A 60,808-nucleotide genomic window follows, 5' to 3' on the forward strand; every position below is an offset into this window, starting at 1 on the left:
TTCCTAATTTTACTTATTTATTTTTTGGCTGCATTGGGTTTTCATCATTGTGCACGGGCTTTCTCTAGTTGCAGCCAGCGGGGGCTACTCTTAGTTGTGGTGCGCGGGCTTCTCATTGCGGTGGCTTCTGTTGTTGCAGAGCACGGGCTCTAGGCATACAGGCTTCAGTAGTTGAAGCACTTGGGCTCAGTAGTCGTGGCTCACGGGCTCTAGAGAGCAGGCTCAGTCGTTGTGGTGCACGGGCTTAGTTGCTCCGCAGCATGTGGGATCTTCCTAGACCAGGGATCGAACCCATGCCCCCTGCACTGGCAGGTGGATTCTTAACCACTGCACCACTGGGGAAGTCCCAGATGTGTTTGTATGAGATTTGAAAGGCAGAAGTGAAGTGGAAGCCATTTTCCTATAGCAGATGGTCAGGTGGACAATCTCCAATAAACATGAGAGGTGCATGGGAGTAGGACACTTGGGGCAGTGGCTGCTATGCTATCAGTAGCTGCAGCATTTCTCGCCTATGGTGATTGACCTTGAAGCCAAGAGTCCAGTTAGGACCTAATGACTTTTAATTCTCCAGGCCTTTCAATGATTTTCTTGTCAATTACTTCCCTGTGTTAAATCTCTTGCTACTTAAAGTACCTAGAGTGATTTCTGCTTCCTGTACTGAGGCCTTCCTTGTACAGTTCTCATCACCCTGTACCTTCCTTCGTATCACTGTTTGTATACATTGTGTGATTATTCAGTATCTCTCACCCTCAGACTCTAAGCTGCCTGAGGGCAGTTGTTGTTATGCCCACCATCACACCCCAGTGTGGCTGTGAATGGACCTTGTCATTTGCTCTTCCTATTCCTTGTCAAGCTGGGCCCCAACTCTGGGCATATACTGAGTAGTCAGTTAATACCTTTTTAATTGAAATGAGTGTCTAAGAAACAGGAAGCAGTTTGCTCTTGCGCTCTTGAAGGATGAGGTCCACAAAGGCTTCCCCACTTACCAGTTATCTTGGACAAGTTAGGACACCCCCTCTAGGCCTCAATTTTCTTATCTGCATTATAAGGGTTAAAGCCCCTTTCAACTCTAATATTCTACAAATCTCTGATTCTTTGAACTCTTTAATATAGGCAGGAATCAGAGTCAAATTAGCTACACTTGGTGCACTGTACAGGTTAATACACTGTTTGTTTGGAAGACTCATTCTCCCTGATGGGGGGAAATGGGCAGGAAATGAGATGCTCATCTTGAATACGTGAAACAGGATGAGAGTTAGAAAAGGAAATGGAAAGAAAAGATGACTAGGACAAAATGAATGTCTTAAATACATAAATTGGACCATGTAAATTCCCCTCTTAAAGCCCTTCAGTGGCATTGCACTTTGTAGAACAAAACTCAACTTCTTATCCTGGTCCCTAAGGTCCTGCACAGCCTGGCTCTTAGTACCTCTCCAATCTCATTTTAAACCATTCTCATCACACCTCATAGCATGTGATCTTCATCCAGATCTTTCCTACTTCAGGGCCTTTGCACCTGCTGTTCCCATTGCCTGGAAAGCTCTCCCCCAACTCTTTTTACTGCTGGCTCCCTCTTATCAGTCAGGGCTCAGCTCAAATGTCACCTCCTCAGAGAAGCTTTTTCGAACACCCTTTTAAAAGAAGTGTGCATGTCCTACAGTTAATTCCTTGTATATTACCCACTTTATATTCTCCAAAGCACTTATCACATCTATAATTATCTTGTTAATTTATTTGTTTACTTGCTTATTAGTTAGTCTTTCTCAATAGGATCTAAATTGCCAGAGGGGGACTTCCCTGGTGGCAGTGGTTAAGAATCCACCTGCCAATGCAGGGCACATCGGTTCGATCCCTGGTCCAGGAAGATGCCACATGCCACAGAGCAGCTGAGTCCATGCACCACAACTACTGAGCCTGCACTCTAGAGCCCAGGAGCTATAACTACTGAGCCCAGGTGCCGCAACTACTGAAGCCCGCGCACCTACAGCCCGTGCTCCACAACAAGAGAAGCCACCGCAATGAGAAGCCTGCACACCACAAGGAAGAGTTGCCCCCGCTCGCTGTAACTAGTGAAAGCCTGCACGCAGCAGTGAAGACCCAACGAAGCCTAAATAAATAAATAAAATTGCCAGAGGAAAGGGACCATGGCTGGCTTGTTCACCACTGTATCCTAACTCCTAGAACAGTGTTTGACATACAGTAGGTGCTTAGTAAATAGCTCTTGAATGATTAAATGAATGGATGAATAAATGCATGGCTCTTAAAGGCACACTGCTAAAGGATGGGGGAATAAGAAGGCTTAGGGAGCACTGAGAAGAGAAGAATGATTAGCAAATGTTTAAGGGGGAATTTAAAGTATAGATAAAGTAATGTCAGTGACATTGATGGGGGGTTGTCAGAAGGAAGGAGAATAAATGAGTATCCAGAATGAACTTGAGGAGGGGCAACATCCTGGAGAAACTGTTAGCCTTAAGCAGGGATTTAAAGGGAGAGGGACAAAGGAGGCTTACAGGAGGGAAAATAAAGTCTCAGAAGAGACGAAGTAATTTTTAAGGGAAAGAGCACAGAATTTGGAGGCAGTAGATCTGCATTTCAGTCCTGGCTCTGCCTCTAACCAGCTGTTTGAGCCCAGGCAAATCCCTTACCGTGCTGGAATCCGACTCCTTACTGTAAAATGGCTGGACTCTCAACCCCGCAGCTGTTAAAAGGTTAACCAAGAGACCAGGCAATAAAGATGACAGTCCTATATAACCTTGGTCACATTTTTGAGCATCAGGATTGTTTGGTTAATCTGGTCAAATCCTCGTCGTCTATCTCTATCTTAAGTTCACCCTTCCTGAATCAGGGGGTGTTTTACCCAGAGTTCCTGGAGCCCTTGAATAGGAAATATTCCTATTCCTAATAGAGCCGTGCTCTATTAGGACTTTCAGTTCTGTTAAAGCACATTGTAAACAGCAGTCTTTTAAAAAAAAGAGTCTTAAAAAAAAAAAAAGAGTCTTTCTGGAAGCAATCGAATTCGAAGAAAATCTTTGGGAAGGGGAAGAGTAAGTGGGAATTGAGAAAGAGTAATGGTCTCCTTCATTTGTGCTTCTTACCCCTGGGCCTCTTTTCCCACTTCCAGTTTTTTCCCCAAAGATGCTTCACATTCTTTGTTCAGGCTTTTTCATTTGTCTCCTGCTCAACCCAACCCATCCTTCATTTATAAGCCACCTCCTCCAGGAAGTCTTCCTGAAATCATTTTCACTCATTCTCTGATCTGTAAACATAATCCTCCACTCACTCTTCTCCCCTCAGCACACCTTTACAATTTGGTAATGACATATCTTGGTTGATGATAGATATACCTTGTTTGCCTCATCACACTCCCTGACTCAGTAATGGCAGATTTTGGATGATGATGGATATACTTTACCTGCCTTATCATACTTCCTAAGGGCAGGGACCTTGGCTGGCTTGTCATCAGTCTCCCAAACACCTTTTCATATCTACCTCTCCCTCTCCAAGGCTCCCAAAGACTTGTAGGCTCTTTATTATTACTTTTTAAAATATTTATTTATTTGGCTGCGCCGGGTCTTAGTTGCGGCACGCAGGATCTAGTTTCCTGGCCAGGGATAGAACCCAGGCCCCCTGCATTGGGAGCACGGAGGCTTACCCACTGGACCACCAGGAAGTCCCAAGACTTGTAGGCTGTTTAAAAAGATGGGGATGTGACTGATATGGGGGAGAGATAAACTGAAGAATAAACAAAAAGAGAGAAAAAAAGGAAAAGATGGAAAAGAAATGAGGGGATTAGGTAAGGCCTTCGCACCTCTAGCATCTCCAGTGCCGTGCATGGGTGTTTAGTTGCAACATTCCACAACACCACAAGCAGACATCCTGGAGAGAGCTGGAAAGAGGTGCGAACAGTTATGTGGGAGACACCTACATTAAGAAGATGTGGTGCTAACAGAGAGGCAGGATCCAGTCACGGTCAACTAGAGCAAGCCAAGCCAAGCCAACACACACTAACAATCACCTCCACCCTCCCAGTTCTCCGGAGACAGAATAAACCCAAGGGGGAATTAGAGGATCAAGTGCAGAGTTGATGGAGATTCTGGTGAGGGAGGGAGACAGTCATGAGAAGTGAGACATTTCCTGGCAACGTCTGTTTCCAAATGCCTTTTCCCTGCACTACATGTCCTAAAATCATTAAGTGTGAACTCACAGCAACTACTGCTTAAAAGCTGAGCTAAAGCATTTTTAGCAGAAATCCTCATCATCTGGTTGTAGAACGCAAGTTTCAGCTGGATCATGAACTTCTTGAGCCAGATTGAACACCACGTCTCACTTCATATGAGCATCCCCCAGCACTGGGCCTGGCATCTGCCAGTGAAGAATGACTGTTGATTGAGAAGGATAAGAATATCTGTGTCTGTAATGGACACCAAGGGGGGAAAGAGGTGGGGGGGGGGGATGAATTGGGAGATTGGGATTGACATATATACACTAATATGTATAAAATAGATAACTAATAAGAACCTGCTGTATAAAAAACAAAATAAAACTCAAAAATCTAAAAACAATAAAAAGAATATCTGTATCTGGCATTTAGAAGATCTAAGCAGAGTCAGTCAAAAGATTCTTTCACGTTGCCCTATTGGTGATGGGCAGTTCAATGACTGGCTATATATTTATGGAGACCGTCTGTGTGCCAGGCACGGTTCCAGGTTCAGGGAAAACAGCAGTGACCAGGCTAGGTTCCTGTTCCTATAAAGCTACCTTCTGTTGGATAGAAACAGATCAAACCAGATAAATAGATCATTTCAGATAGTGATAAATACCATGAATCAATATATCTGGGTAAAGAGACAGTGAGCACTTTGGAGGAAAACTACTTGAGATACAGTGGTGAAAGAAGTCTCTCTGAATATGTTACCTTTGAGCTGAGACCTGAATGAGAAGGTGGAGACAGCCATGGATATTGCTAGAGGAAGGAACATGAGTGCAAAGGCCTGGCGGTAATGTCAGTCTTGTTATGCTCAAGGAACAGAAAATATAAGGCACTGCAGGTAAAGCATAAGGAGCAAAATGGGGAGGGGAAGGTCCACCTGTAATCTCAACATGTAAGACAGTGGGTCCCCCCTTGGTTAAACATTGGAATCACCTGGAGAGCTTTTAAAACTCCTGATTCCTGGGACCCATCCCCAGAGATTCTGTTTAATTATCTGAGGTGTCTCCTGGGCATCAGGAGTTTAAAAGTTCCCCCAGTGACTTTAATGTGCAACTAAGGATGTGAACCATCGACTAGGACTTGAAGGTCATAGAAAGGCTCTTGGATTGGTGACGATACAAGGTTCCTGATGAGACTCAGAGGCATTTCTCTGATATTCCAGGCCCAGATCCAGAAAGAACCCAATGTCCAAGAGGCCTTGGGGTGGGGATAGAGCCAAGAAAATGAAGCAGTCCAAAAAAAAAAAAAAAGAGAGAGAGAGACAGAGACAGAGACAGAGAGACAGAAGAGGACAGATAAGAAAGCCCAGAGAGGCAGAGAAATCTGAAAAACGTGACAAACTGGAAGGGGCAAAAACAAGTGCATACAGTCCCAAAGGGCCAGAGACTGAGGGAGAAAGGGAAAGCATGTGTATTAGTTTCCTATTTGCTACTGTAACAAATTATCACAAACTTTTGTTTGAAATCTGAGAAACAACACACATTTATTATCTTATAGTTCTGTAGTTCAGAAGTCTAAAATAGGATTTACAGGGCTAAAATTAAGCCCTGCCGGCAGGGCTGGATTCCATCTGTAATCCATCTCCTAGCCTTCTCCAGCTTCTAGTGGCCACCCACTTCCTTTGCTCATGACCCCCCATCCTCAGTCTTCAAACCCAGCAACGTCAGGCTGAGAGATAAGCTTCTATCTCTCTGGTTGTCTTCTTCCGCTTCTGTCCTCCACTTTTTTCTTTTTTTTCTTTGGCTCACCACGCAGCATGTGGGATCTTAGTTCCCCGACCAGGGATCCAACCAGCACCCCCCTGCAGCGAAAGTGTGGAGTCTTAACTGCTGGACCGCCAGGGAAGTCCCTGTCCTCCACTTTTAAGGATGCTTGGATAATCTAGAATAATCTCCCTACTTTAAACTCAACTGATTAGCAACCTTAATTCCATCTGCAAGCTTAATTCCCGTTTGCCATGTAAGGTAACATGTTCACAGTTTCCAGGAATTAGGACATAGACATCTCTGGGGGACCTTTATTCTACCTATCATTACATGGATGTCCATTTTACAAAATAGACTTTGGTCATATCTGAAATCTTTTTCTTGGATAGCTGTGTGTTTTATGAGCATGGAGCTGGGAGGTTTTTCCAAGATGAGTGTGTTGATTTGTGTACCTTGTTTATCAGGGTGTTATGTTTGAGTGTCTCCCTGATAAGTAGGGGAAAGAAGGATGCCTGGAGGAGTTGCCTAATAACATGCTGCTGCTTCATAAAGACTTATTGTTGTTGTATTGCTGTTCTAATTGACAATAAAACTAATGACAGAGTGTCTCTTTGCATGTGTTCTTTGAGTATGTCTATCTGTCCCTAAATAATTCTGGATGTCCGTCCCAGTGATATTCAGTGTGTATGAGACTATTTGGGCATATCTGTGATTTTGCATTATATGAAAGTATCTGCCTATTTGTGCATTTTGGGGCATTTAGACATTGCTGGATGCACACGCATGTTTGTACAACAGTGTGTGTGATCATAGTTGTAGACATCTGAATGTTTACTTATTCACAACCGCACAGGGGTACCAGACAGAAAGGCCTAGCATGAGAGAGGTGGAGGAACTAGGAAGAAGAGGGAGCAAGGAGGAAGGAAGGAAAGGAGGGAAGAGGAGAGGAAAGGAGGAAAGAGACAGAGAGATGGAGGTGAGGGAAGAGGGCATGAGGAAAACTCCGGAAAAAAAAAAAATCAGAAAGTAGAAGGGAGTTCTAGGGATCTGAAATTAAAGAGCGGCAGGGTGGAATCACAGCAAGGCCATGAATCAGAAGATCTGGGTATGGTTCCACTTCAGGTCATTCCCTTACTGTGTGACCTTGACAGTGCCAGGTCTCTGGGCCTCAGTTGACCAAAAGAGTGAAAATAGACAACCTTTGGGTACATGCCAAAGAAGGAGAGAAAGAGAAAAGTGGAAATAAAAACATACACAGGGAAAAGAGAGACAGACAACTAGAAAGAGAGACATAGGAAGAAACAAGGGAGGCCATGGGAGCCAGCCAGAGGTACAGCTGAGAGAGCCCTACGCTGACTCCTTGAGGTGGGGGTGTGCGTGCCTGCTCTCCACCACTTACCCCACAGCTTCAGTGTCCTCAAGCCCTTAATAGGTAAGGCAGAAAGATGGAGAGGAGAGAGGCCTCTGGAATGACAGCCACACACCAACACTCAGAGGCCTGCCAAAGCCGCACAAACCAGGATCCCTGCTTCCTGGCCCCAGGCCCCCAGATGTAGGTGTGCCAGCCACCTAGAATGACATACCCTGGCGATGTGGGCACACATGCCAAAAGCGAGCCGGGGCGCCCTGCCCACCTGTACACAGCAGGCCAAGGGGGAGGCGAGATTCGAGCAATTCGGGGGCGGGGGGTGACGGGGGCTACCCACCCCACACCTTGATACCTTGCCCCCAGAGCGCCCCCTAGCGAACACCTCCTTGGCTCGAGACCTAGATGTCCCTTCCACCCTCCTCCTCCAAACCTCACGGGGAAGCGGGAGAACCAGATGGGGTGTTACGCAAGCCCTGATGTTTACCTCCCGCAGGGGCCTCCTCCCTCCCTATAAAGCCTGACGTAGTGAGGATATTGGCGGAGACAGACTGGTTGAAGAGAGAGGCGATTCCAGGAGAGCGCCAGAAAGCGTCAGAAAGTTAATGTGGGAGGCGGAGAGAGGGGCAGCGACGCAACCAGCAGCAGAGGCGCTCAGCCACCTGAGTAGCCCGAAGGTGGTCGCGACGGTCGCGGAAGGGACGGCGCCCGGACGCTGGCTCCCCATGGAGGCATCCGAGCCGCTGGGCCGGGGACTGGTGCAGCGCCTGGAGCAGCTAGCGACGTGCCCGCTGTGCGGTAGCCTCTTCGAGGACCCGGTGCTCCTGGCGTGTGAGCACAGCTTCTGCCGCGCGTGCCTGGACCGCCGCTGGGGGACCCCGCCGCCCCCCGGCTCCGAGGCGCCCCCCACCGCCTGCCCGTGCTGCGGCCGGCCGTGCCCCCGCCGCAGCCTGAGGTCTAACGTGCGGCTGGCGGTGGAAGTGCGGATCAGCCGCGAGCTGCGGGAGAAGCTGGCCGAGCCCGGGGCCCGAACTGGGAAACGCCGAGGGGGCCGCATCCCCACCATGGGCTGCCTGGCCCCGCACGGAGAGGTGAGGCAGGGGTGCGCTTCGCGCGTCCGCAGCTGTCGGCCGAAGGGGCCATCCGCGGGCTCCCTGGGGAAGCGGGGAATGTCACCTCCCGAGCTGGGGCCCTTCTCGAAGTTTAGGCAAAAGATGGAGCTGGGGAAAGAAAAGCAAAGGACGGGGGGGCGGCAGCTGTCAAGTGAGAGATGCCGGGAGGGAGTTGACGCTTTGCCCAGAGCGAAGCTGGACGGATGCCTGAGTCTTGGGAGAGGGGCTGGAGGGAAGGGGTTGGGGCACCAGACAACAGGAGGAGACCCCTAAGGCCCGGCGAAGAGCGCGGGAACTGGGAGGCTGGGAAAAGACGCCCCGGAGGCGGAGGCCAGGCGGAGGGGAGGGTGCTGGGTGCCTGGGAGGTTGGTGAGGGAGATCAGAACTCGCTCAGCGGAGGAGAAGCAGGAGGGAGGATGGACAAAAAGCTGGAGTGGAGGGGCGGGGAAGGAGGCGGCTGTCACAAGTTGGGAAGAAGGGAGGGAGGCAGATCCAAACTCCCCTGCCGTGTCGTGGGGTGGGTCCCCGGGCTCCGGCCTGGGCCTTGCTGTGTTGTTATTGTTATCCTCCGCTCCTCCCAGGGCCCCAGGCAGAGGCGGCCACGGGTGGAGGCAAGGTCCGGGAAAACAGACGTTGGGACCTCTGGCTCCTCTCCACATCCCACCCTGATCACCCACCCACCTAGCCTCCCGCGTCCCTCCTGGGCCCTGACTCTTTGGCCGTCAACCAACCCCATTCCCTTGCCGACCCCCAGGCGCCCCGCATTCCCGCCTGGCTTCTCGCCAGCAGCCGAGCTGGTCTCGAGTCTTGCTTCCACCCTTTGAAGTCTACATATACCTAGTCTAGGTGTAATTGGCATAATTAGGCAAATTGCCTTTCCTCTCTCCCCTTCACTGGGTCTGCCCCAGTCTTTCCCACTAGACTGCGAAGCCGGAAGAGGGAATCCTAGTATTTGGATGGGGAGCATCCAGCGCCCTCTCCTGGCTCTCATGGTACCCTGCAGATCTGCTGGGCCTTCTGGGACACATCCAAGTCCAGCTGCTTCCTTGGTCAGGGTAGAGAGACACAGAACAAAGGGCCCTATAAACGACACTGGGCTTTTATGGCAAGAGGGGAAGCAGCTTTATTATAAGGATTTTATAAATGAACTCTTAGCCTAAGGACTCTAAGTATGTGTTTGGTCTGTGTGATGGAGGAGGCGGGGGATGTTTATCTGGGATACACCCTCAGTAAGGTGGATAAGGATGGGGGCCACTGAGAAAGAGAAGGGGGGCGGGCTGGGAGGAAACAGGGAACGGTGAGGACTCTGGGGGCAAGAAAAAAGCCTGGATGAGGCTGGGGAAGGGGAACTGAGAGGCTTTGCGGCACGGCAAAGGGAGGAGGACGGTAGGGGTGGAGTTAGGAGGATGAGAAAGTGGTGACTGAGAGGAAGGAAAGGTCATGAAAAGGGAAGGGGGAGAATGAGAGGAAAAGGGAGCACAGGGGATAAAGAGGTGAGATCAGTCGGAGATGCGAGGAGGGACCTCACCAAATCAGACCCAGCTACCTGAGGAGGTGGGGGAAGAGCTCCCCACAGTATGAAGCCCAGAGCTCACATCCATGTTTTTTTCTGCCCACCCCAGGATACGAAGAAGACATGGAGAAGGTGAGTTCCATGTTTACTGTTTTTTCTTTTCCACTATCAGCTGCCACGTCCATCTTTTTACAGGAGCCACACCTTTGTCCCCACTCACAGACAGGTTTTGTGGGTGTGGCCTCACCCTTTTCTGCTCCAGAGGTGTGAGTGGGATAGAGGTGGAGACATCAGAGGGCAGAGGGTGTCTACCAATTTCCTGACCCTTCTCCCTCATCTATCCAGGTTTGATGCCCCAACTCCCAAGTCATCTAACTCAGAAGACGATCTCCCTGAAGATGACCCAGTGGTCAAAAACATGCTTCATAGACTGACGGGTAAGGAAGGCACAGGGGAGGGAACTAAATGAGAGGCTGTTTTCAGTTTATTCCCTTTTCTCTCTCAAATATGATCAAGTCCTTTTTGATGTCTGTATTAGTTTCCTAGGACTGCCATAGGAAAGTATTGCACACTGAGTGGCTTAAACAATAGAAATTTATCGTCTCATGGTTCTAGAGGCAGAAGTTAAATGATTCTAGAGGTAGAAGTCAAGGTGTCAACAGTGTTGGTTCCTTCTGCGGGCTGAGAGGGAGACTCTGTTCCAGGACTCTCTCCTAGCTTCTGATAGCCTCAGGCGTTCCTTGGCCTGTGGATGGCATTCTCCCTGTCTTCACAGCATCTTCTCTCTATACACACTTGTCTTTGGGTCCAAATTTCCCCTTTTTATAAGGACACTGGATATATTGGATTGGGGTCCACCCTAATGACCTCATTTTAACTTGATTACCTCTGTAAAGATTCTATTTCCAAATACAGTCAAATTCTGAGGTATTGGGGGGACTTCACAACTTTCGGGGGGGAACACAATTCAACCTATAACAAGGTCTATCCTTCATTCCTCATAGTCCAGCTATTCTCCCCTCTTACCCGTTCATACACTCACACAACAGACCCCTAGGGGTCAGCTGCTTCTGGGGAATCCCTGCTGCCACCACTTCTCATCACTCCCTTCCAGAAGTGTCCCAGGATTCCCACGTCTCCTTGCCCCTGAGGCTCTGGGCCTTCTCTGCAGCTTCTGGGGAGTTCCTTCCATCACTTCCAAGGCTGCCCTCTGCCCTTCTTTAAACTGCCTAGAGAAGGTGCTCCGCCCTCTTGGTCACCCACCATCCCACCCAACCCAGATTGCTTCTAGCACCCCTAATCCAGAAATCTTTCCTCAAAGCACCCCATACACACAAGGCCAATGATTAGTTCTTTCTGGTCCCTTTGGCTATCACCACCTTCTCTCTCCTCTGCCCTGCGCTCCCTATAGAAATAGGCCTGTCTACTCCCACCTGTTCCTGCGGGTGGTGGGCTGGTTTCTCAGGATACTTGGATTTCTCCCTCTGGCCCTCCCCTCTATCACGTGCGGTGCTGGTATCTGGTATCAGTCTTCCTCTTTAGCTCCATCTTCTCCATCCTGTTGACCCAGCTCCCACCGCCCCCCCCACCCCAGATGCTGCAGATTGAGGTATCAGTCCTCACCCTCCCTAGAAGTCTGGGCCAGCAGGGTCCTTCTCCAAGTTCAATTCTCCAGAAGGAAGTGGCCCATCAGCGCAGGTTGGGTCTTGCCCAAGCCTGCTCTTCGTATGCCTTCACCCTCTTCGGTCCTACAGCAGCCTTTTGAGCTGCTGTGGGCCTCTTGTGTACCCTCCGCGCATCCTCTCCATCCTATCCCTCCTCTGATTCGGAAAGCCAGCTCACACGGTCCTCCCCCTGCTTTCTCCTCTCCAGCCGACCTGACCCTGGATCCTGGCACCGCTCACCGCCGCTTGCTGGTCTCCGCGGACCGCCGCAGCGTCCGACTGGCCCCACCGGGGACACCCGCACCCCGCGACGGCCCGGGGCGCTTCGATCAGCTCCCGGCGGTGCTGGGCGCGCAGGGCTTCAGGGCTGGCCGCCACTGCTGGGAGGTGGAGATCTCCGACACCGCCTCCCGCGGAGACTCTTCCGGGGAGGATGAGGACGACGGGGAGAGCCGCTATGCCCTGGGCGTGGCCGGGGAGTCGGTGCGACGCAAGGGCAGAGTAGGCCTATGTCCCGCGGAGGCTGTGTGGGCCGTGGAGGATCGCGGCGGCCGCCTGTGGGCGCTCACGGCCCCAGAGCCCACCCCGCTGGGCGGCGCCGGGCCCCAGCCGCGGCGCATCCGCGTGGACTTGGACTGGGAGCGGGGCCGCGTGGCCTTCTACGACGGCCGTTCTCTGGACTTGCTCTTCGCCTTCCAGGCGCCCGGTCCCCTGGGTGAGCGCGTCTTCCCGCTGCTGTGCACCCGCGACCCCCGCGTCCCCCTCTGCCTCGTGCCAGCGGAAGGCTGAGAAGCTCACCCACAACCCTTATTCTGGCTTGGTCAGAAATAAGGCTGCTTCCTCTTGGGCACGGAAATCCTTACTCATTCCAGGCATCATGTCCACGCCCATTGCCGGTGTATTGATAAGCACCCCTCCACCTACATTGTCTGTTTTCTTCCAGATAGTTAGGACCTCAACTGGCCTCCAGTTTCCGCATCCATGCCCGAAGCTTAATTCATTCCTGCTCCCCCCACCAAATCTTGGGATGCTTCTCTCCCTTGGTTACCCCAGTACTTCCCAAGGGATCTCTCCCCTTCTATCTTTCCCGGGCCTGAATTGGGGAACAGGTCCTGCCCCATCAGTACTGGTAATTGGCCCATGTTTAATACACAGAGGCCCTGCCGGTCAAACATTTACCTCCCACCCCTGCCTCTCCTCCTGGCAAAGAAGGGCCCAGTGCCCTCTCCACAGGTCTGAGGGTTGGGTTTCCCTGCCTCGTCCATTCTGAGGTTTCTCCTCAAGAGAAACAAAAGCCTCCTCCCCCAAAACAAGAGGCTTGACTCTGGCCTGGGCCTTAGGGCCCTCTTTTTGGGGGAGAAGGGGGCAGGCCAGTTCTACTCCACCATGGCGGCTTTCTATGCTTACAGCCTTTTCCCATTAAGAACCTTCTTAAAACCTCCCCCCTGCACATACAACAAGCAACCAATGGTGCTACCTCTCCTTTCCTCAACCTGGGAATGGCCCAGACACCCCAAATTCACCCTTGTATATAGCCTCACTTCTTTCCCCATATGTATAAATGGGCCCGTATTTAACACATTTTGTGATGTTGGGTTATTTATTTTGTGCATCTGTGGCAATAAATGAGATCTCAGTGGTGGTATGGATTTGACTGATCTCTGCAACTGTGCATGGCAAGAGGCCTGGAAAATGATATCTAGATCCCAGTAAGGGGTGGGGAAGGCCAGGACATCTGGGCTGGCAGAGACATCAAAGCCTAGGAAGGAAGGGGTGAGAGTACATCTCTTTGCTCCCTCCCTGTTCCTTCCTCTCCCAGGGACGCAGGTCCCTGGGACCGTGTTGGATCTGTCTCCTAAGCTGGAAGACCAAAGGCTGAGGAGATAGTTGGCTCTAAGTGACCAGTCTTGAAGCCAGCTTTGTCAGAAACCCTAAGTCACACGAGAATGGTGAGGGGAGAAGACATGACTATTTCTTTTTCCATTTCCCATTCTCCCAAGGTGAGAATGACAAAGACCTCTCTCTCTCCTAACTCCTCTTAAGGGCATGACGGGAGTGGGCAGGAGAGGAGGGAAAGGGCTAGGAGCCCTGAGGTCTCACATAAGACCTCACATCCCACAGGCAAGGACTAAGAGTTAGGATGACATAAATACATTAGTGGAAAAGCTCTAAGCCAGGATTAACAAGCATAGCTGGGGCAAGATTGCCTGGAATCTGACTAGGACCCTGGCAGTGAAAGCTGGGGCTGTTGGAAACCCAATTTAACTGTTTGGAACTCAAGTAGAGAGTGCAAGGGGCCAAGATAATTAGATCACAGGACAGGTAGTTTGGCAGTGAGAACAAAGGGAAAAGACTGGGACCAAGATGCCTGGATCCCTGAAGAGAGGAGGCAGAAATGAGGGCTGGGGGAACCCAGAAGCCTGGGTTCTGGAATAGCAGCAAGTCAGAATTCCAGGATCTCTGTCCACCCTCCTCCCCCTCTTCCCTCTATCAGGCAGAGGAGAGGGGAGGAGGGGGCTGGAGAAGGGACCATACTACCCCGAGTAGCCACATGAATACATTCAGGGCCAGACAGACACAGGAATGGTGGGGCAGAGAGGAATTTAGTGCTGCATTGGCCCTGGAGGGGGCTGGGAGGGGTCAGGAGGCTGGGGAGGGGTGGTGGGGCTTGGTCCCGGGGTTGAATGACGCCGTCCTTTGCGGTGGCCCCGTACACAGTGTGTATGACCACAGCCCTCCTCTTCCTCCTCGTCACTCTCCGTGGAGCTCTCGCCAAAGGCCCGAGGTTTCTCATAAATACAGCAGCCTGGATTTGGAGGGAGGAGCCCAGTTAAAAAGGAGGAAGAGATAAGATGGAGCATCAGTTCCATTCCCATTGGATCTCAGTAAAAATCCCTACTTTCACCATTTTCTCCTCCTACCTTCCAGGAACCAACTTCCCCAGGCCCACACCCTGGGACTCAGACACCCAACTCCCTCGTCCTTTCCAGCCAGGAATCCGAAGCTCCACTTCTCCCACCTCAGATACCTCTTGACTTTAAGCCTTGGCACATCCCAATTCATGCCTCTCCCTACCTCTGTTCCTCTAACCTTAACCTTCTCTCCCTGATACCGGAGAACCACCAGGACAGCCACAGGATTGTGAGCATCTGGGGGCTTCGGGAAGGTCAGTGAATGTAAGAAGGCAGAAGACATGCTGAGGGGAGCCAGGACTCCAGGGTTACTGTGGGCCAACAATTACTCACATTTTGATGAGCGGCGGCCCATGTGTTCGTTGTCCACAGTGTCACTCGTCCATTCCACCTTTTTCTCTGGCTTCCGTTTCCGAAGTTTGATGGTTAGGCTCCGGTTCTCCTGGAACGTTAAGAAGGATGGCCATACCTAGCTAGTCCCCTCCTATTAACCTTTCCCACTTCCTCCCGGGGGCCTCCTCTCTTCCCTTCCCCCACTCAATCAGGATCAGACATAGTGCCAGAGGAGCTGAGGGCTGGGAGAAGATAAAATAGAACAGATTTTTGGCCTCAGGGAGTCCCTTGAGGAATCATGAAGTATTATTTCCTGTTCTTGGTAACCACTAGTATACAGAGAAGATACAATTCCTAACCTAGGAAAGGTCCCAGCAAATCTTCAAAGGAAAATATAATCCTCGCTGTTTCTCCATCTTCCTCCCCAAATCATCCTTGGTGGTATTAATACATGGAAATTATTTTCTCAGTCACCAATGCCTAATCTTTGATCTCCCTTTCTTTTTTTCCAGACCCCCTACTCTTTTTCCCATTAAAGAAAGAACTCTGTTCTCGCCTCTCTCATCCTCAAGCCCAGCCCTCCCCACCTGTTATCCACCTATTCCCCAGCATCCTGGCATCTCTAGTAACTATTACTCTAAACTCCCTTAGTCCAAGGGTTATTAAACCCAACACAACCTTCTCCCTTTGAAGGCAGCTTAAGTTGTTTTTGCAAAAATACTACATTTTTCTCTATTTATATCTCCTCTGATTTTTCAAAATACTATCTTCATCTCCCTTTTCTTGTTCCCTCATTCCCTCTGCTTCCTTTTACAATCATTCCTTCAACAAATATTTACTGATAAGTATGGTTCCAGTCAAATTCCCCTGCAGCTGGCCTCCAACCATGCTTTCTCACACAGCCCTTCATTTACCCCCAGCACATCCCTTGCTCTTTAATCTCCAAATTCCCGTTTTTTCATTACTTATACACACCACCACTCCAAGAAGCATCACCTATATCCTAACTCTATTGCTGGTCTCTTGACCAGTCTTCTGCACCAACTCTGACACACCCCAAATCTCCCAATACCTTGAGATTCTCCCAACCCCACTTCCTCCCATATCCCCAGGCCCAGCCCCTCCAGCAACTCTCCAAAGCGCTATCCCTTCCCTCCCGGTATCTCCCCAACCCCTAAACAGCACCGCCCCCCGCCTTTCTCACGGGCTCGGTTGTCACGGTAACCGTTGTCTCAGTGACGGTCTCACTCAGCCCGGCCCCTGCCTCCGCCATGGCTAAGGCTGAAGAGAGGGAGGAGGGGAGGAAGGGGGATGAGGCACCCTTCTGTCTTTTCTGTGTCTCTGAGGTCTAAGACAATCGGTATCGGATTCAGATTAGTAGCCAGGATCCTCCACCTTCTTTTTTCCCCCTCTTCCTGGGCCTCCGCTGCCCCACCCCTGGGGATAACCTGTCCAACCCCACTTCCGGATCTCCGCTTCCGGGTGTGTGACGCATTCTGTGGTCCCCCTTTTCCCTTCCTGGCACTAAATGTGTCTAAGCTCAAGGTCGCCGGATTAGTTCCGCCGTAATGCGACAGTGCGCAGGCGCCGCAAGAAGGCTGCACAACTTTGGCGGAAGGGGCGTCACTGCGATGTGGAAGCAGGGGCGGAGCGAGCAAGTGCAGCACGCGCATGCGCCACAGAGATTGAGCTGGAACCTGCGGTCAAGGAGGGTAGAGTTGGGCTTGGCGCTGCAGACTGGTTACCGCACGTGGTTCAGATGTCCAGTAGCTGAGTCCATCCCACCCCCATCCCTTTGCTGTGTGGGAGCGCCGAGAAAACTAAGGGGCAATAATAATGATCCTACCACGGCCTAGCTTCGTTTTCTTATTGTTTCGTTTGGGAATTAAAGAATCGAGACCTGGGAGCAGTTAGAAATACACTTGATTAGGAATCTGGGTTGGGCCTCTCTGGTGGCGCAGTGGTTAAAAATCCGCTTGCCAATGCAGGAGACACGGGTTCGTAGCCCTGATCCGCGAAGATCCCACATGCCGCGGAGCAACGAAACCTGTGCACCACAACTACTGAGCCTGCACGCCTACTGAGTCTTTATGCCTAGAGCCCGTGCTCCTCAACAAGAGAAGCCACCGCAATGAGAAGCCCATACACTGCAACGAAGAGTAGCCCCCGCTCGCTGCAACTAAAGAAAGCCCGAGCGCAGCAACGAAGACCAAACGCAGCCAAAAAGAGCAAAACAAATACTGTATGCAGCCAAAAATAAAATTTTAAAAATCAAATTTATTTGAAAAAAAAGAATCTGGGTTTTAATCCTCGCCCTGTGCCTGTAGGTGTTCGAGCAGGGCGCTTAATGCATCTTCAACTTGGATTTTTTCCTTTCACTGTGCTGTAACTTGAAGATGGAGGAGCATAAAACACTCACACCCTGCGTTTTAGCTCCCAGTCTAACGGGAAAGACTGGCATAAATACTAACAGAAATATAAGACACTGGAATATTAACATAGATGTAAGTCTCATCTATGAAACTGAATTTAGTTACATACTGCCTACCCTTGCTCTGGAGTGGAGATGAGTAAGATTAAGCACAGAAATTGTCATAAGTTACAATATAGGCCAGTTTATAAGATAAAAATATGTGTTTGTTTCTCAGGGAGCACAAGAGTGGCAAAAAGAGAACAGGAAGGCAGACAAATGGGTTTTTTAGGTAAAGAAAGCAGCTTACAAAGTCGTAGTTGTGCGCACTGAAGGAAATGCAGTTTAATACTGAAGGGATGTAAGGGGAGTTCCAAATGGTGATTGACAGGTGGGCGTGGTTATATAAGACGCCCTGTATGCTTTGCTAAGAAACTTGCACTTTATCCAGTCGGTGAAAGGCTTAAAGCTGGGTAGAAACATGAACAGATTTGTTTTAGATTTCAGGAGTGAGGCAGGAGAACTGTTCAAACATACAGTGGAGAAAACTGCCCTGCCCATCCCTCCACGTTGCTGTGGGATCAAACAAGACAGTGTATGTTAGAGAGCTCGCAATATATAAAGGGCCGCACAATTACAAGATAATCGTTACCATCACCTCTTGGTCGCCATTTAAACCAAGGAATGCAGGAATCAGCATTCCCAGACTGAAATTTGAATGTTTATTGTGCCTGGACTAAGCATTTGCTTCCCTTTTAAGTTTCTGGTTTGAACTGAAAAAAGCAAGATACAACTCAGCATGTATAGTAAATCCCATTTAAAAAAAACCCAAATATCTCTGTGGAATGGGATTCCTTTTGATTTTTACTTTTTTCTTTCTACCTTTCTATATATGAATCTATTACAATGTAAAATATATATACATATATTACATTTATCTCAAGAGCAATAAAAAAAATTTCCAAAGTGTCCACCTGTATCTCTGAGTGTCAGATTGTTTTATTGTCCAGACTTACATATCAACTGAATCTGGTTAAGTTTTCTGTTGAACCTCCCACTATCCAAACTCCCACTCTTTGTTTCCCTAAACTCAGGAACCAAATAGATTTAGATAATGAGGGAGTACTTATAATTGCCTTTTTATATTAACCTCATTCCTGGCTCCATTTTTATGTCCTTGTTTTTTTGTTTTATTTATTTTTTTCCCTTTTTCTTTTTGTTGTACTAATTTATATTCTCTTTTTGTAGCTGATATATTTGTTGAAAGGAAAAATATATCTCTCTAAGCTAGCAAAAATTTCTTTTGGAAGAAGACAGATTATAAATAACATACATACGTCTGGCTCTTATAGAAAACTATAACTTTAATAAAGGAAACTCAACTAGGGTAGGAGTACTCTGGGGACAACGGTAATCCCCACATGATGATCTGCTTTTCCTCTGGGAGCAAAACACCGCAATCAGGAGATGGACAAAGGATCTAAGAACCCAGTATCTTTCACCTTCCAAGGAAGAGAAGGAGAGATTGTTGAGTCGCTCAGAAAAAAATCAAGAGTCTTCCTTCTCCTGGAACCTATAGAGAAAGAAAGGACTTGTTATATTGACCCAACGAAGAAGTTCTAGCAGTGTAAGATAAGACAATCAATTAAATAATCAAGAAAGACTTTCATTTATGACCGTGGAGGACTAGTTCCCCTAAACAACCCTCCACAAATTCAAGACAACTAAAAATGTTGGGATTAAAAATATATCTTGCAAATTATGAAGTATGTCAAGATTTCTTAGGAAAACAAAAAGCACTAGCCATAAAAGAAAAAAGGAAAAACTAGAACTCATAAAAATTAAAAACTTCTGGTCATTAAAAAAAATGAACAGTTAAGAAAACAAATAGGTCAGACTGGGAAAAAAATATTTGCAAAAGGCACATCTAACTATAAATATTTTTAATCCATTGGTGAGAAGGCAAGAAAGTAAAGGCAACCTTCACACTGGCTGAAATGATATAAAACCAGGAATCTAGACAGGTAAGTTAAAACTGAAGCCCCTGCTACCATGGTGCCCTTGCTGTTTTGATAGCCACATGGGTGAACTAGAGACAAACCTACAATGTCTGATAGGAGATACTCTGAATAAGTTTGAGACCCCCAAAGGGCTACCTCTTTGTATAAAAGGGAACAAGAAAAAAAAAAAAAAATCCAACTCTTCAGAAGAGGAATTTGACTGTCTCACTAGGTAGAGGGAGAAAAAAAAAATCTCCCCTGAGAATTTCTAACCAAAAGCTGGCCTTTACATTGGATTTGCAGTCCAAATTCATACTACCTGTGTGCTCCAAAAAACATGAAGCTGAAAATTTATTTAAAGTGATTCTAGCTTGTTAGCACCTCAAGACACCTGAACAGGAAACACAAACGCTAAGAATACAGCTTTCACCCCAGGCCTCAAAGAATTCCATAGTCCAAATTCTAAAAAATCTGAGCTTATCATCAAAATCACAAAAGAAAAGAAGCACCATGAGAGTCAGTAGAAATAACAGATGGCAGCATCAGACCCACAAAAACTGTGGGTATGAGAATTAGCAGACAGAATATAAATATCATGTTTAGTATATTTAAATGTAATATATATTTTAAGAATAAAAGGAACAATTTAAAATATGATTAAATAAGTGTGAATTATTAAAAATGAGGAGGGGATTTGAAAAATAATGAAGTAGAACTCAAAAAAAATTTTTTAAGTAACAATAATTGAAATAAACTGAAGACAGAATTAGTGAACCGGAAGAAAGACCAGAAGAATTTACCCAGAGGCACAATAAAAAGAGATGGAAAATATAAAAGACAGGGTGAGAGAAATGGAGGATAGAAGATAAGGTCTAATAAACAACTAATTAATTAGAGCTCCAGAATGTGAGAATTGAGAACATAGGGGAAAGGCAATACTCAATAAGATATGGCTGATAATTTTCCAAGGTTGCTGGAAAAAAAAATCAATCCTTACTTTCAGAAAGCCCAACAAATCCCAAACACAATAAATAAAAGGAAGCCACATCTTGATATATTATAGTGAAACTGCAGAACACCAAAGAGAAAGAGGAGTTCTTAAAACTATTCCGTGTTATTTAAATCACTCAAGAGTAATTCTCACCAAAGTAAAACTAAGTTGAGTGCAGTGGAAGATTCCAACATAACACACTGATCACCAAGCAATACTTGCCTTCTGTATTTTTTTCTTTCCTTTTAAATATCTTAAAAGCTTTAATTCACTGGGTATAAAAAGGATAAGAAAAGTGTAATTAAAAAAAAACAAGACCACAAATCTCCCTATTACTTGAACTGTACAGAAATGAGGGATGGGACCAAAGGCAACAACTGTTTATTCAGTACAAAAAGTAAATCGCTGGATTTGTTTAGGTAGCAAACAGACTGAGAAAGGGCGGAGGGGAGGGAAAGGATACGCACTTGCAGTTGGTACAGGTGTAGAAGACGGTCTGCCCTTCATCAGCGGAGCGCATCTGTCTGGTGTGGTATGCCATTCCCTCGTGCCCACATCGAGAGCAGCGCCTGTCAACCTGGGAAGCAACTGGGGGGTTAATAATTCCCCCTACTGATCACAGACATCAGGCTATCACACTCCTCAGACACTGCTGTTTTAAAGACCCCTCTTCCCTCTTAGAATTGGGTACAAAACACTCCAGATCTGTGCAATACCCCCTTCGTTTCTTTCCCACCCTCCTAACGGGGCCAGTCCTCCATGTCACTCACTTACCACGGGTCCCTGGAACTCAGGTCCTTCCTCCATCGACACGGGCATGGCTGTTCCCAGTTTGTGGAACACAAATGAGGTCTTCACAACCTTCGCCTCAAAGTCTGCGCAGGCAGTAAGAGTTGGTTTGGAGAGGGCCGACACCCACAACTCCCTCTCGGTTTGGCCAGGAGGCCTTATATTCTTCCCTTCAGATTTCGACCCAAGACCAAAAGTGCCTGATACCCTGCTTTAGGGTCCCCCTCTTCAATCCAACCGATCTTGAGGTCCTAAAGCCTCTGACCCTTCCATGCTGGGCCCTCTGCCGGGGCCGCTGCGTACGAGCCCCCCTCACCTCGCACGTTGATGGAGAAGCCACAGCGAGTACACGCGACCGTATCCTGAGCTCCGGGAAGAGGCAGGACCGAGCCGCAATCCGGACAGAAATCCAGGTCAGACTGAAAGCTGGAGCAGGTGCTGGCGAGGTCCATGATGGACGGGTGGTCGAGGGCTGGGAAGGGGACGAGAGTATTAATAAAAGAAAGAGAGTAACTCCCTCCCCACTGAAGGGTCCTTCCTATTCTGTCCCTGGACCTAAGCATACAGAACCCGAGCCCTTCTCCCACGCACGCCTTGTGCCTCTGCAACCAAGGAGCCCAAATATCCGGAATTCCAAGCCCGGGTCCGGTACTTCGACTTGGGGGCTTATCTGGGGCTGGCGTGAGTGGCCTGCCAGCTCCGCGGGCTAGAGGACCTGCTCTACGCGGCAGCGGAGCAGTGAGAGCACGGCGGGCTAGAGCGTCGATGCGTCCCGCCTGACGATTGGCTGTGACGTCATAATTAATCGCAAACGTGGTCCCGAGAGCCTGGAGACGGGGAGGAACTTCTCTGAAGGAAAGTTTTAGCGCCTCCTTCAGCCTGGTTCTGTGACGTCGGCTAAGGAAACAGGTGATCGAAGATGTGCCTCCGGTTATTTTTCCCCTCAGGACCCAGTACTGGGGTGTTTATTTTATTGGTCTCGAATTTTAAAGGGACGCAGTCGCGGGGAGCGTTTCTCCTGAAAAATCGTACTAACCTTACTGAATACTAATTTCTTTGGACGAGAAAACTACTACTTCCTCCGTTCCTGAGTTGATATTTTTCTTTAGCTGCCGGGCAGTGGTTAGAAACAAAGCGAAACATTCTGGGAGTTACATTTCTAGCGCTCCTTGGACCTCGCGGTCTAAGCAAGGGCTCTCTGCAGAGCCCCTCCTGGCTGGCGTGCTGTGGGGGCTGTTCTGGGCCGTTGGAAGGGGTGAGTCGACTTCTTACGGTGCAGGAAGTGGAGAGGGTGAAGGCGGAGGAGGAACATCTAGTCCTTAGGCACGATAGGAAACAGGGATGAGGGATGAAGTAGGACACTTGGGAAGGGGCTCAGGACCTTGGAGGTGGCGGAGCAGAAGAGGTTGGGACTCCTTCCTCTTTAGATGCCTGCCAGATGAGGGAGGTTAGCATTAGTCAAGGGAGCAACCTTGGGTAGGATTTCAGTAAGACTTGGTCGAGTTTGGCTTTCAGTTGCGGACCCCCTTCCACCTTGTCCCCCGCCTCCCATGGACCAACTCTACTTCATCATCGTCATCCCTTAGGTGGACAGCTGACATTCCCCTGAACTTTTATAAAGCATGAGGACAAGTATTTTTTAAATCTTGCTATTTTAATTCATCTGTAACCTACCATCTAAAGTATAGAATCTGGGCTTCCCTGATGGCGCAGTGGTTAAGAATCCGCCTGCCAATGCAGGGCACACGGGTTCGAGCCCTTGTCGGGGAAGATCCCACATGCCGTGGAGCAACTAAGCCCGTGTGCCACAACTACTGAAGCCTGCATGCTTAGAGCCCGTGCTCCACAACAAGAGAAGCCACCGCAATGAGAAGCCCACACACCACATTAAAGTGTAGCCCCCCGCTCTCCGCAACTAGAGAAAGCTCGCGTGTAGCAATGAAGACCCAATGCAGCCAAAAATAAATAAATAAAGAATAGAATCTTTTTAAAAAAATAAATTTATTTATTTATTTATGGCTGAGTTGGGTCTTCGTTGCTGTGTGCGGGCTTTCTCTAGTTACAGCAAGCAGGGGCTACTCTTCGTTGTGGTGCCTTCTCTTGTTGCAGAGCACAGGCTCTAGGCGCGCCGGCTTCAGTAGTTGTGGCGCTCGGGCGTAGCTGCTCCGCGGCATGTGGGATCTTCCCAGATCAGGGATCCAATCCGTATCCCCTGCATTGGCAGGTGGATTCTTAACCACTGCACCACCAGGGAAGTCCCTAAAGTATAGAATCTTGTTGTCCTGAAGGGACAGCTTCTAAATGAATTTCCTAGTTCGCTTTCAGTCCATCCAACCCCGCTCAACCTGATAGTTGTGCTAAGCTCCTTACATATAAAGGTTTTGGAGCCATCACTATTTTCTCCTTTGAAAGAGACAAGCTGTGATCTCTCCTAGAGAGAGGCTTTGATCTACTTCTCTGTGCAATAATGGAAACACTCACAGTAGTGAGGGGATTAAAACTGAGCAAGCTACTGGAGAGTGACAAGCCTCATAATAATTTGTCCTACAAGGAGAGGTCTGTTGCTGAGCCCGTGATGGTAGGCAAGTTTTTATTCTCTCTTCTCTGTGTGTCTTTCTCCTTTGAAAATGGAAATTGAAATCAGCCGTCTTTTCTCGCCAACTTTCCCTTTAAAGTTTGACAAAATTCAGTGAAGATCCACCATGAGTTGAATACTGTCCTAATGCAGTAAAGGAACTAAGCATTATAAGGCATGGCCCTTTCCCAACAAAAGCTCACAATCTGTTCAGTTCGTATTTATTAAGCACCTATGTCAGTCTTGGAGCTGAAGTTGGGGCTGCAAAGCTGAAAACTATGGTCTCTGACCTTAAGGAGTACAAATGAATAATTAGAATGCAATGAAAGTACACTTATAGGACAAAATGTGAGAGCCCAGGATAGGCATATAAAACAAATAGGCCTGTATACTACAAAGAGGACTGGTAAATGTTTTAATAAAAAGATATAGTGTCATGGGGAATGTAAGAGAGAAAGATACTCAGATATTATGTGATGAGGATAATCACCAATCAACAAATCATTAATTTTGAGAATTTGGGATTACAGACTCTAATGTTAAGTACTGTGCTAGATACTATGTACAGAGAAATAAAAGTAAGGTGGTCATATTTTTAAAATCTCAAAATAGGTATATGTAGTCAGGCAAATAAGAATATGCCCAAGAGGTCAGTGAGATCCAGTATTTGTTATCAGATCCTTTCTGATATGATAGATAGATCATTGTATTTGTAGATTGAAAAATTATAGTTCCAACTCTTTATGAGTCTGAATTTCATCATCAAAATGTTAAAAGTGATATATGGATGCAGATAGCACAGTGGAAACCATGATTGATTTTCAAATGAGTTGTCGAAATAAAAAATGTTGTGTTCATATTCATAGCGTGGCAAAAATCACTGTTACATAGAGTAGACTGGAAAGACTTTATAGTCAGGGCTTGACCTGTGGAGATGGATACTATTTATTTTTTAATTTTTTAAATTTTTATTTTATTTTATTTTTTTGGCTGCATTAGGTCTTTGTTGCTGCACGTGGGCTTTCTCTAGTTGTGGTGAGCAGAGCGTTACTCTTTGTTGCAGTGCGCGGGCTTCTCATTGTGGTGCCCTCCTTGTTGCGGAGCACAGGCTCTAGGCACACGGGCTTCAGTAGTTGTGGCAGTGGGCTCAGTATTTGTGGCTCATGGACTCTAGAGCGCAGGCTCAGTAGTTGTGGCACATGGGCTTAGTTGCTCCGTGGCATGTGGGATCTTCCCAGGCCAGGGCTCGAACCCATGTCCCCTGCATTGGCAGGCAGATTCTTAACCACTGTGCCACCAGGGAAGCCCCAACTGCCATTTATTGAGAACTTACTGTATATCAAGCATTTTGCCAGGCTCTTTAATCTAATTCTCATTTGTTCTTTATAACTCCAAGAGGCAAATTTTGGTCTTATATCTCCATTTTGTAGATGAGGAAACTGATTTAGAGAGAGATTAAGTTACTTGCCCTGAGTCACACCCTGGGAAGTGGTGGAATTAGGATTCAAGCATAGCCCTGTAAGGCTTCAAAGCCCATGCTCTAAACCATAAATGGTGTAAATAAAGGCATAGAGATGAGATGCCAGGCATCCTCAGTGGCTTAAATATGACCTCACAGTGAGCTCAGATTAGACCAGGGATGACACACAAAAAGTTGGTAGTCTTCACTTGTGTTGCCATCAGGCTGTCCCTATAAATAAACCCAGAGTAACCACAGAGTCTCATCCCAAGCGGATCAACAGGGAATGGTTTCATAATGGATTTAGGGTGAAGGATGATTGGCAGAATAAGGCAGGCAAGCAGAGGGGTGGGCGATCAAATAAGAACAGAATTTCAGAACGAAAGATTATAGGGCAGAGATGCTGTATGTGGTGATAGAGGCAGAGAGGGCCTGGATCAAGAAACTGCACAAAGAGAATGAACTGATAACACTGAAGTCTAGAATTATCTCAGAAGACAAAGGAGGCAGTGGGACTGAGCAATCTGTCATAGATGTGCTTGGGCAAAGCTTCACCAAGGAGCCTGTCTCTTCCCTTGCCCAGTCCCTGGTACAAGATTCAGAATGGTTCATGTTGAGTCCACAGGAGAAGTATGCTTTAAGTTTATATGAAAGGATTATGGTTGGTCCTCTATATCTGAGGGTTCCCCATCTGCAGATTCAACTAACTGTGGGTGGAAAATATTTGAAAAAAAAAAAATTCCCGAAAGTTCCCAAAAGTAAAACTTGAATTTGCCACTTACTGGCAACTATTTACATAGTGTTTACATTGTACTTACGACTATTTACATTGTATTTACATAATATTTACATTGTAGTAGGTATTACAAGTAATTGAAAGATAATTTAAGGTGTACAGGAGAATGTGCCCAGGTTGTATACAAATACTGTGCCATTTTATATAAGGGACTAGGGCATGGATTTTAGTATCTGGGGTGGGGGTGGTGAGTCCCGGAACCAAGGGACCTTGCGGGGGGGGGTGTCCGTGGATACCGAGGGATGACTGTATGTGCTCTTATTTATATGATCTTATTAAAAGAGCATTCATTATTCGTTACCATAGGAATGTAGTGGTTTCCCATTGGGAAATGGCCCTGCTGTAGTCCTACCTATTACCAGGTTTTTTCTTTCTGAGGGAAATACCCTTGACCATGACCAAAACAATTGGGTTTTTTGGTTTAGTCAGTATGAGAGCAGATTTGTTCTGACATCTCCCGCATTCTAATCTACCTTTGCTTTTTTGTCTTACAGATTGTCCTGGGCTAAAGTATCTAAAGACCCTAGGATTGCTGCAGGTCAACTGTCCCCACTGGAGAAAAAAATCTTGGTAAATAAATTATCTTAACATCATACAGTTTGAAATGACTAGGAGAAGGAAAGTTAAGTTTAAAATCCTTCTGTCCAAGTGACGCTTTCCAGTAGTGTGTCCACAGTGGCAAATGTTTTCCAGTTAAATCTTTACTTGCAAAACAAAGTATTATTTTTAGAACTCCCAACCCTATGTTTTTAAAAAACTAATTACTGATTTTGGTGGTGAGAACTCCAACTTTCAGAGCTCACAAGCTCACCTAGGAATGATGGAAGTAAAATCACTATTGCTCCGAAATTAATGAAAGACCATGGTCATTTCTCGGTGTCAATAGTGAGCGTAAGCTCCTGTTTAAATATGTTCAAAGTAAAAAGATGGTCATATTATAAAATTCTGTACCTCACTTTGACAGAATCTAGGTGGCGTGCATACAACAGCAGCAAGACAACTGATGATTCAAAAATATCAGGAGGAGTATGAAACACTCAGTAGAGAGCAAGGTCTTTCTCTTGACTACAGGCTTGCCAAAGCGGAGCCTTATTATAATAAAAGAATAATGGAAATGATGAAAGAACAAGAGACAGGCAATGAAATCAAGAAGAGATTGGAGGGGAAAACAACCCAAAGCATAGAAGGACAAAAACAATATTATTTGGTACCTGAGAGAGAAGTGAAACATGTAGAAATGCACATACATCGACCTGAACAGGTCAGAGAGTTTAAGAATAAAACATTTAGACAATTACCACCATGCCCTAGTGAAATAAAATTGCCCAAAATTGTGCCAGAAGTACATGGCATCCATGACGCACAGAGGAGAAAGCAGGTAAATGAGAGGGAACAGATGCAAATTAAAGCTCACCAGGAACGCATGATTCGAGGGAGAGAACTTGTACAGCAAAAACTCAAAGAAGGAGTCTTGAGAAAAGACCAGAGCCAGCCTCCTATACGTGAGAAGCATGAGAGTGTAAAGAAAGAGATAAAAGAGTATGAAAGCGTTATTGCATATCCACTCTTCCAGCCATGCAGTAGCAGTCGGATTAAAGTGAATATTCTTATGGAAAAATCTCAGAATAGAGAAGACAGTACAATTATCAAGCCATATCAAAGAAGATTCTTAACTATACCACCCTTTATGAGAGGTCAAATAGGAAAAATAAAAGATTCAGTGATTTCATGATAAAGTCATGTCTCTTAAATTAACTTTTTTTTTTTTTTTTGCGGTACGTGGGCCTCTCACTGTTGTGGCCTCTCCTGTTGCGGAGCACAGGCTCCGGTCGCACAGGCTCAGCGGCCATGGCTTACGGGCCCAGCCGCTCTGCGGCATGTAGGATCTTACCAGACCAGGGCACGAACCCGTGTCCCCTGCATCTGCATCAGCAGGCGGACTCTCAACCACTGTGCCACCAGGGAAGCCCCCTTTTTTTTTTTTTTTTAATGCTAGTTCTCTTCTACAGGGTTCAGTGACTATTTTCCCATTTATATCTGATACAGAAGTGTCAGTTCTGGATTTTAAAACTAGCTTGGCTATTTTTAGTTGCCTTGTGTTTGTTCAAGTTGCTTATCCTTTTTGATGCTCATTCCTAATCTGTAGAGTGGGAAAATAATAGTTCATAGCATTTATAGGAGAATTTCATTTTTGTGAAGCATTAGCATATATTAGATGTTTCATAAATGCTGGGTTTCCCAGTTGGAAAGACCTGGGTTGGACAAAGATGATGAATAAGGAGTTCTAATCTGCCTCTTCCAGTCCCCCTGCCTGCAACCTCAAAGGTTATCTTGATGAGACTGCTATAGGTCACTATGTGGTCTTTTATCTTCCATTCATACCTTTATCAGGGAACTGCTAACCAGGCCATAAAAGTCTAACTGTACCATACAATTTCTCTGTATGAGAAACTTAAGCTTGAGAACCTCCTATGTACCAGGTATTGTTAGTTACTGAGATGAATAAAGAGATATCCCTGCCCTTGGCTAGTTTACAACTAGTGGCATAGATCACTCTAAAAACAGATAATAAAATAGGGTTATGATAGAGGTATGCACAGGTAGGTACAGAGGAGGGACATCTAACCTGGCCTAGGTGAGCAGGGTGAGGAGGAAGGAGGTCAGAGAATGGAGTGTAGTAATCTCTCATGTTACTTCTAGCTCCATATTTTGTCACTTTCAGTCACCCACTTAAGCAAGACCTTCCCAATGTTTGGATTCGCTCATAGGTAACCAAACTCACCTTCTCTCAAATAGATGTCCTACAAAAGTTGGGAAATTTGGGGTTCAGAATTGGTGAGTAGAGAATCAGAGAAATGGAAACTGGATGACCTAAGGAATATTATACTTAAGTTGTGATAATCCTTTGCCCACCCTTTTGTATTAACAGGACACCCTTTACCAAGGATATTGCTAGATCAGCACTGTCCCATAGACCTTTATGCGATAATATAACTGTTCTATAGGTTTGCTCTTCAATACAGTAGCCATTTCCCACATGTGGCTACTGAGCATTTGAAATGTGGCTGGTACACCTGAGGAACTGAATTTTTAATTTTACTTAATTTGAATTAATTTTAAATTGCTACATGTGGCAAGTGACTGCTGTATTGTATAGCATGGCACTAGATAAATATAACTCCTGTGTTCTAGACTTCAACCCCACAATCTGTTTTCTGTCTTTGACAATATTTGCAGGTATAATAGATCACTGCTCACTTACATTAGTATAAGTTTAGTTTCCTTTATATTTGAGATGCTCCTTAACCCCATGAAGAGATTCAAAAAGCACTGTAGACAAATTCTGTGTGGAAATGAGGTGGCTGAAGTTGCTTAAATTGGGTTCAGAAACTAGCCCTCCCTTTGCTCCTTCTGGAATTTGACCAGGACACATACGAAAATCTCATTCCTACCCACCTGATTTGCCTCATGCAGACTTTTTTGTCCTATCTGTTCTCTGGTCTTCCATCGTCATGTTGCAGCTTTAGATTTTATACCTTGCAAAGATGTGCTTCCTCAGGATGCAGAGGCAAAAGACTTAGAAATTCAAATCAATAGGGTAATGATACAGCCTTTGAGTTGAGTGGGATTGAAAAGTAACCTAATATATAACTGTTGGTAATTGTTTACCATGAAGATATTCACTGCTGGACCATCCTTTTGACCTATAAATGTACTCAAATCTCTCCCATCTAAATAAGCTACTATGTGGGAATTCCCTGATGGTCCAGTGGTTAAGACTCTGTGCTCTCACTGCTGAGGGCCCAGGTTCAATCCCTGGTCAGGGAAAAATCCCACAAACTGAGCGGTGCAGCCAAAAAAATTTGAAAAAAGAATAAATAAGCTACTATGCTATTTCTTTGCACTCCTTTAAAGCCACGTCCCTTAGAAAGTCTATACCAGCTCCCTGCATTCTAGTTTCAGTGCCCATCAATCCACCAAATCCCTTTTTACGGAGTCATCAGCAAAGAGCTCCGTGTGGCTAAATCCAATGGACAGTTAAGGGTGGAACGAAAAGGAGAAGGTGCCAACAACAGGCAGAAGACCTGATAGGCATTTGGCAGCAAGAGGGATCAACAATTCAAGTGTAAGAACGCATGACACAGAAAACAAGAGGCCAAGGAAGAGTAACAGTCCTTAGAAGTTGGAGATCAGTCAAGGGAACCAATGGAACCCATTTAAGGAACTGGAGTAGGGTACCAAAGGAATAAGATAAACAAACAGTTATAAGACTCAGGATAAAACACAAGAATAGGAATAGAAGCACTGACAAATCCAGGACGTAGAACTATTGAATTGGGTTTCACTAGGGATGGGACAAGTCTGAGTTGAACCAATAGTGGAGGGTTAAGAAAGTCCAAAATAGAAACAGAGCTTATCAGGTCACAGGGGCAGGAGACAAAGCAGATAATTACTATAACCCTCATACTGAGTCAGTTACATGAGATAAGAATTTGAACTCATTAAAGCATACCTGATATTATCTTTAAACATGGAAGTCATAGCGGCTTGAAAATTGAGCCTCAGGATATAAGGTGTACAAGGTTGGTGTGTTGTTTTAAATAGAACTGATTATAAAGTCTTTCATTGGAGTAGCACTACAAATTACAGTAAGGTTGAACAGGAGTACATTTTATCCTTCAAGGGGGATGGTAAGCAGATCAGCAAGGCCATTTAGCATAGGCAAATAAAAGGCAAACCATTGCTGTGTTTTCTGGGAGGCCAAACACATGGCACAGATTAGTTTCAAGGGGCACAATGGTATGGATGGAGAAGGCTGGGCTAGAATAGCAGCACTGTACCCTACAGTGTCAACAGTGGTGAGGCACCACTGATAGCCCTTGAGGGGGTCAAAGAGCCAATGAAGTCCATCTGCCAGGAGCACATGAGGACAATGGCCCTTGCTATGTGGCCTCCCTCATCGTAAGACAAGTCAACTTTTGGCAGTAATTGCAAGTCCAAATCAGAGACTGAGTTCTTTACTTTGTGCCCAGTCTATGATGGTGAATGTCTTGCCATGTCTAGTATGATGATCAACTCAGGCAGCAGTGGGGACTGTCTTCACAAAACATGTTTCCATCAGCAGCTTGATTCCAGTCAATTCCATCAGCAACCACGCTCTTCTTGTGGGCATTCACCTGAGTGACTCAGATGGTTAGATAAGCAGTTATGGTTTATTTCCACAGTTTGCAGCTCCAAAGACAGATGTCTCACCAGTCTAGTTTTTCAAGTGGCATACCACATAGGTAGGCAACAGCACAAGAGTCAGTAAAATTACAGGAAGGTTGATCAAAGAGGTTATTGGCGAGAGCTATGAAATGGCCTTGTGTTCTGCCCACCAAGAGGAGCAACAGCATCCATTTTTGGCTCTGCATCACTGGCAATGAGGTTGAATGGCTGCATCAGCCAGGGACAGCGCTGGGTTTCAGCCTAGCCGAACCACAGTGAACCAGGGCCAGGCATTTAGGGGAATCTTTGTGAACTGAGAGCCCCATGGAACCAGCAGCTTTGCTTCAGTTGGCAGAGTAGGGGATAAAGTTTTTCCCAGAGGGATATCTGCCACTTTTCCGTGTAAAGTAGAGATGTTGAAGCCAGGCCACATCCTTAAATATACCATTTCCAAATGAGGATTATTGGGTCCTTCTCACTTTGTTAGAAGTTGAGTCCAAGTTGACCTACCCCCAAATGTGAGCGTTAAGCTAGAGTGTCAGAAGGCCTCCATGGGTCGGGTGTTTAGTTTCGATAGGAGCCCAGTAGCAAGCTGATGCTGCTTTTCAAGATGAGTGTACCCAGTAACCATGTTAGGAAGGTGGCAGGTCCAGAACCCTAAGGGGTGCCACTGAGCACAGGCTGCCTCCATCACCATCTCCACCAGACTACTGTCTCCATCTGACCCTGTGGGAGCCTCCTCAGCCCACCCACATGAATGGTCTGTCCACAAGGGCAGATCACAGGGTCAGGTACCTTGGGAACACTAAGAGATTTAAAACCTGCATCTGCCAGCCATCCAGTACTAACCATGGATCCAAGACTCCAGTGTACAGACTTGAAAGCAGGGGGTCTGGTTTCCTGTCCCAGTACAGCCAGATGCGGGCTTTGGCAAGGCTCAACATCTCTGAGCCTGTTTCCTCATCTGTGAAGGCAGAATAACAAATTCCTACCTCACAAGATGTTTGTGGGGATTTAATGGAGGCTATGTTTACAAGGTTTTTTTTTTGTAAATTGCAAAACCCCGTGCCAATGTGAAATATAAAATATGATCATAGGGGCTTCCCTGGTGGCACAGTGGTTGAGAGTCTTCCTGCCGATGCAGGGGACACGGGTTCGTGCCCCGGTCCGGGAAGATCCCACATGCCGCGGAGCAGCTGGGCCCGTGAGCCATGGCCGTTGAGCCTGCGGGTCCGGAGCCTGTGCTCCGCAACGGGAGAGGCCACAACAGAGAGAGGCCCGCGTACCGCAAAAAAAAAAAAAAACAGTATGATCATGATACAAAATGGTATATGGTAAATGCTAATTAAGTGGAAAGGAAATAAATGTGATTTCCGTTGAGCTGATTTAAAAAAAAAAAAAAGGCATTACTGATAAAGGTCAAACTGGGTTTGGGTAAGTGGCCAAGGTAAGTAGAACTTGACCTGAACATATCCTCTCTGCTCCCCTACCTCTGTCTGCTGTCACCATTTAAGTCGCAGTGGTTTGCCTTCACTTTTCTTTCTTTCCCTCTTTTTAAAATTAATTTATTTTATTTTATTTATTTATGGCTGCATTGGGTCTTCCTTACTGCTTACAAGCTTTCTCTAGTTGCAGCAAGCAGGGGCTTCTCTTCCTTGTGGTGCCTTCTCTTGTTGCAGAGCACGGGCTCTAGGCGCGCGGGCTTCAATAGTTGTGGCGCACAGGCTCAGTAGCTGTGGCTCACGGGCTCAGTAGTTGTGGCTTGTGGGCTCTAGAGCACAGGCTCAATAGTTGTGGCTCGCAGGCTCTAGAGCGCAGGCTCAGTAGTCGTGGCCCCCGGGCTTAGTTGTTCCATGGCATGTGGGATCTTCCTGGACCACAGCTCGAACCCCTGTGCCCTGCATTGGCAGGCGGATTCTTAACCACTGTGCCACCAGTGCAGTCCTGCCTTTGCTTTTTTTTTTTGCGGTACGCGGGTCTCTCACCGTTGTGGCCTCTCCCGTTGTGGAGCACAGGCTCCGGACGCGCAGGCTCAGCGGCCATGGCTCACGGGCCCAGCCGCTCCGCGGCACTTGGGATCTTCCCGGACCGGGGCACGAACCCGCGACCCCTGCATCGGCAGGCGGACTCTCAACCACTGCGCCACCAGAAACCCCTGCTTTGCTTTTTTAAGGTGCTTTGTGCCTCCAAGTCTCTTTCTGGGAGCGCGTAAAGGTCTCATTTTTCTCCTTTGGGCTCTAGGTGATGGTGGTTGGTGATTATGTGTTTTAATCAGAGGTAATTTAATCCTTTTTACCCCCCAAGACTAAATTAAGACTGGGAATGAGATCCGAGCGCTAGGTGGGACCAGCGGCTGCAATTGGTAGGAGGAATGGGCTAGTGGGGCGGGGCGAGTCCTCTTCCTTTTAAGCTTCCTAGACTGTGAACTCTTGACCTTGGCGGGCCCACAAGCTTAACCCGACAGGGTGCACGGTGGCCTTGCGGAAACCGGCGAGGAGAGCGAGGCCGGTGCCAGGCACTGGTGGGGCCGGGACGGGGTCTTGGGCAGCCGGTAAACGTGCGCTGGAGTGGAGCGGGCTCGCCGCTGGCCCCTCGGAAACCCTACGTCTCAAAGTCCCGGTCCTCGGCAGCGGCGGGTGAGTAGGACAGAGGGTAGTTGAGCTCGCGGTGGTGGAAGTTAGTGAAGGGTCTTTGTGCCGCAACCTTCCGCCCCTGACCTCGGCAGGCGAGGGGAGCATCGCGCCCCGCATCTTGGGGGAGCTTCCAACCCCTGGGGCCCATGGGGAAACCTGGGTTAGGGTATGGCCCAGGGCGCCGACCACTCCGGCCGCGTGGGGGACTCGGCGAAGAGGACGGGCTCCTGGCACGTGCTGAAAAAGTCGGGATCCCAGCAACGAAGTTTCGGGGCAGACAGGCATCGGGCAGTGCCGTCCGTCAACGGGACCAGTTCAGCGCACAGAAACCCCAACCAGTGGGTATTAACGAGCGTGCCACGCAGTGGTGAGCGAAACTCTCCGTCCCTGCCCGCGGGAGGCCCCGAGACCGGAGTGTGGGGCTGGGCGCGCAGTGACAGGAGGTACGCCCTGTGGGCTCGCGATCTGGTCCGGCAGAGCTGGGCAGGAGCTGCAAAGGGTCCTTGAGGACAGAACAGAGACCCGAAGACCGGGTGAGAAGGGCTAATGCCTGAGGGTCTTTTTGCTTGGCCGAAAGGCAGAAAACAATAGTGGCTGGAACACCACGGTGGGGAGAGGCGAGGGCGGACCCCACGAAGCCTGGCAGGTGTGGTGGGGATTTCGGTCGTTCTCAGAATTGCTGTGGGAAACCATGGACGGGTTTGGGGTTAGAGAGAGATTGGGTGGACTCAGAGAACTGGAAAATGGCGACACATTCCCTCGAGGAATTTACATTCTGGAAGGGCAGGGACGGGCCGGGAACAGATAAACCGGTCTGCGCCGAAAGTCTGTTGAGTTATATCCAGCCTCTTTCCATCGTGGCCCAGCCGGCTTGAGCTCTGGGGCGTGTGGATGTAGAAAGTACTATCGAGATAAAAGTGCCAGAGGCAGGCAGCAGCTGCCAGAAATTTCAGTCTCCATAGTCATGCTCCCTTCCCAAACCAGAGAACCAGCTTAGAATCTGGACCGAGGGCCTCAGGCTACCACCTGCAGCAAATGCTTTTTGAGAATGACTGACAGGGGTGGGTCTTTCCTGCGGGAGAACGGGAAAGCCAGGACCTTGAGGATACTATTACTGAGACTGTTTTGAAGTGTTACTTTCATTGTGTTTGGCTGGAGAGTAGGAGAATAATCCAGACCTGCCCCTCTCACGCGATGATTGTGGATGGTCTTGAAAGAAAGGAAGGGAGGGAGGGAAGGAGGGACTCAACTTCACCTCCCAGGAATGCACCTTTCCTGTCAGCTTTCTTTTTAGCTATCCCACTAACTCCCTTGTTGAATGCCCTTTTCCTTGCTGGCATTTTCAATTCTACCACCTTTCAAAGAAGTGAAAGGAAGAAAGTCAACAGGTTTTTATGTCTTCATTCTTTTCATTCCATCTGGAGGGAGGAGAAGCGGGGTGAGTGGCTGTCAGTAGGAGGAGGTGGGAGTTCAGCCACGTGTGGGCAGAGCAGGAACTTCCTGGGCTGGGCAGGCAGCCCAGCGCCGGGCTCCTTGGGAGCCCTGCAGAAGCATTTGCTGTTGGGTCGTTACCATTATCATTCTTTTTTTTTTTTTGGCCATGCCTCAAGGCATGTGGGATCTTAGTTCCTGGACCAGGGATCAAACCTATGCCCCCTGCAGTGAGAGCTAAGACTCTTAACCACTGGACCACCAGGGAAGTTCCTCCATTATCATTCTTTACAAGTATCTGTACGTATTAAAAATCCACAGAATCGTATATTTTTGGGTCCTGGATGGGATCTTAGAGAGTCTCCTTTAATCTTACTTTCCAATAAAACCAGCTCAGAATGAAGAAACTTGTACAAGGTGGTTTGTGACAGATCCAGGGCTGGTTACCTCAGGCACATGCTTTCTTTCCAGAATACCGTGATGTTGCTCTAGAGAGGGCTTTGGGACAGTGGAAATCACGTCCTCAGTGGTAGAGTCAAGGCTTTGAACACAAACTCTGCTGTGGACCGGGAGTATGCTTGAGCACATTACTTAGCATCTCTACTTTAGGTTCCTTAAAATGGGGTCATTAATTGTTACCTCATAGGGCAGTGCTGAGGGGTTTTAGGTACAAAGCAGGAGTTCAGTAACTCTTGGTGTTCCCTGACCAAATTAGGAAACTGCTGTTCCTCACTCACTCCCCCTCTTGCTGATACGATTTCTCTCTGACCTCAGGTTCCTAGAGGTGGGCACCAGCCAGCGGCTAGAAACAGGTGAAGCAGAAGGCAGACGACGCCTTCCAAGCCCCAAGCTGGCATTACTGAACAGCGGCTGCTGAGCCGAGGGTGACCAGGTTCCTGAACTCTGTGGCCTAGGCTTGGAGAGAATCAAAGATGTTCTCAGCTGTGAAAGAGGAGAATTTGGACAGCAGGACAAAAAAGGAAGACAGCCCCCTGGAGCAGATACCTTTGCCACTGGAGGCCACATCAAACCCTGGGGCCTTTTCAAAGTCTCCCCCTCTGCTCAGTCACTGGGAGGTAGATAGCCCCAGGAAGGAGCCCAGTCAGCCTTGGGGGCCAGACCAGGAGTGGATAAAGCTAGAAAGAGACATCAGGGAAGAGGTGGTGTTTGACCTGCTGAAGCCAACTGAACCTGTACAGAAGCTGCTCCCTCAGGTGGATGAGGAGGCCCTGCAGGAAGCCGTGAAGGGAGAATGCTGGTGGAAGGCATGGGTGAAGGTGAGGAGACCAAGTGAGAGACAGAGGGAGGGGCTGGGTCCTGGACTCCAGGAGCTCTTTCATCCATTATCCTGTCTACAGAACAAATGGAATCTCAAGAGTGTTCCAAGATAAACAGCACTCAGGAGAAGGGGTTTCAAGGACTTTTTTTCAGACTCCACACCACCCTGGCATCCTTCAAGGAGTCCTTGCTGAAATTCATCAGAGTGGCAGCCTTTTTCCTTTGCGTTCTTCCTACTTGTATTCAGTATATACCCCTCCTTTCTCTCCCCACATTGTTCTTCCCTCCTCTCCATCCTTCCTTTCCTGTCTGTACATTAAAATTGCTGGCTCTGTACTTGTCTTTTCCTATTTCTCCCTTCCTTCCATGTTTTTCTTTTTCTGTTAGTTGTCTGAATCTTGAGACAGGATGTCTGTCTGTCTATATACAGACTCTCTGAATCTCTCCTGTTCTTCCAGAAGCCAGTCACCTCTGAGGATGTGGCAGTGAATTTCAACCAGGAAGAGTGGGAATGTCTAGATGCCAGTCAGAGGGTCCTCTACCAGGACGTTATGTCAGAGACCTTCAGAAACCTGATGTCTGTGGGTAAGAGGCTGGGGTTCCTCACAAGCCCTCTGTCCCAGGCCTCTGGGACATCTTGTTTCCCTGGGCAGGTAGATCAGCTCACAATTAGCTTCACTGGTCCTTGGTTCTATACGTTCCAGGTATGCAAGATCTGGGTTACTAGGCTCAGGGTGAAAGAAGAAATGAAAGCTTGCATGAAGGCAAAGATAAGGCTTGTGACATGACAATAATGTTCTCAAAGTATGCAAATCTGCTTATTCATCCAACTAGTATTTACTGAGTCACTCCTATTATATACCAGGCACTTTGTTAAGAGCTGGCCTTTTGCGTGTCTCCTCCCTGCACCTAAGTGTCCCAGATTATGGCTCTTAAACCAAAGATAACGGAAGAAGGTAGCCTGTTATCCCCATCAGGTGTGAAGGGGCTGAGCCTGGGACTCCAACTCTTCCTCTCCTTCCCACTCCCCAGTCAGAATCTTTCTGTCTAATCCAGACCTGATCGCCAAGTTTGAACAAGAAGAGAAACAGTGGAGAGCAGGTCTCCGTCCCCCAAACGGAGAAGGCCTTCATTCAGGTAAGAATTGCAAAGGAGAGAGGAGGGTGAAAAGGACCCAGGACATGCCTTGGGAGGATAGAAATGACTAAGAGGATCGGGGTCTGCATACCCGCCCCGAGCCTGCATCCTTCCTGCCTGGTCAGACGTGGAGCTGGAAGAAACCTTGACATCATCTGCTCAAGTGCCCTGGCTTCAAGAAGAGTATCTAAAGCATTCAGGACAAATGAATATCTTCAGTTTCTAGAGATGGAGAGATTCCATGTCAGTTGCTTATGTCAGTGATACCGCCTTGATTAAAAAGTCCTTTCTGGGACTTCCCTGGTGGTCCAGTGGGTAAGACTCCATGCTTCCAATGCAGGGGTCCCGGGTTTGATCCCTGGGTGGGGAGCTAGATCCCACACGTGTGCCGCAACTAAAAGATCCCATATGCTGCAACTAAGATCTGGCGCAGCCAAAATAAATAAGTAAATAAATTTTTCTTTTTTTTTTTTAGAGTCTTTTCCAAAAGAAAAGAAAGGGAAGGGAGATGAGCTTGATGCTGAGTTGGAGCAGGGGAGACTTGTTCTTAAGAGTAGAATAAAGACTTGAGAGAAATTTAAGTCTGAGCTGACCACACTCCTGGTTTGCCAGGACAGTCCTGGTTTATGCTTCTCATCCTAGCTTGATTGTTAATAGCACCTCCCGTCATTCAAGCGTCCCAATTTGCATGATATATTATGAGGTCACCAATAGGTATCTGGGGTGTCTGGGAGTACGAACAAAATTGAAAATGAGAGGAATTAACACACATGGTAAATCAACTGTACTTCAATTTAAAAAAAAAATGAAATGGATTTCAAGAAATGTGGTTAAAATTTTGATCTCTGATATTTTTGGAAGATTCCAGTTAAATTTTTATTTGCTTTTAATTGGAAAACCCCAAAGTTTATTCTTATCTCTGGCCTCTGAGGTCTAAGAGTGAGCGTGAATGTGGCGGGGGGGAGAGGGAGGGCAGAAAGAGGGGAAGTAGCTTGGACTGAGAGCTTGTGTCGGGGTTGTCATGGTGAATCTCGCTATTCTTCCTCATTCCCTACAGGAGACAAGAGAGAGGAACTTCAAGAACAGAGTCAGAGTTTGGGAGATGAGGGAAATAGCGATGACAAGAAGGTCTCCCTTGCTTGCAGAAGAGCAGGCCCATCCTCTGCTCCAGCTGGGTCCCTGGACAGGACACCAGTGTCCCCAGCATCCTGGGCTGGGCCACCCTTTACCTGCCATACCTGTGGCAGGTGCTTCAGCAAGCGCTCCAGCCTCTACAACCACCAGTTTGTTCACAGCTGCGGCCAGTGCGGGAAGTCCTTCCTGAACCCCAAGGACCTCAGCTACCACCGGCGCAAGCACCTTGGGGAGAGGCCCTTCTGCTGCTCGCTCTGTGACAAGACCTACTGTGATGCTTCTGGACTGAGCCGTCACCGCCGTGTCCATCTGGGTTACCGGCCCCACTCGTGTCCCTTCTGTGGGAAGTGCTTTCGGGACCAGTCTGAGCTCAAACGCCACCAGAAGATACACCAAGGCCAGGAGCTGGGGGCTGGAAACCAGAAGCATATCCTGAAGATTCCAGACAACACAGCTGGATTCCAGGGGCTGGCAACTGCAAACAATGCACCAGTGGCCGGGACCCAAGGACCCTCATTTAAAACCACCGGTCCCGAGGCTCAGACCCAGCCATCTATAGACAGGAGCCCGGCACCTGCAACCAAGAACCAGGTAGTCACTGGGAAGGCTCAGCGCCCAGTCGTTACAACTGCAGAGCCTGTGACCAGGACCCAGGCAGCCAACACGAGAACCGCCTGCCTGGATACCAAGTCCAGCTCTCACCCAGGAAAGCCTTCAAGACTCAAAGTCTTCTCTTGCCCTCATTGTCCCTTGACTTTTAGCAAGAAAAGCTGTCTCTCCAGCCACCAGAAGGCCCACTTCACAGAGCAGTCCAACTGCTGCTTCCACTGTGGCAAGTCCTTCACTTTATTCTCTGGGCTGGTCAGGCACCAGCAGACTCACTGGAAGCAGAAGCTCTACTGTTGCCCTATCTGCGACGTCTGCTTTGGGGAGAAAGAGGACCTTTTGGGTCACTGGGGGGGCTACAGGGGCAAGGGGCTCTGCCTGGGCAGTCCCCATAAATGCTGGGCGATCCTGGGTCAGTCGCTTGGCTTCTTTCCCGATGCGCCCACTGTGGCAGGGGAGGAGACGGATCTTTCTCCTGGATCCATACCCTCAGGAGAGGGAAGGAAGGGAGGGGAGAAGGCAGCAGAGGAAAGAAAGCAGATAAGGCAGTGAAGATCTGGGAATGTAAATAAATGGCCTTTCCACCCAAGGTCTTTCTCTGTTTGGTTTTCCTGAGGGCTAACCTCCAGGGTAAGGAGACTGGGGTAGAGGAAGAGAGAGGTGAAGGAATAATGAAGAAAATACAGAAAGGAAAAGGGACAAGAGGTGGCACATGGAAACTTGTAGTATTATTAATTAGCACCCAGCTTGTTTCTTTGTGTCTGACAGACCATCAAGTAGTAGTTGTTGAAGACAACAGTGGACACTCCAATAGATATGAAGATGGGAGAAAAAAGATGAGTGGGGGAGAGAGTGTGAGGGACCCATCTGGGCCAGATGTAGAAGGGAGGCATTTTAAAGCAGGTGTGTGGCCCAGTTCTCACCCCTTGCTCCCCTGGCACCTCGGTAGGCTGCCTGGGGCAAGATGGAGCTCTGGCCAGTGTTTTGCAGGTTTCTCCCCATCTCCTGTTTTTGGTTAGGGCTCCCCATGTCCTCACTCTGCAGGTCACTTGGCGCTGTCTTGGATGTTTTGGACTTTTCCTGCTCCTTCCCAGCAGGGCTGAGATCTTGGAAGAAACGACCACCATTTGCGAAGTTGATGTGCTATAATTTGCAGTGAGGAGGTTCCTGGTCTCCAGTTCATGGCAGAGACCCTCTTGTCTGTGTTACTCTGCAGCACAGGTGCCCTCTGATGAAGAGAAGAGCAGCTGCCTGGCTGTAACCAGAGAGGGCTTCCAGATGGAAGATAGACCAAGGAGTAGAAATATGTGGGCAGCATAAAGGGGGAGAGGAAGGAAGGAGCTGGGGAAAGGGAGAGACAAAGTAGATGACAGAAGAGAAGTTGATCCTATTTGGAATTCAGAGCGTTCCTGCAAGTGCAGATTGGAATGTCCCCACAGCAAAGAGGCCAGTGAGTGCAACTTGATGGATGTGACATCCCCGAGGACCAGTCTTTGGGCCAACCAGGCTCTTCTCCACCCTGCCAAGATGCGACATCATTCAGAAGGGGTTTCCTAGAAGGAGGAGAAAATGACTTGAAAAAGCTGTCAACAGTTTCTGTCATGAAACTGTCACACCAGGGAGAAGAAAGCCCTGTGGAGTCATCTGGCCTTGGAGGGGAGGCCCAGGGCAGCTGCTGTAGGGAACAATTGAGAAAGGAGGCCAGCTGGAGTGGGATTCTTGCTTTGGAGCACGAAGGTGGAGGAGGAATCCTCCCTCCAGCCAGGCTCACCAGCCCTTCCTTTCCTTTGGGATTTTGATCCCTCAATAGCCCCCTCTTCCCCTTGCTGCTGCTTTCCTTGTTTTTTTTTTTTTTTTTTTTGCTCTCAGCTTATAAGAAAGAGAAGAAAACTTACTTAGTTCTTCAAGAAATTGCCCTGAAAACAAAGAGAAATAGGTGATGAGTGGAAGATGACTAACTCCTCCCACATCCTCCCTGTGGAATTCATAGTCACCCCCCCCCTCCCTTTCCACTAAGGGACCCCACAGATCTCAGTAAGTGGCTCTCTTTATGGATTCTCTGAGGAGCCTGGAGTTGGCCATGTGGATAGAGCAGGAAGGAAATTCCAGCTCTGAATCTTGAGCCCTGGTTCCATCCACCCTCTTTATGTTTCCCACTCAGGGCTGGCTTGATCCCCTGCTGCCCAGTGGTCCTGTTTGCTGCCCCAGCACTGCACCTGCTAGTCGTCCGTGTAGCCAGTTGTAGCAGATGATCAAGGCCACCAGGGGTCCGAGAAATGGCACGATTACAAACAGGGTTATCTTCCAGCAGGGCACCCTCAGGAAGTGGGGATCTGAATCGTTTGCCACAGAACAAACAGGATTAACATGTGTTCCCCCTTGTGTCCCACCCACCCCTCTCCATTTATTATTGGGTTTATTTTGGGTGGTGGAGGGGGGAGGTTCTTAACCTGGGTTCCAAAATAGTTTGTGGATAGAGTCCAGGGAGTTCATGAATTTGGATGAGAAAAGCATTCCATTTTTATTTTCACTAACTTCAAACTGAATTTAGCATTTTCTTACACTAAAAATGTAGCTAACAAACCAGTTATCGGCAGTACCTGTGACTTTATCACCAATGGAAACCACATGCCCTTCAGAGTTGTTGCAGAAATCTCAGAATACTGTTTATCAATATTTTGAAATTACCAAATTATTAGACCTGCTGCTACATTTTATTATTTAATGTATATTTTGTATTTAGTGTATATTATTTAATGTACATTTGTTACTTTATCACAAATTGGTTTATATTTCGAAAACTATTTCAAAACAATGGTTTTCTTTGTAATCCTATGTGTTATATTTTATGTGTACAGTTCAAAACATTCTGGGAAGGGAGGGGTCCATGAGGCTTCATCAGATTGCCAAAGAGTACAAAAAGTTAAGACCTTTGTGTTTTTTTTTGTTCGTTTGTTTTTTTGGGGGTTTTTTTTGTTTTGTTTTTTTTTAAGACCTTTGTTTTTTTGAATCCTGTAAAACAAAGATCCTGTTCCTTCCCTTTGAGTTGCAGACTATGTGTGTTGTTTTTCCTGCACACTGATTAAATGCTAGCGTGGAGCCAGGGGCACCTCCAGCCTCAGGAGGAGAGGCTGTTCAGGAAGGCTGCTCAGAGCAGGGACCATCTTATAATTTCTGCAACACCCATTCAACCAATATTTGGGTGCCCTTCTATTGTAGGCATTGTCGTTAGGCACTGGACAATCTGCAGTGAATAAAAAGGACAGAGACCATGTCCTAGGGCCAACATTCTTTTTTTTTTTTTTTTTTTTTTGCTGCATGGCATTCGGGATCTTAGTTCTCCCACCAGGGATTGAACCCTCACCCCCTGCAGTGGAAGTGCAGAGTCTTAACCAGTGGACCACCAGGAAGTCCAGGCCAACATTCTAGTGGGGTTTGATGTCTTCACTCTTCCCCCAAGTCGCCTTCCCTGAGGAGTCACATGTAGTTACTCATTCTGTACTGTGAAAACTCCTTCCTCTGTGAGTTGTCGGTGATGTATATGTACTTTGTTCTCCAGTAATTTATGTATATGTATCACCTCCCCAACTAGACATCAAGTTGATGTGCAAAGGATCTGTTTACCTCCCCTTTGTAATTCCTGAAAAAAGAAGTAATGTACATAAAGTACTTGTAATTGCTAGAACATTAACATTCGGGAAGCTGTTACAGTGCCAGGTACATGAAAGCGTAATGTGTTTGCTATTATCTAACCCATCCTAGGTGCAGATGATGACATTCAAAGAAAGAACAAGAGAGGGAGGAAACCAACCAGAAGCCAGGGGTCCTTACGTCCCCAGGTAACAGGAGCCGAGTGAAGCACCAAGCTGACCTGGGGTGCTGGGTACCCCAGGACTTACCAAAAGTCCGGTGGAGATTCTCTGAAAGAACAAATGGAAAGGGATTATTAGTATGGCACTCAAAGCAATCTTTTCTCCTCTGAGCCTTTGTTATTTAGTCACTTTAAATTATAAGTGATGCACGATGGAGGAAAGGAAGCGGTAGGATTTTACTTCTACTCTGGCTGAAGGCAGGGAAGAGGAATGAGACTCTATGACTGGTTATAGGAGTTTTAATAGTGAAGTTCCCGCCTGAAGGGAGCACAGGGTATTGGGACAGAGGCAGAGATGGTCTGAGAAAATGACCATTTCAGTTACACCAGAAGACCTGGAGGGAGGCATGGGGAGGGAAGGTGCCTGGAACTCACCCATCTCTGCTGGAAGTTTTCCTAAAATAGAAAAAGGCGACATTTTTAGTTCCAGCTCAGGCACTAGATGGGGCCCCTCCACACCCATTGCCTTGGGCCTTTGTGCAGGTTGTTTCTCAGTAGCCCATGAACTCCCTTAGAGTGAGAAGAGCACCAGATTTGAAAGCAGGAGTTCAGGCTCATTCCCTGGCTATTGCCTGGGTTAAATATTGGGTTAAAGAAAGTGGAGAAGCTCAGTAGACAGCGATGTTCACCAATGCCCCAAACGAATCTAAGGTTTTATTACCGCCCCCACTGCTCTCTGCTCCTTTTCTTGCTGGTTCTCAGTTCACAAGGTCACTCCACCCCGCTGGGTTGTCACTTAGTAAATCTAAAGCTACTTCACATCTGAATGAGGAAGGAAGGAACTAAGTTTTTAGTTGAGCAGCTGCTTTGTGACCGGCTCTGTACTAGATGCTTTACATAACACTATCCCCTTTAATCCTCCCATAACTTGTAGGAGGGAGGGTGTTATCTCTACTTGACTCAGACTAGGCAACTGAGGCTTGGAGAGTTCGTCATTGTCTGAACTGGATCTAAACCCAGGCTGGCCAACTCCACTGATCGGGTTCTTTCTGCTCAGCCATGTGGGCTGAAGACCTTTCTCATGTGGGAGAAGAGGTAACTGAGTATCTGGGATGAGGTCAAGGGAAGAGAAGATCCCACCAATATCCCCCCTCATATACTCCAAGCCATCCTTACTGCTTTATCCTCTTAGGAATGGGAGGCGGAGGAGAATTAGAGGCCCTGCGGGCTTTGGCTTTGAGAACGCTTGGTGGCGGGGAGAAGTCTCAAAATGAAAGCTCTTGGGCGCAAGAGAGGAGCTTCAGACGGTTGAACCCATGTCCTCAGTGTTGGATGGAAAAGGAGGAAACAACACCTACTATGTGGTAGGGACTTTTACTTACAGTATCTTTATTTAAACCTAGTAGCACAGACTTGCCTGATTCTGAAGCTCACACTCCCCAAGTTGCATGAGCTGCTGTGTATGTTTCAGGGGCCAGAAGATAGGGGTTTAGGCCTGAGCTCTGCCACTTATAAGCTGTGCCAGCTTGAGTAAATCTCTGAACCACTCCAGGCCTCAGTTGCTTCCTCTCTAAAATGGGGCTATTATATATCAGCCCTACCTCATAGGGAAATGAAAGGCCCTATTATCTAAATGATATTTACATTCGGTAGGATGTAAAACTTGTCGTTATGGAGTTCTGAACCCAGAAGTCCCTCAAAAATAAACGTTAGCTGACCAAGCTCCAAGAGACCAGGGACTTCAGGGAAGGGTCCCCAGCCAGCCACCCTCCAGCCTGTACCTCTGAGTCTGCGCTGCAGGCAGAGGAAGGCAAGGCCCACAGTGATCTGCAGGAGGAACACAGGCAGAACCGCGATGAGCGCCAGCACTCCAGGGTTGATCCAGTAGAAGGGATCTGAAAGGCAGAACCGGGGGGCCCAGCACTGCGTCATCAACACCCAGCACAGTGCCCACGGCTCCATGAGTCAGGATCAAAGAAGATGACTCAGAACTAACACCTAAGCTTAGGTTTAAAGGAAAAGTAAGTGGTTGTTTCTGGGAAGGGCCAGTGGTTTAGAATGACACGAGTCGAGGCTGTATACTGGGCCAGTCTTGGAGAGTTCTGAGAACCACGAAAAGGACTTAGATCTGATCCTCAAGGTCACGGGGTACACAAGCATTTCATGCTGAGGAGTGACAAGGTCTGATTTACTGACTGCAGGACTGGAGGAGGGGGTCGAAGGCAGTCAATTAAGAGGCCATGGTAATGGTGAAAGTAAAACACATGAGCCTAGGACAGTGGTGGCGGTGTAGGAAGTCAAGGTGAACTTAAATAGGAAAAAAAATACATATTTTCAGTAAACTTTAAGCTGAAATTTAGTGTTTCTTTCAATTATGTTTGTAGGCAACACTCCACAACAATATGAACAGAACCTGAGACTTTGTCATCCCTAAAAATCACAAATATTTTCATATCACGGTACAGAAATCTCAAAATATCACTTATGTTCATTTTGAAATGACACTATTATTAGGGCCACCCCATATCTTACTTTAATATTTTGATAACTGTATTTCAGTACAAGTATGTTTTATGCATTTCAAATATCCTTCTGAGAAGGGGTTCATCGACTTTACCGGTCCGACAAAAGGGTGCATGACACAAAGAAAAGTTAAGAACCTTTCTTCTGGAGCTTTTGAGAAAGTAAGATCCGCCGGATTTGGTAACTGAGCGGACATAGAGTGGGAAAGATAAACAGACAGGGGATGACCTTTGGCTCTCTGGCGCCATCTATTGCCCATTCTCGAGTCGGCTCAGTGCCCCAAAGCTTTCCCTGTATAATCTCAATGTTCAGGGCCGGCCCTTGACATCTTGTTCTCTGCGTTAGGGAGCTAGATAAAGATACTGCCATCAGGGTAGGCATTAAGTCAAGCAAACAACATCAAACTGGTTTCTTAGGTATAAATACCATCCTTCAAGCTGCGGTTTCAGGCTCTTGTCTGTTACTGTGTTCCCCAGGAGAAAACACAGCCAGCTCTACTTTCAAAGTTCTCATTGGAAGTTACCTGGAGCAACATGGTTTAACAATTACATATTTTAGTTCCTTTTTTTGTACACCTTTTATATTTTAACAAAGGGTTAGGATCACAAAAAGAGAGAAAAAGATATTATGAGACTTCTGATGTAAAGTGATATGAACGAAGTATATAGCATCACCTATGAAATATGCTTGACAAAATAAATCAAACCTGAATCTGATTGTTCATATCCTAATCTATAAGTTTACAGAAAATAAAAGGTATGGAACACTGTGTTAAACAACGTGGGAATGAAATCAGCAAAATCTAGATCGTGGGAAACTCTACAGGGCGAATACCAACCTGTGGATCTTGTTTGGGTTGGATTCAAGCAAACCAACTGTAAAAATATATTTATAAAACAATCATAAAAATGTGAACACAGACTGAGTATTGTTAAGAATTTTTGTTAAATTTTAAAGATGTAATAATCGTATTTTGGTTATGATTTTGTTTTGTTTTTGAGTTTTTCTATTTGAGACATACGGTTTTGAGGATTTAGCAATGACACGATAATGCTGCCTAGGATTTGCCGGAGGAATTCATGTGGGGAGGATGGTGATGAGTGGGGTCTAGTGAAACAGGTGGCCTGTCCTTGGGTCATAACTGTTGCAGTCAGGTGATGGGAACTTGGAGGCTCATTATAATAATCTCTCTACTTCTGTATATGTTTTAAAGTTTCATAATGAAGAGTTTAAAGAAAGGTTTAGAGACAACTAGTAATAAAATCACAAAACTGACAAGAAAAATACAAAGTTAGAAGGAGAGATTAGAAACTCTTTAGAGAAAGAGGTGAGGTAATTACACCTGAAACCTGGCAATCACATAGTTACTGCATTTCAGTCCTAAATTTGTCTCAGCTTCCTCACGCTAGGTGGGTGGTCCATCATTAAACTCTCTTTTTAAAAAGACTCTTAGGCATGCAGATTATGAGAAAGGAGAAGAGGGTGGGAATGTGGAAATCCACTGAAAGGAAAACTTTCTCCCCGGGCAGTTCATTTGTTTGTTTGTTTACTTGTTGGGGTGGGGTGGGGATGTACTTGGGGAGGCAGTTACTGAGCCAGGAAGCTACTGAACAGGAATGAGGAAAATCGGAAAACTGGAGAGATCTTCACTATCAGACTTCCTTGCAGGTAAAAATCCCCCAGTGTAAACAGCTGTATGAAGAACATTCTGTGACACACAAAGCTGTTTTCACATCCCTGAGATCCGTCTCTAGAAATAGTGCTTTGTTATCCTGCATACAATGCCGTCTTCTGGTCCCAGTACTGCAACAGTGGCCCTTGAGATACAAAAGTGATCAATTGTCTGATGTTTGCCCAGCAGGTGGGGAGGAGGGAAGGGAAATGACCTGAGGCCCAGGCCTCAGAATATTTTTGTTCCTCAATTAAATAGCAATTAACTTTCAAATCTCCCCCTCCTTGTCCGTGTCTTAACCCCTCGGGGATAAAACAAAAAAATAAATTTCAAAGTCATCCCTCACATAAAGCATAACACGGGGCTTCCCTGGTGGCGCAGTGGTTGAGAGTCCGCCTGCCGATGCAGGGGACACGGGTTCGTGCCCCGGTCCGGGAAGATCCCACATGCCGCGGAGCGGCTGGGCCCGTGAGCCATGGCCGCTGAGCCTGCGCGTCCAGAACCTGTGCTCCGCAACGGGAGAGGCCACACCAGTGAGAGGCCTGCGTACGGCAAAAAACCCCCAAACAAACAAAAAGCCAAACATACCACAAATGAAATTCTGGAGAAAGGAATCAGTGGAGGTAAAATCTATAGGTAGCATCTCTTTTTATGATTATATTCAGACATTAGTTCTACTTGTTTAATTCCTTGCAACGATGTTTACCAGGAATATATTGTTTAATAATGTTCCTCATCTAATAAAACACCACAAACACATCAAATGAGGAATTCACTGTAATAGGGTTTGACTCCTTAGGAATAAGGCCCTTGTTTATAACAAATAAATGAAAAGACAATCCAAAGCAAAACAAGAAAGGAAAAGGTCCACTTGGATACTTTGATTATCTTTCAGATAAGTAATATTCCCCTCTAGTAGCACAAAATAATCACAAATGGATTATTTTGGATTTTGCTGCCTACATTTTTCATTTTTTCTATTTAAAAATTTTTAAAAGTTCTCTATACGTACCCACAAATGTGCATGTTATATACACACTTTTATATAAATGGATAAATTTTTTGTTCCCTAGATTCTGTAGCTTGCTTTTATCACTCAACAATACCTTGTAAAATGCCTCCAAGCTGTCTGGAATGGCCCTACAACAATCTTTTAAATGGCTGCATGATATTCACTGTATGGGTAACAGTGCTTACTCAGTCACTTCCCGACTCATGGGCACGGACTCTGATTCTGGCTTCCTTACATCATTACAGAATAATGATGTAACAGACAATGTGAGCATATGAATTCCCAGAGATACTGATGTGCGTATCTCTATGGAGTTAATTCCCAGGAATGAGCTGTTTGGGTTGAAGGATCTCATCTCAATTGAGAGAATGACTGAAGGCTCAAAGGGAGGTCCTGGCCACCCAACAGACAATACCTACTATTATAGACACTACTCACCTTCCACTTTCAATTCTATTGCTGCCTCCTCTTGGTAAGAATGATCTCGGAAGAAGCAGGTGAAACCTCCTTCATCTGAGAACCTTACATTCCGGATCCTGAGGGTCACCTTTCCCTCCCCAATAGTCTCTTTCAGCAGCTCCGTGCGGCCCCGGTATTCAGGCGCCTGTTCTTCATCTTGGTCCTTGCCATTTCGGTAGAGATGAACCACCCTGGAGAAGGGGAGTCGGTACCATCCCACCTCCATGCCTGTAGCGTTCTTTCCTGGAGATATGCGACAGGGCAATTCCGCTTCATCCCCCACCAGCACCCGGATGGGCTGCCCTGGTCCCATTACTCTGAACTGTCCTATCCAAGACACAAAAGAAAAGAAACTGAGCATCAGAGGGAACCTTGACAAACAAACCCTTCATGGGAAGGGCTGCTTCTAAACAGGGAAAGAAGACACTTGATTTTTAAATAGAATTCTAGAGCCAGGGAGAAGCTCAATTTTTCTTAAAGGTCTCTGGTTATAGAGATACCGTGAGTTCCCTGGACAGAACATTCTAGCATGTGGTCATCCCAGCCTTTAGGTCCCACCTTGGAATGTGGTCCAGCATCTTGCAGCTTAACTGTCCCATGGGCCTCCCTGTTCAGTCTTGGCCAACTTGATCCTTCTTCTCCCCTTAGAGGTTTTGCTTTGGTCGTTCCTCCACCACCACCTCTCCATCACTTCTCAGCCCTCTGTATTTGTTCACACCCTGGTCCCAAATTCTTCTCCTCTGAGATCTTCCACCCTAGAGGTGGAGGATCTTCTTTCCTTCTTTCCTCCTTCTTCTTTTCCTCTGTATCTTCAGCCCTCTCTACAGCTCCTGGACCCTGCCCTTACATGTTCCCAGTCTTTTTTCCTCCGTGGGATATATCTCCTTGTCAGCCTTGTAGCTACTAGAAGATGAAGCTAGTTTCTCCATTAGACCTGCAGCCATTTCCCGAGGGAGTATATGTTCTGAGCCTTCTCTGTTAGGCAGCTCCCTGAGATTGGGAATCTGTCTTCGGAGAGCAGGGATCCTCTGTAAAAACTTATTAGTGCCTGATAGTGTGAGACAGAACTCTCAAACATGATGAGACGTTACAACTCAACAAACATTTATCATGATTTACCATGGGATAGGCACAACTAAGCATATTATATATACCTTATCTAATTGAACCCTGACAGCAACTCTAAGAGGCTGTTATTATGATATTCCCCATTTGATAGGTGAGAAAGCAAAGTTGGAAAGATAGGTAAGACCAAGTTCAAGGAGAGCCCTGAGTTAAGGTCGCATGATGGATTTGGGTCTCCTTCTGAAGGCTGTAGGGAGGCACTGGCGGTATCTGAAGGGAACCATGTCAGCACATCTATGTTTCGAAAAGATAACTTGCATGGCAACTTGAGGGTGAGTTGAAGGAGGTGAGCCCAGGGAACTAGCCTTCCTGTTCTCAGGGTCTCCCCAGGGCAGGAATAAAGAGAAATCTTACCTGCAGAGCTGGAAGACAGCTGGAGGAGGAAGAGGAGGGAGGGGAGGCAGCTGGGCAGAAAGGAGCTCAAAAAACTGGCCATCTCCACTGTCAGTGGGGAAAGAGAGCCCCTGCAGCAGGGTCAGGCCAACAGAGGCCCTCGGGGTGCGTGTCCCCACGGCTGAAGAAGCCCCAGGGGAGGATCGGGGAGGGCAGAGCTGCCCTGGCCCTGCTTCCTCCCCAGCAGAGTCGCAGCTGTGCTCCCAGGCACAGCCCCACGTTACCCTTGCCAGGCACTTACACAAAAGGGCTACAGAGCCAGGGGATGACCAGGGTTTGCCTTCCCCACCCCCTCAGAGCTACGGAGCAGAGGCTGCCTGGTACTAGGCCTTCCTCCCCCACTCTCTCCCGGTGGCCAGCCTTTGAGGGGGCTTCTAGGATCTGACCTGTTGGGATGGATCACTCACTGGCCTGCAGGCTACAGCTTGTCGGTGCAATCTGCAAGGTCCCTTCAATCCCTCTCCTCCAGGTATTAGCCAAAAGATAGGGATCTGTGTTGGATTTTTAAAAAGGAAGGAACATTTAGACTTGGTTTCCTATTTCTATGGTCTCATAACTGTCATTACCAGGGCATTCTTTCCTCTTGATGTCTGACCTTTCTCTCTCCCACCGCAAATCCAAACGCCCTTCCTTATGTTCAGATGTGTTGCTTGGACTTAGTTAGCTTCTCCCTCCCAAAGAATACATTTCAGAGAGTCACGGGGTTGGGACTTCCTTGGTGGCGCAGTGGATGAGACTCCATGCTCCCAATGCGGGGGGCCTGCGTTCGATCCCTGGTCAGGGAACTAGATGCCACATGCATGCTGCAACTAAGAGTTCTCATGCCACAACTAAGGAGCCTGCCTGCCACAACTGGGACCTGGTGCAACCAAATATATATATATATATATATATATATATATATATATATATATATATATATGTGTGTGTGTGTGTATATATATATATATATTAAAGTAATGCATTTAAAAAAATAATAAAGTCACAAGTCAAGTGTCAGGAGTTGATGGTCACCTGTGCTCCAAGAAGCAGGCATGAAGAAAGCAAGATCTGCAAAGTCAGCGGCTGTCAATCAATACAGGCACTGAGGACAGATCAGCAGTCAGGACACAGCCCCCAGCCTGGGCATCACTCTCCAATTTCCTCTGTCACAGGGGAAAGTGAGATCTGGGATGGGAAAACGATCTTTCTCCTTATCCCCAGACTTGGCTGATCACTAAAGAGTGAGACCAGTATCAGCACCAAGTTTGAAAAATATATTTTCCAATCTTAAGGATGTCTCATCAAAAAAAAGTCAGGATGGACAATTTAAAGCCATGCTGTCCAATACTGTAATCACTAGTCACAAGTGCCCATTTAACTTAAATAAAATTAAAGATTCAGTTCCTTGATTGCACTAGCCATGTTTCAAACGCTCAGTAGCACATATAGCTAGTGGTTACTGCATCGGACAGCACAAATATAGACCAGATCCATCATCACAAAAAATTATATTGGGCAGCACCGTTCAAGGGCTAGGAACAGAACAGGGACAGACATTTTCTCCTCTTGTCTGAGATGAGCATGAGGGGCTAGAAGGATGGACTCCAGTCAGCTGAGTCTGGGAGTGGTGTATTCTTTTTTTCTGCAAGGCGGCTGTAGTTTGGGCCCAAGCAGGTTGGCTATTCTGAAGCCGTGAGGGTGAAAGTCAAGGTCTGGAGGGATGAATGAGGTGGGAAGAGGAGTCTCTGTGCTTGCCTGACTTCCTCTCACGTGGGGATTCTCTCCTTCTAGAACCTAACATATCCTGTGATGCTCTTCCTCCAAGATACAAGTTCAGGTTCAGGTAAGAAAGTTATGCACAAGATGCTTTCCTGGACAGGGTTTGGGGGTCGTAAGGTGCTTGAATTTGTCTGGCACTCGTCCAGTTGTCAAAAGCTGGATAGGAGGGCTTCCCTGGTGGCGCAGTGGTTGAGAGTCCACCTGCCAATGCAGGGGACACAGGTTCGTGCCCCGGTCCAGGAAGATCCCACATGCCGCGGAGCGGCTGGGCCCGTGAGCCATGGCCGCTGAGCCTGCGCGTCCGGAGCCCGTGCTCCGCAACGGGAGAGGCCACAACAGTGAGAGGCCCGCGTACCACCAAAAAAAAAAAAAGCTGGATAGGAGATCAGGGTGGAGTGGAGGGTTAAAAGATCAGAGAGGGTCAGGAGCTAACCAACCAAAACCACTTATAACGACTACACCCCCTACCTCTGAAGAGCTCACCTCACTTGCCTCCACGTCCTCGACTGCCTCACATCTTTGGAAAGGGGGTGGATTTCTGGAGCTGGGGCGAGCAGTCCCTTGGATGACATGGTCTCTGGACAAGGGAAAGGGGCAGGGCTACCAGCAAAACAAAGCCAGTGGAGTTGCCATTTACAGAAATCTGGGTATAGGAACATCTGGGTTTTGCTGGGCATGGTGCATGGTGTGGACGTGTCTAACAACCCTGTGTTGTTGGTCAGGCTGGTCATTTCCTTCAGCTCTTAAAAGTTACTTTAATTTTGTGTGGCGTATGTTATATGATCTTGCAAATATTCTTGGGTTGTTTCTTACTCTCCTCAGTAATTTCCATTTGATCTACACCTCTCACCAGGTCTGATAACAGGCCGTGTACACAGTCATGTATGCAAAGTGACATACTATAAATATGTTCATGTGTATATTAACACACTATCCGTATGTAAAATAGTAAGCACTCAATAAATGGGAGCTTACCTAGATGTTACCCAATAGCAGTACTGCATAAGCTTTTCCAGAGAATGTGTAAAATATATATCATGCCCTGTTCTGCTTCTTGTGTTATTCTTGTGGTGTTTACTTAATAATGCATAATTCCATATTAATACATAATATAGCCCTCTTGAACTTTTGAAAATGGGTTCTTATTTATTTGTTTATTTGGGTGTTCATTTGCTTCTGTTTCCAAATCCAAAAGGTATAAAATGACATACTTTGAAAATCGCCCAGCCATCCTGGGCCAACTTGTTTTCTCTGAATCCTTCCACATATGTGCCACTAGAGGGAGCCCCACAAGAAAGTTTCTTCGTGTGAGAACTAATCTACCCTCCCTCCCTTTTTAACATAAATGGTAACAACAATTTATCTTGGAGACAATCTATATTAGTACCTAAAGAACATCCTTGTTATTTTACACAGCTACACAATATTTTATGGCATGAATGTATCATACTTATTTAACTAGTTTCCCAGGACATTTAGATTGTTTCAATTTTTAAAATATCCATTTTACTAGGTTAAATAAAAATGTATTCAATTAATTTACATCAATAAATATTTAACAGAAACGATGTGTGTCAAGCTTTATATTAGGCTCTGATTGTAAAAGTTTCAGTAAGATGAAGAAAAAAGCATTTTTTTTTGGCCGCCCTGTGCTGCAGCTTGTGGGATCTTAGCTTCCCGAACCCCGGCCCCCTGCAGTGGAAGCCCGGAAAGCCAGGGAATTCCCAAGAATGTTCTTGCTTTCTTTGTGGTTTCACTCTTGACCTGTCATGGTGGCTTTGTTTTTGTTTTTGCTATTTAATATCACATTCCTTCAGGCACTGGGATACTTAGGGGGGTGAATGCAGGCCTTCCCATGTGCCTGGGGTCCTGCCTCTCAACTTGGCAAGACAGGTATATATGTCTGACCCCACCTCTCCCCTGTGCCCAGGCTCCTGCTGGGAGAGGGCAGCACAGAGAGTGGCAATGGTTCCTGGGGGGAGTTGAAGGCAACTAAAAACCAGTCCTGGGGAGGCTGAGAAGTGAGATCAAGCTTGAACCTCGGCTCCAAGCCCTCAGCACATGTTCTATTACCCCATCAGACTTCACTTACAAAACACAAATTGAAAGAAAATTATTAAGAATTTCAAGATAGTGACACAGAGCATCATGGCCCAAACATAGTGTCCCTTCCTAAGCATGGGCCCTGTGTGACTGCCTGTCAAATGCCCATGAAGTTCACTGCCTTCTACACAGGTGAAGTTGTTGGCTCAAAGTGCATGTGCAATTGCAGTTTTAATAAATGTTGATAAATTACCCAGCACAAAGTTGTATACTTTGTACAGGTGGACACACTATACCTCTCAGCTTTCTCCTCTGTAAATGGGGGATACTGACATCCACCTCATTAGGGCTGTGAACAGAATTACATGAATGACCCATGGGAACTGTGAATGGTACACAGTAAACATTCTGTAAGTGCCGTTATTAGCTCTCACTTGCGGTGATTTTTCTTCTGGAACTCCCTCTAGTGGTATAAATCTCAGGAGGAGATTGATATTTTCTTTTCCACTTTTGTGGTCTTATTTTCATAGCATATGTGTGTTTAAACTGGTCTGCAAATTCCATGGAGACTCAGTGACCGATAGGCTGTAAAATGTCTAATTTATATCTGTTTAGCCCAGTGTTTCATGGGTCTGCAGGAAAAATGAGAACACTGATCTGAATCAAGCTGATGCAGGTACCCAGCAAGTGAGTTCTTGTACCCAAAGGTTTACATTTTATCTATTAACATTTTCCCCCATTTTGGTGTCTTTTTTGTTATTATTCTGAAAATTTTTCATTTTTTCAAAAAGAAAAACATTCAGCTTGTTATGAATCAGGTGAGTCAAACACTTAAGCTTACTTACCCGTGCCCCCCAGTAAATGGGAATGAATTTGTGCTGATTTTGAGCAAAATGTTATGAGTTGTCCTATGGAAGAGGCATTAAACTGTTCTGCAGGTCTTCGTGGGGTAAAACAATTAGGTGCAAGTCCTCGAACGTAGATTTCAGTTCAATACAAAGGAGAATCTTCTCTCCATCAGAATCGTCCAGCCCTGGCAGAGACTGAGGGAGCGAGCTTCCCATCCCTGGACATCCAGCCAACATAGAATGGGAAGTTAGGCTAGGTAACTCTAAGGTTTTTCCCTAGCTATAAGACCCTACGAGAATATACATTTTCCTTTCTCGTCTTTTTTTCCCGCTCCTGCCGCCTCCTTACAATCTCCCCAACGCCTTCACTCTCCACCAACATTCCCTAAGGATCTTGCAGGGGAAGGCCCAGGAGGAGCTCCCAGTCTGCCTCGCAACAGCTGACGTACTCAACTTCCCGCCGATAATTGGTTGCCAGGAGCCCTTGGGGGCGGAGAATAAGGCGGTGACTACACATATTCCGGCAAAAGCGAGGCGCCTGCGGACCGTGCAGTGACATCCAGTTCCAAAGGGCAAACCTTTTCTTGCCCTGTCACTTCAGACCCACCGCCCTTGGTTACCTGCCTTCCTCCCCTGTCCGCTTCGTTCCTCTGCTTTTGTCCATCCTGGATTATGGAAGCCTAAAATGTTGCGGGGCGAATAGCTTAGGAGAGGGAAGACCCAGGTGGCCATTTTGGCATCTGGCCCAGTTCCTGAGAGCACCCACCAGTGATGGCCCTTCAGTCACTACACGATTGCTCCGATAGAAGGAAAACACAGTGGTGGCCATTTTGGAGCTGGGCGACTGTCATTTTGGCCATCATCTTAAAGCCTGGCCACTACAGCACCCCGTCGGCCTCCCAGCAGAGAAAACTATATGGAGAGAGAATTCTGTAGTATGGAAATCTTAAAGCTCTTTCAGGACTCCTTATATCCCTATTCCAGAATATGGCGGACCTGCGTCTCCATATATATATGGATATATATAATATATATAATATGGATATATAATATATATATAATATATATTATATATAATATATATTATATATATATAAATATATATATCTATATAAACCTGGATGCTCAGATGCAAATTTCAGCTCCATGCAGCTGATTGATGTCAGACTCCAGTTTACTGTCCTGGGGGAGGACTTGTTACCTTGGAAAGTAAAGAAACTTCCGTGTTTCTTTACTTCCGTGTAGGATTGAATATAAGGTACGCAAAGTACTTAGGTCTGTGTCTGGCTCTCAAAAACCGTAATAACACCTTTTGTGCAGGGCCTGGGCATAGAAAGTCAAGCCATGAGGGCAGGACTTTATCTTGTTTTCCCTGTATCCTCCTTGGCTAGAAGAGTGAGGGATACATAATAGAATAGGTTTGTGGAAAGAATGAACAGCAAAGTGGAATCTTAACCTTCTGATCTCCAGCCTTTGTATTCTCCTCGCTTTGTAGTCTCCTCCCTTTCAGGCTGTGGGTTCCCCCTTCATGCACCTTCTTGCATTGTAATCCCTCTAGGTCAATATTTACACTCTTACTTAATCTAGATCACACCAACTTGTTAACTCAAAGGTTAGTTTTTTGGGTTTTTTTTTGTGGTTGCACTGGGTCTTAGATGAGACATGCGGGCTCCTTAGTTCCGGCATGCGAACTCTTAGTTGTGGCATGCGTGTGGGATCTAGTTCCCTGACCAAGGATTGAACCTCGGTCCCCTGCATTGGGATCGCGGAGTCTTAACCACTGCGCCACCAGGGAAGTCCCCAGAGGTTAGTAGTTTTGACTTTTGACCTTGAATCCTGGATTAAGGGCTTTGTGTGATGAGGAACTTCAGGTGTCTGCTAGCCTGGAGGGAGCTATTTTGAGGGGTAAGGATGACCAATGATAAATGACTTTGGTTGATTTTCAGGGGCCAAAGGTGGTTTAGCCGGAGCCAGCATCTCCTCTCCCTTCCCCCTCACCTTTCCCTTCTCTTAATGTTATTCCCCACGGCCACTTCCACCGCTTCCAAGACTCTCACAGGACCCAAGTCTTCCTCTCTGTGTCATCTTCCCTGCTGCTCCAGGAAAGGAAGACATTAGTTTTACCCACCAGCAGCAATCCCATTTCTGTGTATATTTCAGGGGACATTGAGGCTTCTGGAGCCACAGCACCCAGCTGCTCAAGAATCCTTCAAGTGTCAGATGAGAAAAGCGATGTCCAGATTTTTTAATCAATCAAGTTGACTCAAACTTAGTCTTTCTTGTTGAATGAACTTTAGGACAGCCATTTTGACCAACTGGAGCAATTTGATTCCCATTTACCCTTGGTTCTCAGCAGCATTCCAAATGGTTGGTGTTGCCAAGTCATCTGATAAAGGAGGCATGTTAGGTATAGTTTTATCTCAGAAAAAAATGTTATAGAGGACGAAAAAACCCTATTATGTTAATATATTTGACTATAGGATTTTAAATGCGCTTCCTGAAACCGTTGATTCAGGTACTGACTTACTAACAAACCACAGAAGTTCAACCAGCTCAGTTAGTCTGGTGAAGCTATTCCCTCAAAGAAGGACAAGGATTTTGAAAGGAGATGGTAAACTATAAAGGGGACTGGGGCCTTAAAACTAGTGAGTGGAGTTGAATGTGGAGACATGTGTGTCTGGAGGTGGGCAGGGAGGGGGGGAGATAGTCCTGGGTACAGTGGTTTTGTGTTGGGTATGGCTATACCTCTGGTGTGGCCTTGAGATATTATGGTGATAGCCATATTAGCCCAGCACAGCTTTCTGCCTAACTGGGGTTAATCAGGGCTACACACTACTGTATTCAAATCAAGGCTAGGAAACTGCCAGAATTGAGGCATTTCCTTTTTATTTCATACACTGTTTGATATAGTTTCACAGTGAGCATATGGCCTTTATAATTATGATTTTTTAAAAAGTTACAAAACAAACAAACCTGGAAAGTCTCCTTAGTTGGGAAAAATACTGTTTCTGGAGGGAATCTAAGGTTGTCTTGTAACTAGTGCCATCTAGTGGTCAGGTTAAGTTATTGCTCTGAGGTTGGACACAAAGCTAGCGCTGGGAAGACACTGGGTGGAGTTCAGTCGGGATCTGCCCCAGTGAGAGTACTTAGTGGACGACATACCATAGTCGTTTGACAAAGTTGTACAGAGCTTATACTTACTGAAATATTAATGCATCAATGAACTCACATTTACTCAGGACTTAGAATCGAGAAAAATTGTTGTAGGTGCTCAGCCCATGCTAGTCGTGCTTCTCTTTGGAGCCATTTCATCCTCCTTCCTGACCACCATCCTGCTCTTCCCACTTTAACCTCCAGTTTACTTTGTGCTCTTCCATCATGGGCCCCTAGAGTTAGAAGCTACATTGTTACCCTCAATCCCTTTAGTAACATGTTGGTAAGAAGCTAGCAAATTCAGGGATACTTGCTTGGTACATTCCTGCTATTTAAAAAGTTCCCCACAATAGCTTCAGTTGGGTTGGATTTAGGGAGGGAGACTTCAAAGGGCATTGGTTCTAGGATTTAGGACAGTGAGTACAGAAGGAAGATGAAAGAAGACACCCTGTCTTGCCTGCTGGCTGTTTTACAGCAACCAGGGACAAGAGGGTCACCTGTTCTCCTAAGGTCTACTGGGTCTTGGTCTCCCTCTTCTTTTTATTTGTCCCCTTCTTCTGTCCTACTTGTAATTATCAAGACAGAATGAAAGTTTGCTCCAGATACAGTTGGAAATTCTCCACCTTTGTCCCTATTTCACAGCAGGATCTTGGAATAAGACCAAGAAGGCTGATCTTTGGAAGGGCACTTCCTTAAGAGCAGCAGGAAAGGCAGCAGGACCATCTTCCTGGTAGCATCTTGCTGTACTAGTAGAGTGGTCTGACTTGGGCCACCATTAGAGCTGCCATGTGGGTGTAAACTTGTGCATGCACCAGAAATTATACCCGTAATGCCATTAGAGGACTTGTGAGTGGTGGGAGATGAGCAGCGGTCCTGCCAGGCCTAATGCCGGTGAGGGAGCTTCAGTCTGCTAACCGTAAGGGCTACTGGGCAGTAAGGGAAGGGTACTGGGAAGCAAGGGAAGGGTATGGGCATCCCAGCATTGTGGACAGCTAAACAACAGCACCTGCAAATAAGGCAAGTAAGTAGAGATATTGCTAAAAGGGAACATACAGAAAAACACTGGAGAAGTCTTCTTGGACAGGGACCCTGCCTGTGTCCCCGCCAAGCTCCCTGCTCTGTGGCAGGGTGAATCTACTCCTAACAGAAATCTTACCCACATAATGATTGCCCCGTCGGTTTTATCCACATTAGCAATGCTGATGTGCAGATAACTCTCAGGGTGCCTTGATAACTCCCTAGGTGCCTTGGGGATGCTTCCCACAGCTGGTCATCAGGATGAGCAGGGTCTTTAAAGTCAGATAAATGTTCACATCTTGGCTTATTATGTGTGAGACATTGGGCAAATTATTACATTTATTTGCATTTCATTTTCCCCATTTACAAAATGGAAATAAAGATATCTATGTCAGAGAATGTTATAAGGAGCAAGTGAGACAATCCAAGTAAAGTACACAACCCCAAACTGTTTATAATAAATGCTATTATTATGACCCTGTAACTCACAGAGTGGAAAGACCTAAACGCGTGGAGGGTTTATCACCATTATGGCCTGTGGAATAAAGTACCCATTTCACCAATAACTAGAAGGTCTTTGACAAACAACAAAGACCACCAAGAGGGTAATAGGCTTGGAAAATGGTGTGATAATTCTGTACAGTGGAGTGAATACTGATCTTTGAGTCAGAAGATGTTTTTATTGATTGATCTTTTATCAAACTTCTAACCAAATAGCAGGCACTGTGCAGCTCTCGTAGGAGGGAAAAAATGGGCACCATAAGTTCCTGCCCTCATGGAGCTTAAGATCTGGTCAGGAAGGCAGATGTTAAGTAAATGATTCCACAATTAAGTTAATTACCAATGAGATAAGTGCTTTGAATGATGAATACAGTGTGTCAAGAGAGCACTTAGCAGGGTGGGGAGGGGGTTTAGGTTAGTCTGAGGAATTCAGGGAAGGTTTCCTTGAGGAGGTGATATTTAAGCTGTTAATGAAGTGAAGATGGTATGGGGTGGGGAGGTGGAGGAGGAGGAGGGCATCTCCAGGCAGAGGAGACTGGTGTCTCCTGAGTTGAAAGTACTGTATTTGAGCAGCTTAAAAAATGTAATCAGGCCAGCATGGCTGGAGCACCGTGAGTGAGGAGGGAGGACCTGAGACCTGGGTTTTTTGCCCAGCTCTGCTATTTATTGCCTGTGTGACCTTGGGCAGGTCATTTAAACTTTCTGAGCAGCAGTTTTCTCGTGTGACAAATGGAGATGTTACCACACTGAAGCAGTTGAAAGGATTAAGAGAGATGTGAGTTCTTTGTAAATTATGCACCAATAAAGGTATTATGTTTCTGTGCTGATCTAAGTGCAATGAATACTGAAAGCATCGGAAGGTGTGGATGAGTCATGTTGGTTTTTAGAGTTTCAGAGTGATGGCTTGGAAGAATAGGGAAGAGTTAAAACTCAGCAGGTGTTTGTTTACTCTAGGTTGCTAAAAGCAGAGCTTGCTTCACAGCTGTTCTAGGCATTGCCTTCTGCTAGGATTTGAACGGTACATATGGTTCTCTGGACCGGGGAAGGACCCACCTACCCCACTGTAATAGGGTCATGGTTTTCATATAGTGCCTTTATGGAGATCCTCAATGGTGTTTTTTTTTGTTTTTTGTTTTTGCGGTACGCGGGCCTCTTACTGTTGTGGCCTCTCCCGTTGCGAAGCACAGGCTCCGGATGCGCAGGCTCAGCGGCCATGGCCCATGGGCC

General features: G+C 46.8%; 5 protein-coding genes and 1 non-coding gene across 11 annotated transcripts; 3 read left to right on the plus strand and 3 right to left on the minus strand.

Moving 5' to 3' along the window:
* The first annotated feature begins 7,805 nt into the window (after positions 1-7,805).
* RNF39 (ring finger protein 39) lies at positions 7,806-13,212 on the plus strand. Its single transcript, XM_004286080.3, has 4 exons — positions 7,806-8,373; positions 10,017-10,039; positions 10,253-10,344; positions 11,780-13,212. The coding sequence occupies exons 1-4, from the start codon at positions 7,888-7,890 to the stop codon at positions 12,358-12,360; spliced, it is 1,182 nt and encodes a 393-aa protein (XP_004286128.1). The 5' UTR covers positions 7,806-7,887; the 3' UTR covers positions 12,361-13,212.
* PPP1R11 (protein phosphatase 1 regulatory inhibitor subunit 11) lies at positions 13,144-16,537 on the minus strand. The gene is made up of 3 exons (XM_004286081.3): positions 16,021-16,537; positions 14,817-14,925; positions 13,144-14,377 (listed from the first exon to the last, which is right to left on the minus strand). The coding sequence occupies exons 1-3, from the start codon at positions 16,087-16,089 to the stop codon at positions 14,175-14,177; spliced, it is 381 nt and encodes a 126-aa protein (XP_004286129.1). The 5' UTR covers positions 16,090-16,537; the 3' UTR covers positions 13,144-14,174.
* Positions 16,538-18,570: 2,033 nt separating this feature from the next.
* On the minus strand, positions 18,571-21,747 carry POLR1H (RNA polymerase I subunit H). Its single transcript, XM_012539203.3, has 5 exons — positions 21,598-21,747; positions 21,323-21,478; positions 20,992-21,092; positions 20,685-20,794; positions 18,571-18,799 (listed from the first exon to the last, which is right to left on the minus strand). The coding sequence occupies exons 2-5, from the start codon at positions 21,456-21,458 to the stop codon at positions 18,775-18,777; spliced, it is 372 nt and encodes a 123-aa protein (XP_012394657.2). The 5' UTR covers positions 21,459-21,478; positions 21,598-21,747; the 3' UTR covers positions 18,571-18,774.
* Positions 21,748-21,814: 67 nt separating this feature from the next.
* Positions 21,815-42,093, plus strand: ZFP57 (ZFP57 zinc finger protein). 3 transcript variants are annotated; one of them, XM_033417030.2, is made up of 6 exons: positions 21,815-21,915; positions 26,331-26,406; positions 35,883-36,385; positions 36,845-36,971; positions 37,443-37,523; positions 38,581-42,093. In XM_033417030.2, exons 3-6 carry the CDS (start codon positions 36,041-36,043, stop codon positions 39,813-39,815), a joined length of 1,788 nt encoding a protein of 595 aa, XP_033272921.1. In that variant the 5' UTR covers positions 21,815-21,915; positions 26,331-26,406; positions 35,883-36,040; the 3' UTR covers positions 39,816-42,093. The 3 variants fall into 3 exon arrangements, with proteins under 3 accessions (XP_033272921.1, XP_033272920.1, XP_049571524.1); XM_033417029.2 differs by lacking the exon at positions 21,815-21,915 and adding an exon at positions 21,922-22,261; XM_049715567.1 differs by lacking the exon at positions 21,815-21,915 and adding an exon at positions 25,187-25,670.
* TRNAE-CUC (transfer RNA glutamic acid (anticodon CUC)) lies at positions 29,592-29,664 on the plus strand. The gene has a single exon. It is a non-coding gene; the product is annotated as a tRNA-Glu (tRNA).
* On the minus strand, positions 40,390-50,501 carry MOG (myelin oligodendrocyte glycoprotein). 4 transcript variants are annotated; one of them, XM_004286085.3, is made up of 8 exons: positions 50,220-50,500; positions 48,720-49,067; positions 44,856-44,969; positions 43,510-43,530; positions 43,163-43,183; positions 41,480-41,596; positions 41,159-41,179; positions 40,390-40,816 (listed from the first exon to the last, which is right to left on the minus strand). In XM_004286085.3, the coding sequence occupies exons 1-8, from the start codon at positions 50,299-50,301 to the stop codon at positions 40,803-40,805; spliced, it is 738 nt and encodes a 245-aa protein (XP_004286133.2). In that variant the 5' UTR covers positions 50,302-50,500; the 3' UTR covers positions 40,390-40,802. The 4 variants fall into 4 exon arrangements, 3 of the variants coding, with proteins under 3 accessions (XP_004286133.2, XP_049571525.1, XP_049571526.1); XR_007479548.1 differs by having other exon boundaries at positions 41,159-41,596; XM_049715568.1 differs by having other exon boundaries at positions 40,390-41,179; positions 50,220-50,501.
* Positions 50,502-60,808: the final 10,307 nt, after the last annotated feature.

The sequence above is a fragment of the Orcinus orca genome, chromosome 10, assembly GCF_937001465.1.
Source record: "Orcinus orca chromosome 10, mOrcOrc1.1, whole genome shotgun sequence".
In the NCBI taxonomy this organism is placed as follows: domain Eukaryota; kingdom Metazoa; phylum Chordata; class Mammalia; order Artiodactyla; family Delphinidae; genus Orcinus; species Orcinus orca.

What these genes read in the sequence shown, in the direction of transcription:
- RNF39 (XM_004286080.3), top strand. Translation starts at nt 7,888, where the DNA reads ATGTGGGAGGCGGAGAGAGGGGCAGCGACGCAACCAGCAGCAGAGGCG. An exon ending in ACGAAGAAGACATGGAGAAG is followed by an intron (nt 10,040 to 10,252) that starts GTGAGTTCCATG and finishes TCATCTATCCAG; the next exon opens with GTTTGATGCCCCAACTCCCA. An exon ending in CATGCTTCATAGACTGACGG is followed by an intron (nt 10,345 to 11,779) that starts GTAAGGAAGGCA and finishes TCTCCTCTCCAG; the next exon opens with CCGACCTGACCCTGGATCCT.
- PPP1R11 (XM_004286081.3), bottom strand. Translation starts at nt 16,089, where the DNA reads ATGGCGGAGGCAGGGGCCGGGCTGAGTGAGACCGTCACTGAGACAACG. An exon ending in TTACCGTGACAACCGAGCCC is followed by an intron (nt 14,926 to 16,020) that starts GTGAGAAAGGCG and finishes TTAACGTTCCAG; the next exon opens with GAGAACCGGAGCCTAACCAT. An exon ending in GGGCCGCCGCTCATCAAAAT is followed by an intron (nt 14,378 to 14,816) that starts GTGAGTAATTGT and finishes CTCCAAATCCAG; the next exon opens with GCTGCTGTATTTATGAGAAA.
- POLR1H (XM_012539203.3), bottom strand. Translation starts at nt 21,458, where the DNA reads ATGGACCTCGCCAGCACCTGCTCCAGCTTTCAGTCTGACCTGGATTTC. An exon ending in CTTCTCCATCAACGTGCGAG is followed by an intron (nt 21,093 to 21,322) that starts GTGAGGGGGGCT and finishes CTGCCTGCGCAG; the next exon opens with ACTTTGAGGCGAAGGTTGTG. An exon ending in TACACCTGTACCAACTGCAA is followed by an intron (nt 18,800 to 20,684) that starts GTGCGTATCCTT and finishes CTTTCTCTATAG; the next exon opens with GTTCCAGGAGAAGGAAGACT.
- ZFP57 (XM_033417030.2), top strand. Translation starts at nt 36,041, where the DNA reads ATGTTCTCAGCTGTGAAAGAGGAGAATTTGGACAGCAGGACAAAAAAG. An exon ending in GGTGGAAGGCATGGGTGAAG is followed by an intron (nt 36,386 to 36,844) that starts GTGAGGAGACCA and finishes CTGTTCTTCCAG; the next exon opens with AAGCCAGTCACCTCTGAGGA. An exon ending in CAGAAACCTGATGTCTGTGG is followed by an intron (nt 36,972 to 37,442) that starts GTAAGAGGCTGG and finishes TGTCTAATCCAG; the next exon opens with ACCTGATCGCCAAGTTTGAA.
- MOG (XM_049715568.1), bottom strand. Translation starts at nt 50,301, where the DNA reads ATGGCCAGTTTTTTGAGCTCCTTTCTGCCCAGCTGCCTCCCCTCCCTC. An exon ending in AATAGAATTGAAAGTGGAAG is followed by an intron (nt 44,970 to 48,719) that starts GTGAGTAGTGTC and finishes TCTGCCTTTCAG; the next exon opens with ATCCCTTCTACTGGATCAAC. An exon ending in CCTGCAGCGCAGACTCAGAG is followed by an intron (nt 43,531 to 44,855) that starts GTACAGGCTGGA and finishes TTTCTATTTTAG; the next exon opens with GAAAACTTCCAGCAGAGATG.